At 37.9% G+C, this 72,089-nt stretch overlaps 1 protein-coding gene across 1 annotated transcript; it reads left to right on the top strand.

Moving 5' to 3' along the window:
• Positions 1-31,744: 31,744 nt before the first annotated feature.
• SLC5A7 (solute carrier family 5 member 7) lies at positions 31,745-56,044 on the top strand. The gene is made up of 8 exons (XM_049857298.1): positions 31,745-31,922; positions 36,442-36,555; positions 37,486-37,641; positions 44,867-45,015; positions 48,232-48,375; positions 51,688-51,841; positions 53,963-54,180; positions 55,415-56,044. Exons 1-8 carry the CDS (start codon positions 31,745-31,747, stop codon positions 56,042-56,044), a joined length of 1,743 nt encoding a protein of 580 aa, XP_049713255.1.
• Positions 56,045-72,089: the final 16,045 nt, after the last annotated feature.

The raw sequence follows: 72,089 nt of genomic DNA, 5'->3' as shown, positions 1-72,089 counted from the left end.
AATAGCAAAAAGTTGGAAGCAACCAAGGTGCCCATCAACAGATGAATGGGTAAACTATGGTATATTCACACAATGGAATACTATGCATTAATAAAGAATAGGGGTTGGAAAATGAGACTGGTGAAGAACAAGCTTCTTGAATCAATTCAACACATGAGACTATATTGGCATCTCCTGCCGGGAGGGGAGATGAGAGGGCAGAGGTGTCCAGAAGCTACCTAAATGTACACGAGGAGAGAGAGAGGAGGGAAGTGCTGTGCTATCTCATCAGAGGGAGAGCAATTAGGAGTGTATAGCAAGGTCTATGTAAATTTTTGTATGAGAGACTGACCTGATTTGTAAACTTTCACTTAAAGCACAATAAAAATAAATAGATAAATAAGGGTAGTCTTTTCAAAAAATGGTCCTGGGACAATGGGATATCCACAAGCAAAATAATGAATTTAGGCCCTGCCTCACATCGTTTGGAGCCCTGGTGGTGCAGTGGTTAGGGGCTCAGCTCCTAGCCAAAATGTCAGCATTTTGAATCTGTCAGCCACTCCTTGGAAACCCTAAGGGACAGTTCTACTCTGTCCTGTAGGGTCACTGTAGGGTTACTTTGAGTCGGAATTGCCTTGACAGCAACGGGAGTCACATCCTTTACAAAAACTAAATTAGCCATAGATCTAAATGCAAGAGTAAAGTATAAAACTTCTAGAACAAAACAAAGGAGAAAAATCTCTCTGTCCTTGGGTTAGGCAAAGACATGACACCAAAAGCACAATCCACAAAACTGGTACACTGGACTTCATCAAAATTACTTAGTTGTGCTGAAAAAGACACTGTTAGAGAAAGGAAATATTTGCCCATCATATATCTGAATAAAAAACTTGTATCCTGAATACATAAAGACCCCTTACAACTCCATTACAAAACAAATAACCCAATTTTTTTAATGTGCAAAGGATTTGAAGAGACGTTTCACCAGGGAATACTTCAAAATGGCTAATAAGCACATGGAAAGATGTTCAACATTGTTAGTCATTAGAGAAATAAAAATTAAAACCACAATGTAATACCACTATACCACTATATATACTCTAAAATGACTTTACTCAAAAAGACAGACACTAACAAGCATTGGCAAGGGTGCAGAGAAACTGGCTCCCTCACAAATTGGTGGTAGCAAGGTAAAATGGTACAGACACTTTGGCAAACAGTTTGGAAGTGTCTTAAACTGTTAAACAAAAGATTACCACATGACCCAGCAATTCTACTCCTAAAGTAGCCCTGATGCCACAGTGGTTAAGAGTTCGGCTGCCAACCAAAAGATTGGCAGTTCGAATCCACCAGCCACTCCTTGGAAACCCTATGGGGCAGTCTACTCTGTCCTATAGGGTGGCTATGTGTTGGAATCAACTGGGTGGCAATAGGGTTACCAATATTTACCTAAACATATATCTACACAAAGAGTTACCCATGAATGTTCATAGCAGTATTATTCATAATAGCTAAAAAGTGGAAACAACCCAAATACCCATTAACTGATGAATGAATAAATAAAATGTGATATATCCTTACGATGGAATAATATTAATCAATAAAAAAAGAGCAATGACTAATACATGCCACAACATGAATGGACCTAAAAAAAACTTATTCTCATTATTCTAAGTGAAAGAAACCATATGCAAAAAACCACATATTGTGTCATCCTATTTTTATGACATTTCCAGAATAGGTAGTTCTATAGAGGCAAAAATTCAATTATTGATTGTCTAGGGCTAGGGTCAGGAATGAGAATTGACACAAATGGGTATGAGGAAACTTTTTAGGGTGATGGAAATATCCTAAAACCAGATATACAACTCTGTAAGTTTACTGAGAATTACTAATTATACACTTATAATGGGTCAATTTATGGTATGTAAATTATACCCCCATAAATTTTAAAAAGAAACAAAGCTCAAAATGAGAGACTTAAAAACAGGCACAACTAAACAATATATTGTTTAGAGGTAAGCAATGGAGAAAAAAAATTGAAGTTATCAAGAATTTCTTCTACTTGGGTCAACAATCAATGTCCATTGAAGCAGCAGTCAAGAAATCAAAGAACGGATTGCACTGGGCAAATCTGCTCTAAAGGACCTCTTTAAAGTTTTTAAAAACAAAGATGTCACTTTGTTGACTAAGATGTTCCTGAACCAAACCATGGTCTTTGCAATAGCTTCATATGCATTCGAAAACTGAACAATGAGAAAAGAAGATGGAAGAAATGAGGTATACAAATTGTGGTGTTGGCAAAGAATATCAGACATACCTTGGACTGCCAGAAGAGCAAACAAATCAGTCTTAGAAGAACTAAAACCAAATGTTCCTTAGAAGTGAGGATGGCAGAGCTTCTCTTGGACACGTCATGAGGAAAGACCAACCGCTGGACACGGACATCACAGATGTTTTCCATGTATGCTCCCTATCGTGTGGTCAGCCAGTGCTGACAGTAACCCTGCACAGCCTTCTACAGTCCTCAGGGGAAGCGTGCAGCGGAAATGGAGTAGCTATGATTTTTAACTTCAAATGAATATTTCACAAATTTAATGGCCAGTCACTAAAATATTCTCATCCTACATTTCTGATATGAGACTTAGATTGATGCTTCCTTTAGATAATAATGTGAATAAATTATTAAGATGGTCATTTTCCAGATATTTCCTTTTCAGACTCTCAGTTAGAAGCAATCCTTATAGATGAGCTATACATGACTAAAACTTTCAGAGAAAAAGCAACTGTATAACTGTAACTTATTGATAACCTTGTCATAATTATAAAATATTCCAACACATAAATCCAGATACCAGAGTACTGACATAATGAATGCTACAGCATTTTTTAATTTGAAGAAAGAGAATCTTTTTTTTTTCTTTTCTAAACTATATACAGATTTAGAAACATGTTGATAAGCCTTACAATGCAGTGAATAGTACTTTGGTAAAATGTAGAGATTAGACATTTACATTGCAACCTATTACTGACAGTCTTTAACGTTGAGCAAGTTGCTCACATAGGACTCTATTCTTACCAGTAGAAAAATGTTTCCATATATTATCACAGAGATCTATTTGAAAGATAGTAAGATGGTGCTGAGAAAGCTTTTTGGCCTCCTTGATCCTTAATTTCAATGTCATCATACCACTGACAATTCTTAACAAGTGAATCTATTTTGTCACCAGTTCCATTAAGGCTGTATCCTAGCTAATGCACACAAGACCAGACAGGCATTAGAGGGAGGATGTCAATGCCTAGTGCCTAAGGGAGTGTAACTTTACACAGTCTTTGGGGCCTCTCCAATTGAATGAAAACTTCTGCAAGTGGTCAAAAAGCAGTTCATTAAGGAAGATGTGATTTGAGGCCCACCAGGCTGTTGCCTTGCCTCTAAGAAGTGGAGTAGTGATGAACAAGTTTCAAAACAGGGTCATAAGGTGGCTGGGACTCAAATAGGAGAGAGTAGGGGGAGACTGAGATTTTTAGTAACTACATTCTAGCACATGAAAGGAGAAGATGGACATAGACTTACGGTTTCTCTTTCTTGTTAGCATAAGCCAATGTTTCCCAAACAACGATGGGGAGCATGAGTTGTTGAACTTAGAGTAGATGCTGGAATGGGTTAAGATTTTTGAGAATGCCAGGATGGGGTGAATGTATTTTGCAAGTTGGAAGAACATGAATTTTAGGAGTCCAGAGGACAGATTGTTAGAGACTTAATTGTGTCGCCTAAAAAGATATGTTGATTTCCTCATCCCTGATGCCTGTGAAATTGACCTTGTTTGGAAATTGGGTCTGGAAGATGATATTAGTTCACTTAAGATGAAACTGGAGTAGGGTGGATCCTAATAAAGTATCAGTTATGTCCTTATAAAAGAGAGAAGGGACAAAGGAATGGGAAAAGGGCTGTCCTATAAAAACACATCTCCAAGCAAGGGAAAGCCTGGGACTCCAGAATCATGAGGCAATAAACGTCTGTCTTATAAGTCACCCACTTGGTAGTAATTTGTTTCCTAACCTCAGGAAACTAAAGTAGATATGGAGAAAGAAGTCTAGCTAGAAAAAGGCCACAAACAGCTGGCTAGCAAATGCAACAGTTCGATTTTTGAAGGTAGCTTTCTAGTCAATCAAAATATTTCTAATGTCCAGATCTGGGGGGGTAGGGGCAGGAGGACAGAAAAACAGGAAAAAAGAAAAAGACCTGGGTTTGTTCTCTTCATTTAATTTTTATTTAATATTCTCATATTCCCATCTTTAATATTAACCAATATCCTTGTGCATGTCTTGAAAACTTAGAAGATACCTGATCAAAACTGGTTGACACATGACAAAGTAATCTCATCAGTTTCCTTTCCAGTTCCCAGAGGATCAAGCATTTCCAGGTAATTGTCTTCGAGTAGCAGTTAATCACTTAGCCTTTAATATAACGTTTTATCCAGGTGGGACTTTTAGCTTATTACCAGAAACCTAACAATAACTTAATTAGTGTTACAATGAAATAAAGATAATTTATATAGGAGACTGAGTATAAAGCAAAATTACTTGCAAAGATCATCTCGCTTGAAGAGAAGTGCAAAGAAGTCATTTCCCAGTGTGGTTGGAGGCAGTTTGGGGAAAAGGTTTTACACAATAAATTATGAAATCTTTACAAGCTGTGCAATATTTGCAATTGCAGACATGAGAGATAATATTCCAGTCCTACTATTTTAAAAATTATTACCATGATCTGCCTTCTAAAGAGAAAAAGGCTATCAGCAATAAAAAGCAATCAAATTACAGGACTCGTCTCCTCCCAGAAGCATAAAAGACATCAAATTAAATGTTTGCTTTTCTCACATGATCCTAAATTATTACCATTTTTCTGTTTTAATCTTGTTCAACAGGAATAGTTTTTTAAAAGAGGAACTTTGAGAATATGACCATGTTGCAGGAAAAGTAAATTTCTGATAGCTTTCTTTAAGCTAAAGTCCACCACTGCTACAGGAGAGCTAGTCTCCAGATTAAGCCATAGGATTTTTTCTTCAGGCCCAGCCTGTTTCTTTAAAATGAAGAGTCTCTGCCTCATCTTTAACAGTCCGTCAATCAATCCAGAGTCACATCAAGGATTATCAAATTCTCAGCAGAACCATCACACTCACGGCTTTAAATTGTAAGAGCATCAGCTAAAGCTGCGGCCATTGTGCCTTATGAATTGACATCTCTCCTGTGGGCTCCTGCAGGCAGATGCATTAGGAAATAGAAACCCATCATTTTATGAATCCCCAGTGTGTATAATGAAACTGTTGAACGTTAGAGACAGTAAAGCCTGCCTGAAATTGTGATAGATGCTTCCATATCTTTTCCTTTCTCTCCCAAACAATGCTATAAATCCATTTATGGTAATACTTAATTGAATACCTCTGATGTTCATGAGAAGCGCTGGTGGCACAGTGGTTAAGTGTTTGACTGCTATCCAAAAGATCAGCTGTTCCAATCCACCAGCCGCTCCTTGGAAACCCTATGGGGCAGTTTTACTTTGTCCTATAGGGTCGCTGTGAGTCGGAATTGAATGGAAGGCCGTGGATGGGGATGTTGAAGTAAATGCAGATGACTTGGATCTATTTTTGTCTGATGGAATTTTTTTCTTTTCTCTAGGATTTACCCTATAATTCTTACCAGAAATGACTTTTTCTTCAATAGAAATTATCTTTTCCTCTTCAACAAATCAGCTCTCAATTATTTTCTTTAAGCGCAAGCTATCAATAAGCATTGGGGAATTAGTAGAGTTAAGTTGAGCGTACACTTGAATTTGTAGGTTTGTATTTTCACCATCATCAAAGGATTAGTATATACTTAAACTCGTGGTTAGTGAGATGAGGAATTCAGCTCTGGTGCAGGGGACTCTAACGCAGCACACGATAAAGGGAAGTATGTTTTAAAGAATGTAAAATGAATTAGGAAATGAAAATTAAAGACTTGCCCTGTAGTTATCTAGACCATGCACTTCTTTATAAGAAGTATCATGTCTCCTAAATTTTTTTATCCCTAGTTCCTAATGCAGGCCCTGATATAATCACCTACCTTAGAGAGGTAGGAAAAGAGAACAGGACAATGGGTCAGAATCGAAGATCCCATTGCCTTGGGCACAGCTTAACATCATATTATGATATATGTTGTTGTTTTTGTTGCTGTTGTTAAGTGCCATCGAGTTGGTTCCGACTCACAGCGACCCTGTGCACAAAAGAGTGAAACAAGGCCCAGCCCAGCACCATCCTCACAATCGTCATTATGCTTGAGCCCATTGTTGAAGCCACTGTGTCAATTCTTCTTGTTGAGGGTATTCATTTCTTTTTCTCTGACCCTCTACAGGTGTCCGTCTCCAGGGACTGGTCCCTCCTGATAACGTGTCCAAAGCAGGTGAGACAGTCTCACCATCCTTGCTTCTATCTAAGCAGCATTCTGGCTGTACTTCTTCCAAGGCAGATTTGTTCCTTCTTCTGGAAGCCTATAGTGTATTCAATATTCTTTTCAATGCCATGATTCAAAGGCATCAATTCTTCTTCAGTCTTCCTTATTCATCATTCAGCTTTCACTTGGCTTGGGTCAGGAGCACCCTAGTCCTCAAAGTGACATCTTTGCTTTTCAACATTTTAAAGAGGTCATTTGCAACAGATTTGCCCAATGAAATACATGGTTTGATTCCTTGACCGCTGCTTCCATGGGCGTTGATTGTGGCTCCAAGTAAAATAAAATTCTTGACAACTTCAGTGTTTTCTCCATTTATCATGATGTTTATCATTCAATTTCTCTGGATAGTAAAATGGGAGCATTCTTTCTTTTTTGCCACAAGACAGAAGTCATGATGGGGAGGATGATGGGCGAGCAAGTGGTTTCTCGATGTTCCTCTGACTCCCTCTTCACTTTTAAGTAGCAAATAACTAATTATGATTCATAAAAGAAGGGGTTAAAAACTAAGATACGTTCTCAAATATTCATTTTAAGGATTTTAATTTCCTTAAAAGCATAAAATATTTCTTATGAATACTTAGTGCAGAGTCCTATACCTTACCATAGAAAAATATCTAGATTTCAGGAATAACCTTGATTAATACAATTTTGTTTTATCACTAAAATGTGATGTTAAAATTCTGAAAACGCGATGCAAGTATATTGGAATCAAACAATTAAGTAAACAGATGGAGGATGGTGGGAACCAAGTTTCTTACTGTTACAACAGTAGATTACAAGCAAGCTAGGGGGTAAATCTAGAATGATCCATTTGGTACAGGATTAGAGTTAGAGACAGCAGTTGGAACTCATTCTTAATATAATATAGAAACAGATAGATATATACATAGACATATTTGTAGATATGTGCATAAATAGTGGTTAGTATACACATACATATTTCCAAGCTTTTTCATCTGACAGGACCTAGAAGCAATGACACCTCGGTAGCAACAAATACAACCAGAGCCTGTGTCTTAGTTTCTAATACCACTCTCCATAAAAGGAACTAGAGCTCCTTAGTGAAATGGCTTATTCTAGGACCATGACAGAAAATATACAAGATGAGCTTAAACATCTTGGAGTGCTAGAAGGTAAAGGAATGCTAAAAAAAAGAAAGAAGCCCATAATAACGGAGGTATGACTAAAGGACACAATACAAACCAAAAACCAAACCCAGTGCTGTTGCGTTGATTCTGACTCATGGCGACCCAATAGAACAGAGTAGAACTGCCCCACAGAGTTTCCAAGGAGCGCCTGGCAGATTTGAACTGCTGACCCTTTGGTTAGCAGCCGTAGCACTTAACCACTATGCCACCAGGGTTTCCAATAGCTTACTGAAAAAGCTCCCAATATCAAAAGCTGAAAAAATGTGAGCAATAAAATTAATAAAATAGTATTGGATTATAGCCCAAAATATAAAATAAATATCCACTAGTCCAATAGCTGTAGATATTGACTTAATAAATAAATAAATTGGAAAAAATAGAAAATCTCCCATGTAGAAGAATTCCAAATAACTTATGTAGATACTTTTCCCCCTCACAGAAGTAAAGTGTAATTCCCCATCCCTTATGTGTGGGCTGTACACGGTGACTTCCTTCCGAAGGCTACACACAGCATGGAAAGAAGGGAAAGAGTGACTTTACAATGGAGAAACCTGAAGAACACGATCTCAGCCAGGTGATCAAGGTCAACGACAGAGGTAAGCCATGTTGATACTATGTATCCTTGACAGGGGCGGATTATCCAATAGGCAAGGAAAGCGTGGTGCTTACCTTGCTTACCAGATCATCTATAGTGAACAATTTCACATTTTTTGATATATATGCCTACTTTTATATATGCCTGGCATCTGTCTCTCTCCCAATCCCACAGTACCTTCCTACATAATCAAAGCCTCTTTTCAAATTTACAATCCCTGATAGAGGTGAATGACTCATTAAGCCAGGTAAGCATGGGCTTACTTGTGCTTACTTACTAATGTGCAATGAACAATTTCACATGGGTTTCACCACATCTTTGATTCTATAATTTTAAACATAATAATCCCCTAAAGACAGAATATATCTTTGATGTGGTGAAACCCATGTGAAATTGTATACTACAGATGATCTGGTAGGCAAGGTAAGCACCATGCTTATGACCTTGCCTATTGGATAATCTGCCCCCGACACTTGATATGATATGATGAGAATGGCACTTTACCTTTGCAATCTTTCTCCCAAAAATGCATGAGAAAAGCATCAGACCAATTCCAATAAAAGGAAAGTCTACAAAACACCTGATCAGTACCCTCAAAACTGTCAAGGTCATCAAAAGTAAGGAAAGTCTGAGAAATTGTCACAGTCAAGAGGAGCCTAAGGAGACATGATCACTGAATATATTGTGGTATTCTGGGTGAGCTTGTGGTACAGAAAAACTAAATTAGGTTAAAACTAAGAAAATATGAATGAAGTATGAATTTTAGTTAATAATAGTGTATCAATATTGATTCATTCATTTTGACAAATTTACCTTACCAATATAAGGTACTGACAATAGTGGAAATTGGGTATGGGGTATATGCAAACTCCCTGTTCTATATCTATCCCCAAATTTTCTGTAATTCTAAAACTTGATTTCCCCATTGGAATAAAAGTAATATGTAGGTTTTTGTTCATTTGTTTTAAATTTTACATTAGTGTTTGCTTCTCCCTATTCTTGGCATTTATAATCTCTTATTGACTTGAGTGCTGTAAACTCTTACACTGTCAACCATTTCCTAAATCCTTGCTATATTTCCATACCTGAAATATAGAAATTGAGTCTGTGTTATGTTTTAGATTGTATTTGGAACAATAAGAAATGTGGTAGTCATCTGTGTCAAAATTCAATATCACTATTGCCATCACAGGAGCCCTGGTGGTGCAGTGGTTAAGAGCTCGGCTGCTAACCAAAAAGTTGACAGTTCGAATCCACCAGCCACTCCTTAGAAACCCTATGGGGCAGTTCTACTCTGCCCTGTAGAGTCTCTATGAGTCAGAATCAATTTGACAGCAACAGGTTTTATTGCCATCACAGGAGCCCTAGGGTGGTGCAAACAGTTATTGCACTCTGTTTATGCTAACTAAAATATTGACAGTTCAAGTCCACCCAAAGGTGCTTCAGAAAAAAGGACTGACAATTTACTTCCAAAAATACCAGCCATTGCAAACCCGGTAGTGCACAGTTCCAGTCTAACACACATGGAGTCGCCATGAGTCAGAATTGACTCAGTGGCAACTGGTTTTTTGATATTGCCATAACTTACTTACCAGTCAAACCCAAACATGCTCAGGTAGCCCACTGACTTATTCTACAGTTGCTTTGTTGTTGTTGTTGTTAGGCGTTATTGAGTCGATTTTGACTCATAGTGATCCCACGTGACAGAGTAGAACTGCCCCATAGGTTTTCCTAGACTGTAATTTTTCCAGGTCTTTCTTCCCTGGAGTCACTGGGTGAGTTCTAAGTTGCTTTGTTATTGATATTATTGTTAGGTGCCACTGAGTTGGTTCCGACTCATAGCAACCCTATGTACAGCAGAACGAAATGTCCAGGTCTTGCACTATTCTCGAAATCATTGCTATGTCTGAGCCCATTGTTGCAGTCACTGTTCAGGGTCTTCCTCTTATTCACTCACCCTCTACTTTACCAAGCATGATGTCCTTCTCCAGGGATTTGTCCCTCCTGATAACATGTTCAAAGTAAGTGAGCATTCTGGCTGTTCTTCTTCCAAGAAAGATTTGTTTGGTCTTCTAGCAGTCTTCAGCAATAGTTTAAACATCCCATCTATTGTATATCATGAAACACCTATATTCTCTGTAAATAGAAGCTGCCACAGTCAATAAAAAAGAACATGTAAAATTATTCTCTCAAAGGAGCATAATTTAAGCAAGAAAGTTCTCCAAAGGATACAAGAAAAATGCTACTCTAGTTTTGAAATAGAAAGATCTTCCAACTTTAAAGTAACAATAGTACGGTAAAAAAATAAATATATATCCTTGCATATATACACATAGAGAAATTAATATTAAGTATAAAAAGACCTTTGTTTTCTTTTTAACAGTTTGATATTTTATCTGAAGAGAAAAAGCACATTCTTTTATATCAAGTATAAAGGAGTGGGATGAAATGTAATTATAACTTGCTAACAATAACAGCATTGAAACTTATTCAAATTACATTTTTGGTAAGAAGAAAATGTTTATAAAAGAAATGTTCGTAAAAGAAAAAGCATCAGGTATTTAGCCTAAATACTATGCAATCCAAGCATGCAGCTTAAGCCAATTCACATATTTTTCTCCCTATCATGTTTTTTTTTTTTTTTTTTTTTTTATCATAGCAAATTAATAGATTATTTTTTGTATTGGGCTATGACTTTTAAAGAAAAAAATTAAAAACTTGTTCCCAAAATGCTTATTTCAGACATTATATTTGCCTTCAATTTAATTCTGTATACCTGGGGTCCTTGAGCAGTAAACTAGGATCCATTAGATTTTGAAACGTTATCTGGTAAATCCCTAAGACTGCTACCAAAGCCATCTTTTCATAGTTCACCTGGAATCACACTGGGAAATAAGGAAAAATAGTAGAAATACTAATTTCCCCTTAAAGAATTTAAATGATAATATTTCACAAGCCTCAAAGCAATAAGGATTTTATAGAAATTAAAAGCGGCTCTTTCTCAAAAACTGGAGGATTCTTGCCTGGACCGAATATATTAAGGGATAAATTAGTCATACATGTAATTGGTTTACAAACATTATCAAATAGTATTGGTGGGAAATAGTACCTGCTGGGGGTTTTCCCCAGTCTTATTATAAAAATGATCAAAGACACACGTACATTAGAAGACCCAGATAGTGGAAACACATATTCTCATCACCTGTATTCTATAATGTTCTTTTTGTCGATGAATGTGATGTCAATCCTCTTCAATTTGTCATTCCCAGCATAGTAGACCATATGGTTGTCTGAAAATGAGCAAGACTAGGCCATTTCAGCTCACTAATGCCTACAATAGCCATCCTCAAGTGTTCCATTTCATTTTTGACAACTTCCAATTTTCCTAGATTCATACCTCATACAGTCCATGTAGCAATTATTAATAGATGTTTGCAACCATTTCTTCTTTTTGAGTCATGCCACATTAGCAAATGAAGGTCCTGAAAGCTTGACTCCTTCCATGTCAATAATGTTGACTCTGTTTAAGAAGGCAGCTCTTCCCCAGTCATATCTTTAGTGCCTTCCAACCTGAGGACTCGTCTTCTGGCGATACATCAATGTTCCGCTGCTATTTGTAAGTTTTTCACTGGCCAATTTTTTTAGAAGTAGATCACCGGTTCCTTTTACTAGAATTAGTCTCAAAGCTCCACTCAAACTTGTCCACCATGGGTCACCCTGCTGGTATTTGAAATACGAGTGGCATGCTTCTAGAATCACAGGAACACACAAGCCACCACAGTATGACAAACTGACAGACTACAGCCTTGAGTATGGATTACACCTCAACATAAAGAAAACAAAAATCCTCACAACTGGACCAATAAGAGTCATTATGATAAATGGAGAAAATACTGAAGTTGCCAAGGATTTCGTTTCACTTGAATCTACAGTCAACGCCTGTGGAAGCAACAGTCAAGAAATCAAACAATGTATTGCATTGGACAAATCTGCCGCAAGAGACCTCTTTCAAGTGCTGAAAAGAAAAGATGTCACCTGGAAGACTAAGGTGTGCCCGATGCAGGCCATGGTATTTTCAATCGTCTCATATGCATGCAAAAGCTGAACAATGAATAAGAAAAATAGAAGAAGAATCGATGCTTTTGAATTCTGGTGTTGACAAAAAAATTTGAATATACCATGGACTGCCAGAAGAATGAACAAATCTGTCATGGAAGAACGGCAGCCAGAATGCTCCTTAGAAGCCAGGATGACTTACTTTGTACATGTTATCAGGAGAGACCAGTCCCTGGAGAAGGACATCATGCTTGGTAAATTAGAGGGTCAGTCAAAAAGAGGAAGACCCTCAATGAGATGGATTTATACAGTGGCTGTAGCAATGAGCTCAAATGTAGCAACGATTGTGAGGGTGGCGAAGGACCAACAGTGTTTCGTTCTGCTGTACATAGGGTCCCTATGAGCTGGAACCGACTCGATGGCACCTAACAACAATATTCTATAATTAACACTTTGTGATATTTGCAAGTTCACATATCTGCTCATCTATCTATCCCTCTATCCATCAATGAATCCTACTTTCTTTTATAGTTTTCAAAGTAAGTTGCAGACAACAACACAACTCATCCATAAACATTTTATTATGCCCATCACTAAATTCAGGTCAATATATGTTTCTGGTTTTTTTGCTTTGTTTTGTTGTGGTAAATATGTATGTAACAAATTGTTTACCATTTCAACATTCTTCATGTGTACAATTACATTAGTTACATTTATCATGTTCAACCATTACCATTATCCATTTCCAAATTTTTTCATCACCCTTAACAGAAGCTCCATGTCCCAAAAGCAGTGAGAACCTTTTTCCCCTCCGTCCCACCGTCCCCTGGTAACCACTAATAAACTTGGGTCTCTATACGCTTGCCTACCTTAAATATTTCATGTAAGTGGAATCAAACAATATTTGTCCTTTTGTATCTAACATATTTTACTCAGAATAATGTTTTCAAGGTTCATCCATATTGTAGCATGTATCAGGACTTCATTTCTCTTTATGGCAGAGTAATATTCCATTGTATGCAAGTACCACATTTTATTTACCCATCATTTGTTGATGGACCTTTCAGCTATTTCCATCTTTTGTGAGTAGTGCTGCAGTGAACATGGGTGTACAAGTCTCTGTTTGCATTCCTGCTTTAATTCTTTTGAGCATATGTGTAGGGGTGAAATGGCTGGATCATTTAGTAATTCTATGTTTAACTTTTTGAGGAATTATCAAGCTGTTTTCCACAGTGGCTGTACCATTTTGGAATTGTTTAGGGTTTTTGAGGTAAAAATTAAAGAGCCATATACATAAATCTCAAGTGTTCATTTGCAGAATTTTAGCAAACCCATACACAAACTACTGTCAGGATATCAAATGTTACCTTTGCTCCAGAAAATTCCTTCATGCTCCTTTCTTGCCAATATCCCCTCTTCCTCAACAGAAGGAACTACTGTTCTGCTATTTTTTGCCTTATATCAGTTTATTTAATTTTAGGACTTCATAAAATTGCAATCATACACTATATACTCTTCTGTCAAAGGCATATTACACTCAGCAAAGTAGTTTTGAGATTCATCTATTTTGTTTTATGTATCAGTAGAAAAAATAATAATAAAAAATAATAAAATAAAATAAAATTTTTTATCAGCAGTTTTGTAAGTTTCATTGAGGTGTAATTTACATATCATGAAATGCATACATTTTAAGTATAAAGTTCAATGACTTTTTAGTAAATTTATACTTTTGTGCAACCATCTTGCGATCCAGTTTTAGAATATATCCTCTAGCGCAAAAAGTTTCTTCATCCCAAATGTAATTAATTCCCACTCTTACCACCAGCCACAGAAAAACAACCCAACTGTCCATAAACTGGTGAACGAGTAAAGATATGTGATATATTCTATAACTACACAATGAAATATGACTCAGCGATATAGGGCAACAAACTATTGATGCTACAACATATATCAGCTTCAAAAACGATATTCTCCCTGAAAGAAGACAGACTCAAAAGACCACATATTGTGTCATTTCATACAATAGCAAATCTATAAATCTTAAACTATAATGCAGATTCATTTTCTATATTTCAAGTATCACCAGTGTCTTAGGGTGGGTTCTCTAGAGAAGCAAAACCAGTAAAGCATATAAATATTTATATAGAGAGATTTATATCAAGGAAATGGCTCACACAATTATAGAGGCTGAAGCGTCCCAAGTCTGTGTATCAGGATAGAGGCCCCTCTCAATTCACATAGCCACAGAGGCTGGCGAACCCAAGATTGGCAGGTTGGAGAGCTGGGATCCTGCTCTTAGGCTGTGAAGATCAATGAATTCCAATATCTGCAGGTAAGCTGATAGCTCAAGTTCCAAGAGCTGGAGTTCAAACGAACAGGAAGCAGCCACAGGATCCAGAGTGAGCAAATAAGCCAGAACATCTGCTTATATTTGGATGCAGGCCCCAAGGAAACTCCCTTTCAACTGATTGGCTACTCACAGCAGATTCAATCATGGGAGTGACCACATGTAAACACTGAGAGTCAAGGCCCAGCCAAGTTGATACACAATGTTAACCATCTCAACCAGTGAGGATTGAGGAGAGTATCACATAAATTATTTAAAATTTCATCCTCTTATAATAACTGCTTACATGGTAGAGCTTGTTCCATCATTTTACTCCCAACATATTCGTATCTTTAAATTTAAGTTTTGTCTCTTGTAGACAGCAGTGAGTTTTTCTTTTTTAAATTATTTAATTCATTCACATCTAATGTTATTATTGATACAGTTGGCTACCAAATGCAACTTTGTATATGTGTACATATATATAAATATACATATATAGATACAGACAGATGATAGATAAATTCTTTTTTGGTTCCTGTATTATTCCTTTACTGTTTTTTTTGTATTTATTAGATATTATCAAATTTACCACTTAAATTCCTTTGATGATTTTTTGAGTGTACAATTCAGGGATTTTTTAGTATATTAATAAAGTGCAAACATCACTATCTAATTTCAAAACATTTTCATCACCACACAATGAAATCCCATATCCATTATCAGCCATTCTCCCATTTCCCCGCCCCTAGCCCCTAGAAACCATCAGTCTACTTTATGTTTCTATGGATTTGCCTGTTCTAGACACCTCATATTAATAGAATGATGAAATAAGCAGTTTTTTGTGTGCCTGGTTTCTTTCACATAGCATAATGTTTTCAAAGTTCATCAATATTGTAGAACATATTGGTATTTAATTCCTTTTTTTCCCTATGCATCTGTCAGTTTGTTGTGTTTTGATGGCTTGCATGTTGCTGTGATGCTGGAAGCTATGCCACTGGTATTTCAAATGCCAGCAGGGTCACCCTTGGTGGATAGGTTTCAGCAGAGCTTCCAGACTAAGACAGACTAGGTAGAAGGACCTGATGATCTCTTTTGAAAAAATTGGCCAGTGAAAACCTTATGAATAGCAGCAAAACATTGTCTGGTATAAGACTGAAAGATGAGCCCCTCAGGTTAGAGGGCACTCAAAGTACACCTGGAGAAGAGCTGCCTCCTCAAACTAGACCAAAAAAAAAACCACACCCACTGCCATCGAGTCGATTTCGACTTATAGAGACCCTATAGGACAGAGTAGAACTGCCCCATAGAGTTTCCAAGGAGCGCCTGGTGAATTTAAGCTGCTGACTCTTGGACTAGAGTCAACGTTTAATGATGTGGATGGAGTCAAGCTTTTGGGACCTTCATCTGCTGAGGTAGCATGACTCCAAATGAGAAGAAACAGCTGCAAATGTCCATTAATAACTGAAATGTGGAATGTATGAAGTATGAATCTAGGAAAATTAGACATTGTCAAAGAATAATAGAACACATAAAGATCAATATCATAGGCATTAGTGAGCTGAAATGTACTAACATTAACCATTTTGAGTCAGACAATCGTATAGTATACTACGCCAGGAATGACAAATTGAAGAGGGATGGTGTTACATTCACCGTCAAAAAGAACATTTCAAGATGTATCCTAAAGTACAACTCTGTCAGTGATAGGATACTATACATAAGTCTACAAGGAAGACCAGTTAATATCACTATTATTCAAATTTATGCACCAAACCCTAATGCCAAAGATGAGAAATTTGAAGATTTCTATGAAATTTGGCAGTCTGAAATTAACCAAACAAGTGATTAAGATTCATTGGTAATTACTGGAGAATGAAATGTGAAAATTGGAAACGGAGGAATCAAGATGCATTAATAATTACTGGTAATTGGTATGCGAAAAATGGAAACAAAAAAGAAGGATAAGTAGTTGGAAAATACAGCCTTGGTGATAGAAACAATGATGGAAATTACATAACAGAATTTTGCAAAACCAACCACGCCTTCATTACAAACTCTTTTTTTCCAACAAGATAAATGGCAACTATACACATGAACCTCATCAAATGGAATATGCAGAAATCAAATTGACTACATCTGTGGAAAGAGATGATGGAGAAGCTCAATATTATCTGTCATAATAAGGCCAGGGGCCAACTGCGGAACAGACCATAAATTGTTCACATGCGAGGTCAAGTCGAAGCTGAAGAAAATTATAACAAGTCCACGAGAGCTAAAATATGACCTTGAGTATATCCCACCTGAATTCAGAGGCCATCTGAAGAACATATTTGATGCATTGAATACTAATGACCAAAGACCTGACAAGCTGTGGAATGACATCAAGGACATGAAAAAGCAAAAAAAAAAAACATCAAAAAAGCAAGCAGTCATTAAAAAGAAAGAAAAGAGCGAAATGGGTGTCAGAAGAGACTCCAAAACTTGCTCTTGAACGTTGAGTAGCTAAATCGAATGAAAGAAATGATGAATTAAAAGAGCTAAAAAGAAGATTTCAAAGGAAGCTTGAGAAGACAAAATATTATAACAAAATATGCAAAGATCTGGAGTTAGAAAACCAAAAGGGAAGAACACACTCAGCACTTCTCAAGATGAAAGAACTGAAAAAAAGTTCAAGCCTCTACTTGCAATATTGAAGTGTTCTACAGGGAAAATATTGAATGATGAAGGAAGCATCAAAAGAAGACGGAAGGAATCCACAGCGTTCCACCGACCAAAAAGAACTGGTCAATGTTCAACCATTTCAGGAGGTAGCATATGACCAAGGATGGATCGTATTAAAGGAAGAAGTCCAAGCTACACTGAAAGGGAATGACAAAAAAACAAGGCTCCAGGAATTGATAAAATATCAACTGAAATGTTTCAACAAACAGATGCAGCAATGGAGATGCTCACATCTACGTCAAGAAATTTGGAAGACAGCTTCCTGACCAACCGGCTGGAAGAAATCCATGCTTGTGCCCATTCCAAAGAAAGGGATCTAACAGAATGCAGAAATTATCGAACAATATCATTAATACCACACGCAAGTAAAATTTTGCTAAAGATCACTCAAAAGTGATTACAGCAATACATCGACAAAAAATGCCAGAAGTTCAAGGTGGATTCAGAAGAGGGCCTGGAATGAGGGATATCATTGCTGATGTCAGATGGATCTTGGCTGAAAGCAGAGAATACCAGAAAGGTGTTCATCCGTGTTTTATTGACCATGCAAAGGCATTCAACTGTGTGGATCACAACTAATTATGGATAACATTGCGAAGAACAGGAAATCCAGAACACTTAATTGTGCTCATGAGGAACCTGAACATACACCAAGAGACAGTTATTTGAACAGAACAAGGGGATACTGCATGGTTTAAAGTCAGGAAAAGTGTGTGTCAGGGTTGTGCCTTTTCACCATACTTATTCAACCGGTATGCTGAGCAAATGATCTGAGAGCTGAACTACATGAAGAACTAGGCATGAGGATTAGAGGAAGACTCATTAACAACCTGCGTTGTACAGATGACACAACCTTGCTTGCTGAAAGTGAAGAAGACTTGAAGCACTTACTGAACTGTATGGATTACACTTCAACATAAAACAAAAATCCTCACAACTGGACCAATAAGCAACATCATGATAAACAAAGAAAAGATTGAAGTTGTCAAAGTATTTCATTTTACTTGCATACACAATCAACACCCATAGAGACAGCAGTCAAGAAATCAAATGACACTTTGCATTGGGCAAATCTGTTGCAAAAGACTTCTTTAAAGTGTTAAAAAGCAAAGATGTCATTCAAGAACTAAGGTGCACCTGACCCAAGCCATGGTGTTTTCAGTTGACTCATATGCATGTGAAAGCTGGACAATGAATAAGGAAGACCAAAGAAGAATTGATGCCTTTGAATTATGCTGCTGGAGAACAACATTGAATATACCATAAAATACAAAAAGAAAGAACATATCTGTCTTGGAAGGACAGCCAGAGTGTTCTTTAGAAGCAAGGATGGCAAGACTTTGTCTCACATACTTTGGATGCCTTGTCACGAAGGATCAGTCCCTGGAGAAGGACATCTTGCTTGGTAAAGGAGAGGGTCAGCAAAACAGAGGAAGACTTTCACCAAGATGGACTGACGCAGTGGCTGCAACAATGGGCTCAATGATTACAATGATCATGAGGATGGCACAGGACCAGGCAGTGTTTCATTCTGTTGTACACAGAGTCGCTATGAATCAGAACCAACTCAACACGCACAGGCATTCATGTATTCCCTCAGATTTCATTAATTTATTCAGAGGTCACTGAACCTGGAGAAAAGACAGACATAGTTTTATGTATGTGAACTCATTTACATGTTTCTTGTATTATCTTGAAAAATATATCTATAATCCCCCAAACGACAATACCATAGCAATAATGCGCTGCCTATTAATATTTGAGAAAAAAAAAAAAAAAAACTTCCACAAGGTGCTGTACCATAAAAAAAGGGTTTTGTAATTTAAAAAGTTTGGGTAACAGTACATATTATTCCCTACTTGGTGATGTGTATCAGCTTTTGAAATGATCTGAGAATCTCCTGTACCAAAACAAAAAAAAAGGAATTCTTATTGAAGTTAGCTTCCCTCGGTGTTTCCCCAAGTACTTGGACAAATAAGTATTAGCATTACTTAGAATGAGTGTTCTGTGAGATATGCTATGAAAAATACTTCTCTAACGAGATGAAAACAGATTTTCTTGGCAATCTATTTTAGCATGTAATAAGCTGTCTTGGGTTGCTGAACTGCCTCAGTATGTATTCTCACATAGCGCTAAATGTCCCAGTTGGAAACTTTGTGAGGTCCACTGGATTGTGCCCATTCTGTGCTGTGATTCTCCCAGATGAGTGATACTTTCAAGAACACGCAAGAACAGAAACAGATTTCCCTTGTGTTAGTGTTGGTTGCATATGGACAGTCCAACTCCTTCTTGGATTTTGTTTGCTTCTATCTCCAATGTGTAAAATGTATAACAAAAATACATTTTTCCTACTGCATCTACTGACCATAAAATAAAAAGTATACCCAAAACCCCAAAACCAAACCCACTGCCGTCGAGTCGATTCCAACTCATAGAGACCCGATAGAACAGAGTAGAACTGCCCCATAGAGTTTCCAAGGAGCGCCTGGTGGATTCGAACTGCTGAACTCTTGGTTAGCAGCCGTAGCACTTAACCACTACGCCACCAGAATTTCCAAAAAGTATACAGTCAGTATAATTTCCATGTCTAAATAGTGGAAAAGATCACAAAAACTTCAGAAGCCTATTTTGACATTACTATCCCTTTTTTTTTTTTTTTATCGCTGTGAGTCGGAATCAACTGGACGGCACTGGGTTTGGGTATCACTGGAAGGGAAATCCTGGTGCTGTCGTGGTTAAGTGCTGCGGCTGCTAACCAAGAGGTCGGCAGTTCAAGTCTGGCAGGCACTCCTTGGAAACTCTATGGGGCAGTTCTACACGGTCCTATAGGGTGGCTATAAATCGGAATCTACTCGACGGCAGTGGGTTTTTTGGTTTGGTATCATTGGAAGATCAATGAGTCACCAAAATCAAAGTGACATAAAAGATTGAAAATAATAATTTCTGAGATTTACAAATAATCTAAACTGTTTTTTTTTTTTAACAACTACTCTCTTGTCTACACATTCATTTATCAGCTTTCTCTTTGAAAATATTGATAATGATATTGCCAATAGGAAAATGAAATAAGGATTTGGGAGTAAGTTTTCATTCCTTGCTTGAAAATAAAATCACAGAACAGTCCCTTAACCACTGTAAGGAAAGCAATAGAAATGAAAAACGGCACAATAGCATCCCCATATAACAGCTGTTTTCATGACTCAAATTAAATCTGAAATATTAGTGTTATATTATGACAATTTGAAAACAAAAAGTCTCTATGAAGCACAACCCTGTGTGACAAATGCCTTCTTTCTTTTCAGTTACAATTCATTAGCATTTATCCTCCATAACAAAGCACCTGAGGGGGTGGTATTGTTTTTAATGAAGCAAAGGGAGGAGAAATGTGGGATTTAGCTTACTTCTATTTGCGTGTTAAGCATTTTTCTCTTTGTTGATCAGGTTTCCTGTGTCTAATATCTCAGCCACTCACACCAAAAATTACAAATTTCTAGGTTATTAAAATTAGACATTTTTGTTCCTGTATCGTAAAGCCAGACTGACCTATCTGAGCCCCCTTTGATGGATACTATAGGACCCTTTTTTTTTTTTTCTTTTTAGCTACCCAGAATGTGAGTTCCTCGATTTCTCATCTGATCACATTCTATTTCTGTCTTTTCTCACCTCGCTCCTAACATGGGGCTTTACCTTCCCTTTGAGTCTCACCTCCTGGACTTGGCGCTCACCTTTGATTTTCCTGGATAACCTTTGAATTCCCTGAAGAGCTTTGGTCCAGATTTTATTACTGGCTACTTCCTCCCAATACAACCCAAACGTGATTTTAGTCTGGACAATTCAAAAGACACCTTGAATTTTTGGTAAGGGTCAAAGCGTAGGGCGGTGAAATAGAACATGGGGAATATAGTAGAGACTTCCTCTGACCAGGGATCCCCAAAATATACCGACAGTTAAGCCACAATGCAGGGGATTTTGTTTACAATCAGATTATGCTTATATTTTAACATTTTCAAGATGGCTATATTGTGTTCTGTGAGCAGCAAGATCCAGAACTGGGCTAGCTCTTCTTGCCTCACTTTAAAAATAGAAGAGAAGGACAAGTATATGGTGGCAAGAAACATCAGTACAGTGGTCAAAACACTTCTGTTCAGGTTCCATCTTTGGTTTGACCTAGTAAGCTCTGATCAGAAAATGTTTTGGCTCAGTAAGCCAGTTATAAACTCTGGACCAAAAACAAACAAACGAAAACCTACTTGAAGGTACTGGAGAATGACTAAACTAGACAAATAGTGGAGAAAGTTGACATTTGGAAGAAGGAAATGGTACATGGCAAGTGTTCCATTCTTATGCTTTGAGCTTGAGGGCAGGTGCCATTTTGCATCATGCAAAGTAGTTAAAACCAAAGCAGAAAACACACAGTCTTTTGTATGTGTGTGCTTTAGGTGAAAGTTCACATGCAAATTAGTTTCTCATTAAAAAGCTAGTACAAGAATTGTTTTTGTGATATCAGCTGCCAATGCCATGATGTGTCAACACGTCCCCTTCTCCACCCTGGGTTCCCCGCTTTCATTTATCCAGTTTTCCCTGTCCCTTCTTGCCTTCCTGTCTTTACTTTTGGGCAGGTGTGCCCATTTAGTCTCATATATATGGTTGAACTATGAACCAAGTTCCTCACGTGTGTTATTGTTTGTTATACAGACCATCTAATCTTTAGCTAAAGGGTGAATTTCAGGAGTGACTTCAGTTCTGAGTCAAAAGTGTGTCCAGGGGCCATATTCTTGGGGTTTCTCCAGACTCTGTCAGACCAGTAAGTCTGGTCTATTTTTGTGAATTTGAGTTTTGTTCTACATTTTCTTCCCACTCTGTCCAAGACCCTCTATTGTGATTCCGTCAGAGTGGTCAGTGGAAAATGCAGTCTTTATTTCTGCTGTAAAGGATCAGAAGACAGAGTTGGGGCAAACAAAACTGCTGGAAAACCAGACAGGAAGTCCTGGAAAGGAGAAAAAGGAAGAGTGCCAAATTTTGTATAAAAACTGTCAAATTCTCTAGACGATCCCTGAATCACTTATGCATGGGGCAGATTCCAGTAGTCCAGAAAATGCTAAATGAACTGAACTGAGATTCAAACTGCCACCCTCCTCAGGGTAGACAGAGTTCGCAGTTTGAGATCTGCCATGTGAATTGCCTGCTGTAAAAAAAAAATAAAATAAAATAAAGATTAATAAAGCCAAAGTCTTTAGAAAAATATACCAGAATCTAAAAGCTATCATCCACGTTGTCCAGGATATAAACCAAATTACTCAATATACGAAGCAACAGAAAAATGTGACCCATTCCTAGGAGAAAAGGTAATTAACACAAAACAAATCCTACATGATCCAAATGCCAGAATTAGCAGACTCAAATATTAAAGCATCTATTTTACCTATGCTTGAAGACATAAGAAAAATGGTGTCCACCCTGAATGAAAAGACAGGAAACTCTAAAAACGAAAATGACTAAAGAGGCATAAGTGGAAATTCTAGTACTACATAATACAAATATGAAGTAAAAAAGAAGCACTAGTTGGGGGTAACAGTAGAATGAAGGTGACAGAAAAAGAGCCTGTGAACTTAAAGATTTTTCAATAGAAATTATCCAATCTGCAAGACAGAAAAAAAGAATGAAAAATAAATAAATAGAATCATGCAGATTTGTGGGACAAAATCAAACGATTTAATATGCATATACTAGGAGACACAGAACAGAGAGAGAGAGAGATGGGTCAGGGGGATGGATATCTAAAAAAAAAAAGAATGATGCAAAATTTTCTTACACAATACACAAAAATTAATTTGAGAAAGATCATAGCACTAAACATAAAATCTAGAAAAGTCACTATTACATATAATTGTGTCTACAGAAAGACTTGTTCATAGCAGCTTTATTGATAATAGTAAAAACCTGTACACCCTTCAGGTGTTCACCAATGAGAACACGGATAGCCAACTGTGGCATACTCATACAATGGAATACAACAGCAAAAAAAGGAACAAATTGCTCATTTACTCAATAGGTGAATGAACTTCAAAAATATTATGCTGAGTACAGGTACCTACTGAAAAATCGGAGCATCATCTGCCTTATAGGGACAACGGCAAGGATTGACTCAGAAGGAGCATAAGGGACTTCCTGTGGTGATAGTGATGTTTTGTATCTTGATCAGAGTTTAGGTACACTGGTGTTTGCATCTATCAAAACTCAGCCAAGACACACTCAATGTTTGCATGTAAATTTCACCTCAACAGAAAAAAGTCTGTATATAATTATTGAACTCTACTCAGTGATAAGATTGCTGAAGTGTTTAGGGGAAATCGTACTTGTGCTATTTACCTTGAAATGCATCAAATGAATTTATAAATGGATAGAAAGATGGACAGTTAGAGATAAAGAAATGTTAGTGGTAGACTCTAGGTTGTGAGTACACAGGTGTTAACTTTAATATTTGAATATGGCTCAACTTTAATATTTGAATATTTTCATAACAAAATGTTGGGAAAATAGCTTTAAAAAAAAATCTGCTTCCGCTGCCAAGAACCATAGCAATGGTTACACAGAATGACTTTGATACCAACAGTGTAGGAAAACCATTGAACCTAAAATAAATTATGTATACTTTTTTTAAATCACGCTGAAGATACATAACTTTTTAATTCCTCTAAAACTGTTTGTTTTAAACATGTGAAGGTTTAGTCATCACATGCCATTTATCATAAGGACCCAAGAAAAAAACTTGGCAATTGCTGGGCAATTGCATTTGAATCAAATTGATTTGTATCCAAGGGATTAATTCTAGAGTTACTGCTATTGTCAGAACACTAGAGGTCTATTCTAATGTGCCTGGATATGGGTATTAGAAACTTTACCCCAAAATGCCAGTTTCCTTCCTACGAATTCTAATCCCCATGCCATTTCTTCTCCGTCTTGCTTGCCTTTTTTATTCTCATGTACAACTTTGCTTTCTTGTTTTCATTTTTGATCACTGTAATTATGAAAATGAATGTAAAATATGAAGCTTTTAAATGAAAACCATGTCTAATTTTGAGATGGAAAAGTATCAAATTGAATGTAGAAATGCAGAATTCATAAGGTCAAATGTAATTCACTTGGGAGGTGGGAGGACCCTGTTCTGCATCTGCCACTAACTAGTTGTGTCACCTTATACAGGTCACTTTTGCCTCTACTGAATCTCAGTTTTTTACTTTAGTTTTTACCTAAATGATTTCTCAGGTCTTTATTTGTTTTGAGTCTCAGTTTTCCTTCTGTAAAATGATAAGGCACTTCAGTTCAACTAAGTTTTTGACTACTGGTTTGCCAGGCATAGTGCTATGTGTATAAAAAGATGAATGGGATGTGATCCCACCTCCAGAGTTTACAGATTAATAGACAGACAGACAGACAATATGTAGGATAAGTGCCACTGGAGAATAGCTCCAAAGAGGGACACGAAGCTCAATCTAGGTGTATACAGGCATCATGAAAAATTTTCTGGGATCCATATCTAAGTTGAAAAGAATGAAAAGGTGTTAGCATCATACAAGGTGGCAAAAGTGGAAAGGTATCCCTGAAAAGGTACTAGAGATTGATGGTGAGGACAAAGTATCAGGCAGAGGTAGAGACTGAGGAGTAAGAGACCAGAAGTCTCTATTCTTCCTTCCAGATGTTCCGCTATGAAAGTGGTTTATTGCCACTACTCACAGCCCTACCTATAAATGTATAAACTGAATTTAGTTAAAATTTGGTCCAAAAGAGGATTCTAGACCTTAGTCTACGAGGTGACTTATAGAATACGTGCACCACTGAGGTTATTAGCAAAATGTTTCTTTTCCATTGGGTAAAGAAATGGGCAGGGACATTTATCCATCATGTCGGTGGTGTAACTGACTGCCACCAGAGACCAAAACATCAACAGGCTTCAACAGTGAAGCAAAGCAACAATAACAGAAGCCTCTGCAGTAGAAATTGCTCACCATAGACTGAGCACTGATAGAAAAATAAGCATTTTGCTAAGTGTTCAAAAATATACCATCTTGATCAAACCTCACACTTCTATGAGATAGACACCACCCTTTGCACCTTTCTTCTTCCCGTTTTACAGACAAGAAAATTAAAGGTCAAAGAAGTAAAAAAGAAAGAAAAAATTGCTAAAGATCCCATTACTAATACGTATGAGCTAAAGTTTTCCTTCTTTAAAGCCCATGCTCTTTCCTCTGAAACAACAACATCAACTCCTCAAAAAAAAAAAGTTAATCGTTAGGTACAGCAGGGAAGATTTGAAAGAAAAAAAAAAGCAAACCAACAGATTCCAAAGCCTTTGCCTAACAGTCACTAACTCAGAATTCTCACCTTTGGGGCCCTAGGATCCTCAATTTTTAAAGCACTCTATGACTCTGATGATTACCCAGGTTTGGGAGCAGCTGGCGAATAGTCAAACTGCTATTGAAGCTGAATGTAATCAATTAAGGAACTAGAGATGTGCAAATTAAAACTGCCTCAGAAAACTAAGGCATTATGAAGGATCGATGCCTTTGAATTATGGTGTTGGCAAAGAATATTTAATATACCATGGACCGCCAGAAGAACGAACAAGTCTGTCTTGACTAAGTACAACCAGAATGCTCCTTAGAAGCAAGGATGGCAAGACTTCGTCTCAAGTACTTTGGACATGTTATCAGGAGGGGCCAGCCCCCGGAGAAGGGCATCATCCTTGGTAAAGTAGAGGGTCAGTGAAAGAGAGGAAGATCCTCAATGAGATGGATCAACACAGTGGCTGCAATGATGGGCTTAGGCATGGCAACGATTGCGAGGATGGCACAGGACCAGGTAGCGTTTTGTTCTGCTCTACCTAGGGTCACTATGAGTCAGAACCAACTCAATGGCACCTAACAATAACAACAAGGGTGTGGGAGGTGAGGCAGGGGGCCGGGCAAGTGCTACTTTTTCTCCCAGCAACCTTCTATACATCCTTTACAACTAAGACCAGATACCTCAACCAATACTTCTCGATCTTTAAAATATCTGGAGATCTTGTTAAATTTCAGATTCTGAAACATTAGGTCTGGGGCGGGGCCCAATATTCTGCATTTCCAACAAACTCCCAAGTGATGCCAATGCTGCTGTATAGTAGAACATACTAGCAAGGTCCTAGACGTTGAGCTCCTAGCTCACTGAGAGCAGGGGCACTTTTTATTTCATTGGCTTGTGGATATACCTCGCAATGAGCAATTTCCAACACACAGTAGGTACCCATCATGTGATTGTTAAATAAATCTCCAAGCAGACTGCTCCAGTTTGACAAGGCGTTTGGTTTGTGCTTCCCCTGAAATCTGTGTTTTGTAGGTATGATACTTCTTTCCCAGCATTTATAACTGTGTACTGACCTAGAGGTTATGTTTGTTCCTTCCCTCCCTTTACCAGTGATAAATTGCTTGAAAGGAGGGGCCAGATCACTTTTTATCTATAGTCGTGGTACTTAGGACAGTGCTTGTACATAAAAAGGCATTTAGGGAATGCATGTTAAATAAATAAATTGGAAATGCAAAAGCTGCTTTTTATTCCCCTCAAAAGCTGAAATTGATCACTGACATGTAGGCCAATTTCTCTAACTCCAAGAATGATCATATATTCCCAGGAAACTAGAGCAAGAAGTGCATACTGAAGACAAAAGAGAAATGAGTGTCTGGGTGGGTGCACCCTGCAACAGAAATATACAGGTTGTGTCGTCCTTAGATCAGACACAAGAGCTCAACGGACTCAGCAAATGAGGAAATGTCTCCACAATAGACTCAATACATCAACAGTTGTCATTTTCAACTGGGGCTTTTTGTCATGAAGGACAGTTGTTCTGCCAAGCTAGAGCTTTTTTTGGTCACTTTCAAGGTCATTGTCCCTTCCGAGATCTGGTGTTAAGTCTAGATTCTGGCAAGTCTGGATTCTTAAAGTGGATTAGATGAGCCCACAGAGAGCTGCGTGACCTGGCTGCACTCCGATTCTCCTACTTAAAAGGCCTGGTGGTGCTTCTCGGAGCACATCCAATCATTAGCCCCTCTCTGGATTCCAGTCAAGTTTCCTGAACTTAGCCCCATCTGCCATTTCATACACTGACATTGTGCATGCTTGCCTTGTGACTGTCCTAAGCTTTTTGTTATCATTGCCTTAAATATATTCTGATAGGGAAAATATAAATTAACCTGTGATCAAAGTCCAGAATCAGAAAATTAGTTACAACTGTCAAAAACAAAAACAATGAATGAGTGAGTCCATCAATCAATCAAACTAAAAAAAAAACACTTGAGTGGTTGTTTGAAATTCCATTTGGCTTTTCCTCTGTCAGGTCTTTAGAATTCCTTAAATTCATAACCCTTTCACTTAAAAATATTGAAAGGCTATCTAAGAGTGATCCAGAAAAACAGTGAACTAATCACATAAGCCACACAAGATATGCAGGTCCTTCGTCCCTATCTTAATTTCTGTTTGAACTCTATAGGCTTCTCACCTCAAACAACATGGTTGTTGGCAGTTACTGTTTATACAGAGGATAAAGAAAAGGAGGAGTGAGGTAAATTTTAAAATCTGTTTCTAATTCCAGTGTAAGACAATGGGAGATGTTCTGAAAATTCATCCAGAGAGAGGCAGACAGTAGTTGAGAATTAATCTGATTCTATTACTTATTATCTGACTCTAATTCTTACACTATTAGTTATTAAATTTTTACTGTTTAATAGACTGGCATGGTGAAATATGGAAATGATGGAAGACATGAGAAGGTGTCCAGAGGGTTTCTGACTATACCTAGTCTTTCTTTTTCTCTCTGCCTCTATATATGACATACACAGTCATGCACCATTGTCCATTCACGCAATGTCCATCTGTGGTTATAACGGAGTTCAGAAATCCCAGTAGGAGAGCAGGACTTAACAGATATAACCGGAAGTAGCAAAAGCAACAGCTTCCCACACGCCACAGGCTATCTCATGTCTCTCCTATTTAAAGCGATTGTGCGCCGGGCATATAACCTATAATACAGATGTACATGTAACCTTTAATACATATGTAATGATAGTCATAATAAATGCCTATGTTACTGGCCTATGTACATAGTGTACTTTCTATGGTTATTTTAATGTGAACTTTCCCTACTTCCGAATAAAAATTTACCGTACAACAGCGTGTGCTTCGACTCACAGGCAGCAGCAGCCTTGAGTGTTACCAAGTGTCTCCTGAGTGTTGTAGCGTTATCTCTCTGTTTAATTTTCTTTTTCAAATATCACCGTGAAATGTATCATGACTCCCAAAGCCAGTGCTAGTGATAGCAGCAGCAAGAGGCAAAGGAGAAGCGTTGATTCGGAAGGGAAACGCAAGGTTATTAAACAACGCAAAGGTGGAAAATCAGTGAGTACTGTTGCTCTCAATTTACACATGTTGGTACAACTTCCATATCACATAACGTCCTATTTCACAGCACGTATGGTGGATGTTGCGTGACACATGACAGTATATACACATTACATGCACACATATAGATATACACATAGCTATCTATATCAGTTTATATCTATTTATATAGATACAGGTCTCTAGATATTAGAAAGGTGTGGTGGTGAAAACAGTGAATGTGCTCGGCTGATAAATGAAAGGTTGAAGGTTCGAGGCCACTCAGAGACACCTTGGAAGAAAGGCCTGGTCACCTACTTCCAAAAAATCAGCCATTGAAACCCTGTGGAGCACAGTTCTGCTCTGACACACATGGGGTCGCCATGAGTTGGGATCCACTGTGAGGGCAACTGGTGGTTATTTATGTAGATAGAGACACATATACATAGATAGCTAAGTATGGATATAAACATTGACAGAGATAAGAAAATATTTTAAACAAATACAGAAATTTTTTGTATGCTGCACTTAGAATAGGATATCTTGGTAGACAAGCAATCTAGTTGGCTTTAAAGAAAGCTATCTTATATTGTTACCTCTTTGCTACTTTGGACGACTATTAAAGTTTTTCATTTTAACTATATTTTTAAGTGGAAGGGGTGTGAGTTTAAAAATGACTTTCAAGGCCTTCCTAAATTGTCTCCTTCAGAAAATCCATCCCCAGGGATAGTGGGAATCAGCCTCCACCTGGAGGCCCGCAGAAGGCAGTGGGAGGCGACCTCCCTGCTGTCGGTGATAAAAGAAAAAAAAAAAAAAAAGGACACTTAGTTCCAATTCGGGACTATAGAGTAGGCAGACAACAGCCCCAGAGCCCTCCTCTTCACTGGACTTTTAGCTGTTCCACCTGAAAATACATTTTTCTGAGGCTCTCCTAGTCACCCCATTTCCTCCTTCCAGCCAAAGTCATGGGAAGCTAGAATTGCAATATATTGTAGGAATCACGCCCTCCTTTCCCGGAGGAGAGATGTGGAGTGAAAGGGACACGCCATGCATCTTCCAGGGCAATAGTGGCAGCGCTGGACCGGAGTCCCATCGCTAGCCTCCTGGCCCCTCTTGCAGTCCTCCAGGCTCCTCTAATAGACTACCCGCAGCCCCAGGGTCCCAGCTCCTCAGGCTCCCAGTTCCCCTGGCGTCCCCCCCCCCCGCCCCCCCAACACACATACACCACACCCTCTTCGCCCAGGGCACCGTCCCCATCACAGGCTCCAGCAGCACTTTCCTCTGACGTCCGCCTCTCAAGCTCTGACGATCACCCCCAGCCTGCCTCCCTTATAAAGGGGACTTTTCCTAACCCTCCGATCGCCACCTCGCCCCGCGCCCTCTCCTCGGTGCTGCGCCCCGACACCCACACCTGTCAACTCCGCCGCGCTTAGAGATTGTTGGAGACGGTGGGCGAGGATCCGCCCGAAACCTGCGGGCGTGGCGGCTGCCGGCATGGACCTCGGCCCCTGCCTCCTACCCCTGCTCCCCCTGCACCCCTGATCTCCCACTGCCCCGCACCCCTGCGCACCCCCTCCAGCGTGTCTCACAGGCGCGGCGGCCCCAAGAGGACCGGAGCTTCCCGAGCGCTTCCCCGCGCGCCCATCACTCCAGGTAGGAGTAGACTGGGGATCCTGAGCCCTTCGGGGACCCACGCTCTTGGGGACACTGTGGGGACTGAACCCGGGCGTTTTTAGAGGGGCGGGACTCGGCTCTTTGGCCCCTCCGTGGCGGGTCTGCTACCCTGCACTCCGCACCCTCGGGGTGAGAGCCGGGGCAGCCAGGAAGGGGAAGAAAGCTGCAGGAAAGTCTGGGCGCAGGAGAAGAGCAAAGGGGTTGAGGACCGACAGCAGAGGGCCGGAGAACCCCACAGCGACCTGAGAAAAGAACGTCTGGGCCAACAAGCAGGCTGTTCACAATACAAGGTCCACCGCCACATGGGGTTCTTTTGCTTCCCCTGGAATTCGAGGGAGGCTAGTTCTTTCACCATACCCACCTTTCTTCCTTACCCACCTGCGTGCACAAACATGTGAGTGTCACCCAGAAATTTGTTTGCGTAAACTGGGGTGCATGAAATAGCCAAGGTCTCAAGGGAAAAATAATAAAGAGAACCAAAATTCCGGAAGGTAAAGGTGTTAGAACTTGACATCTGTCTTCTAAAAGCCTGGTTTTTAATTTTATTAGGCAATTCTGTGTTTTTAAATAATTTTTTGATTCAATATATGGTCAATAGAGGGTGGAGGGAAATGAAAGGAAAGAAGAACAATGGGGAAAAAGAATTAATCAAGGGGGTGGAGCCTTCAAACAAAAACATCTTTAGTCTTTACAATAACTTGAATAAGAACTTATTGAAAAGGTGAAGGTAAGGTGTCTTTGAAATAAATTTTCCTAAAGTTATTTTTTTTTCCCAGATGTTTGCATGTCAGGTTACCTTTGGAACCATTTCTTGAGGCTGTTTGAAAGGATAGATAGATGAATGAATGAATGAATAAACAAATATGTCTGATACCTCAAAGTAGTCTTTTATGATACTCTTAAGACATTACAGAATAACTTAGTTTCAGTAAGCAAACACAGCGATACTCCTTGTGATTTCTTGGCAGAGTTACTGAGTTAAGATAATTCAAGCCAAGATTAATTTTAAATTAAAAAGATTTGTTAAACACAAAATGATTACGCTTATATTTATTTGTTAGACAGCACTTCCAGAATGTTTCTATTTCTTGAAAACTAAACCAAGTTAAACTGTTAACCAGAATTAGAATAACGTAGTAGACACTTGTTGGTGATTATGACTTTAACATTTCAACATAACTCTTTCTTGAAGTGGCACAAGCTTTCTCAGGAGCTAGCTGGTTTATTCCTGGCTGCCTCAGTCTGCTTAGCTCTTGGCTGACGTACAATGCATTACTGTGATTTCTTTTGAAGCCTTCATGAAGTAGCCAGCTGCAGAAGAACCTGGACCCCTAGATAAAAATGGCTTTCCATGTGGAAGGACTGATAGCTATCATTGTGTTCTACCTTCTAATATTGCTGGTTGGAATATGGGCTTCCTGGAGAACCAAAAACAGCGGTAGCAAAGAAGAACGCAGTGAAGCCATAATAGTTGGTGGCCGAGATATTGGTTTGCTGGTGGGTGCATTTACCATGACAGGTAAGTTCAGGTGCCTTCTGTCCATGCCGCCTGCCCATTCCTTGGCTTTGCTGAATGTACAGCACGTGGTCTCAGAGTGAAAAAGCAAATGTGCTCTTTGTTCTTTGGGGGTTCGTTATGCTCACTCATAGACTTTCAAAATAACTTGGTATTTATTTGAAACTTAAAAATCAAATGGTTTCAACTCAGTACTTGAACAAAATAATTTTATAATAAATCACTGGAAAAAAATATTGATGGAACACATCTTGGCTCTCTGGGCTGTTTAGTGGGTGGAAACAAGGAAAAACAAAGAGGTGAATGAAAGGACAAAAGAGTCCTAGTCTTACAAGTTGTGTCGCTGTTAATATAATAAAGTCAGCATTCATCATATTCATTCACACATGCATGAAGTTATGGCTTTTAGTTGTCTTGAGTTATAATTGTCAATGATTACCAATTAGTGAGGGTTTTTACCTGAATACACCAATTTGAGGTCAAAACAATTCCAAATTAATTGATGCCCTGTTTTGAGAAATAGTTCTTCCATCTAATAAGCTAATTTTTTTACAGGAAGTGAATCACATGTAATAAATCCATGACACTGGAAAAAAAAAATTCCTAGGAACCTTAGTATAAAAGGAAAAAACCTAGGGCGTGTCCTACCGTGAATCCACCATCCACCATTTGTGGCCCTCTCCTACCCAAACCTTCTTTGTGCTAGGAGAGGCTGACATTCTCTCCTCCATTGTTCTGGAGATGGTGGTTCTGTGTCATTGATGACATGGTGGCGTGTTTCCCTTCTACATTCTCTTTGGTCATTAAAAACATCCTGAAAAACAACTATCTAAAATCATATCTTTAATCTTATTTGATACACATTTACTAACAACATATATTTTATTATGGAATCATAATAGGTTTTAAAACATTAGCAGTATAACCCATACTAACAAGAACTCTGAGTACCCAATGGAAAAATAGCTCATTAGAGATCTTATTCAAATGATAACCAGTTTCAATCCTAAAGTGCTACTGAAAAATGAATCACCCTGTATCTCTATTATGAAACAAGTCTGTGAAGACTGAGTATATTTTGAATGCCTTGACTGAGGCCATCTGAAACCTCACAAGGTTCTAGAAAAATTTATAAGTGTAGATTGTATCTTTCTTATGTTCACATTTTATGTTTATTTAACTCTTTGCCAAATATCGTGATTTCATATGATCTTTATACCTTTTTTTTTTTATATATATATACCTGGGGTTAAGTAAGGACTTCAGGGTCCCATGGTTAACCAGGACCAGACTCAGGACCAACCCAGGTCTCCTGTCAGCCAAGCCCAGGGCGGCTCCTTAATATACCATATACAGCCCTCTAACTGGTTTCACTCTAGTTCTTTATAAAAATGCATTGTCTGTTAAGAGTCTTTTTGCTACCCTCTGTTTCTCATTTTCTCTGTATAAAACATACATAGAACAAATTGTACTGTGCGAAATATTTCATAATCACATTTATCTTTTTCTAATAGTAGACACTAAAAAGAATAATCTGGAAAACTAGAAAAATACAAAAAGCATAAATAATAAAATGAAAATCACTGATAAACCTACCACCTGCAGACAAGTTTATTGAAATGTTGACATAGTGCTTCCTATGCCTTTGCTGTATTATCCACCTATTGACAAACAGTAAACACAACTCTGTATCTTCAGTTCTCATTTTTCATTGTAGCAACAGCATGTCTTCTTGCCCCTTGTGATCCAGATGTTATTCGGATCTCTGAAGCGGAATTAAATCATTGTGATTATACTCCCCTCAGGTTTGTTCTATTACAAAGAAAATGAGAAAAATAGAATAAACAACAAAATAGGAAAAAATAAAATCAACAAAAGCTGTTGATTTCACTCAAAAAAACCTGTTGAAAGACCTATTATATGCAAAAGTATCCCGTTCAGTGTAAATTACTACAATATTCTGTTATTCAAGCTTAATGTTATTTTTTAACGTATCCCTATAGTGTTCCAGAATTTATTTTATCATTTAGAGTGATTTTTTTAAGCTAATAGACTATTAAAGTCTATAGAAAATATTTGAATTATGATAATAATGCTTTTAAGATCGCATGGTCCATGTCAGTTTTTAAAGTTTTTTAATCTCTCAGAGCCCAAAAAGAACCTTAGTCAATATCATAGTTATTTAAAATCTGAATCAGAGCATCTAAACCTTGTCAAATCAATTGACTTTTATATATCTGATAAAGGAGAGAGGTCGCAAATGTTGATTCTTAAAAACTGCATATAGTTTAAAAGATTTCTTGTTCCCACTCATAAATCTGACACAAAATATAAAAATATATATATATATACAAGCAAGGAGCAAATTCCAGCATAGAAGGGACTGAATTGATATCAGCTGAGGCATTTTGTTTAATCGTAATAAGTAACCAAGCCTTCACTTCTGTATTATAATAGTTGCAGTCATTCAGGCACCAATTTTCTTTTTGGACAAGAGACAGGAGACCTACACAATGCAAAATGGTCACTAATAAGCTTTGTGTTTGTACAACCATCCGACCATTTACTTTGTGCGATGAAACATTGCTGGTTTTGAGTTGCCTCCCTAAGAAGATGAAGCCTCAGTACTATGCCTAAAAGAATTCATTTCTTCTGGTCCTAGTTTCACGCCCACTCAAAAGCCCCCTTTTTAAAGAAGGAAATGTACAAGGCTTTTCAAAACTCAGGACATATATGCAATTTCAGTAGGGCTTAGAATGAGAAAAACAAGTAATAGCATTTGTTATTTATTAACAACCTATGTAAAAGCTACTGTGAGACGGAAGTGACATATTGCTAAATATGTATTTGCCCCTTTGGAATTTTGTATATATACCTCCCATTTATATGTACTTAAATTCCTTTGCAACAAGGTTTTTCCATGGTAATCTTTAAAAAATAGTATCAATCCCAAGATACTCTCTCCTTTTTGCTTGTACTGGATTGAAAGACATAAACAGAAGCACTCGTCTTAAACAAGTTTTTACATGTATTATTTCTTTCACTGATTTACAGTCCAATTGTAAGATTTAAGAGAATTCTTTAGAATTAGATTTTATTCAGTCTCATGTCTGGTAATTAAGCTTCTTACCAGTCAATATCCCTCATAATTTTATATAGGGATCATTTTGATTACTTTGAATATAGTCTTAAAAGATTATAAACCGCAAAGATTTAACCTGCATTTTTCAGCAAGGTCCAAATATTATATTGTCAGCTCACAGAAAATGATAAGCATTTGTAGATTACTCTTGGCCCCATCTTGTTTAGCCAAAACCTATTTTCTCTGGTTTCTTTGTTCCTTGAGCAACCTCCTTCTTGCTGTTATACTACAAAAATTGTATTTATGAACATCTGAAGAACACGTATTTTCTTATTATTCTCTATGCACTACCAACTATCCTAGCAAAAGACCCATAGTAGAATGAAGAGTTGCACGTGAGTACACAGTCAGCATTTTCAGCGATTATGAGTGCTAGTCTAGGCCCCAAGTGTATGCTGGTTAGTTGGGAAGAGAAAGGAAAAGCTAATGTAAGAGAGAGGGATACCTGGGGTAGAATTCTCTCTCCCTTTCCAACAATTCAAGGTAGTAAGTGCACCTCCATTGCCATGCAGACCAGATTTTCCAGAATCATATATCCTCAAGGTTTAAGAAAAGCCTCCATTGATGAAAAGCACACACACACCCTGCACCTGCCCACACACATACACCCTATACCCACCCACACACACATACACCCTACACCTGCGACACACACAGACATACACCCTACACCCACCCACACATCCACACACACATACAGCCTATACCCGCCACGCACACACATACACCCTACACCCCCCACACACCCACACACACAAATATACCCTACACCTGCCCACACACCCACACACACACATACACGATTCTTTGATGACAACAGTCATGAGCAATGTGAAGAGATCAATACAATTAAAGCAAAAGGGCATTGAAAGAAAGACCCTTGACTGTTATAAGGGCCGGGGTAAAGATACAGAGTTATTGGTAATGGAATAATCATATAATATACTGTATGATCTCAGACTTTATGATATACTAAAGTGTTGATAACTAAACACATTTAGAAAACATCTAGAGTAGCACTGTATAATAGAATTATGTTAGCCCCAAATGTGATGTCAAATTTTCAACAAGACACTTTTAAAAATGTAAAAAAAAAAAGTGAGTTAATGTTAATAATATATTTTATTTAACTGAAATATTCCATTTCAACATACAATCAATACAAAAAACATTATTGAGGCATTTTATATTAAGTGTTCCATACTAAGTCTTTTAAAAAATGCAGTATATATGTTACACTTATGAAAAAATCTCATTTGGGACTAGTTGTATTCCAAGTGCTCATAGCTACATGAAGCTAGTGGCTACTACGTTGGCCAGAGCAGGCCTAGGGTGTGACAGGTAAGACAGTCTCATTCCCTTCTGTTTCATTTATTTCAGCCACCTGGGTTGGAGGAGGCTATATCAATGGGACTGCCGAAGCGGTGTACGTACCAGATTATGGCCTAGCTTGGGCTCAGGCACCAATTGGATATTCCCTTAGTCTGATTTTAGGTAAGTGAAAGTTTAAATCTCAGTGACTCATTCAGTAAAGCATAAAGAATAGGAGCATAAATAACAAATGAAATAACCAGTCAAACAATATGAATAACTATTACAGGAAAAAAATTGTTCCCAGAAATTTCTAAGTAGCTGTTGTCAGAAATTAGTAAGTAGCAGGATATGAATGCTTGGCTTCTTTGATCTTTTGATTATGGACTATATTACAAAAAAAATTTTTTTTGTACTCTGTGGTTAATAGAACACTGAATTTCTTAACATAATGATGTTTTGTATCTTTCAAAAATAGCATGGATATATCACTAAACATGAATCAATGTGAATTGTACCTGAAGTTCTTTTTCTAAATCAAGTTAATGAAAGGTCAAAAATATTATATAACAGGGAATTTTCTTTTTTTTTTTTTTTTTGCACTCAGGATAGTTTTATTAGATTCTGTACTTATTCTAAACATTATGCTGGGAGATACAAATGGATCAAAGCATTTTAATGAACACTGTACCGGTCAACATTTTCTATTTATATGCTTCAGTTATGCCACCCAGTTGTCCTTTGGATACATACAATGTTAAGTGTACTAAGAAATTTATATTTGATTACTAAATATCTCATATTTCAGACTGGTTCCACAACACATTAAAAAAAATAAAACCAAGCCCCTTGCTGTTGAGTTGATTCTGACTCGTAGCAACCCTGTAGGACAGAGTACAACTGTCCCTTAGGGTTTCCAAGGAGTGGCTGGAGGAGTGAAGCTTCTGGTTAGCAGCTGAGTTCTTAACTACTGTACCACCAGGGCTCTAAACACATATAGGTGTTTCAAAAAAAAAAAAAATTTCTTTTAAGAAACTATAGCATAGTAAAACATTGGCAAAGACTATTATGAATTCTTTATCTTCTCATAAACACTCGTTTGATTCACTTTAGGTGGCCTGTTCTTTGCAAAACCTATGCGTTCCAAGGGATACGTGACAATGCTCGACCCATTTCAGCAGATCTATGGAAAACGCATGGGTGGGCTCATATTTATCCCTGCCTTGATGGGAGAAATGTTCTGGGCGGCATCGATCTTCTCTGCCTTAGGTAAGGACCAATGAACCAGTGAAACAGTGTTCTAGCTGTGCTTCTTTGGTGGACTGAAAATCAGATACACAACTTTACTTTCTTCAGCTTTGGCTTCTCAGGTTTTGTTTTATTAAAACCATATTCTGAGCCATTTTTATATCCATAAAATACTAATGGAAATTCTACATTCACCTGCAATATGGCTACAGAGTTAAATACAATTTCAATTGCATTTGTTTTTGACCCAAATTGCATGATTAGAGTGACAACTATAGGTTATTTTATAATGATCAAAAGTCGCTTTTGGAAGTCATGTTTGATTTTGAACAAAGCATTAATTAAGCATTTTTTTTTTTTAAAGTGTAGCTTTTTTGTGTGTGTGTAGCTTATCTAAAATATTTTTCAAAACAAGGGTCCATGTGCTGGGGGGGAAGGGGGTATGGATACATATTATTTGCATTGAAAAAAATTGTAAAAAGTGTTTCATATCCTAAGTTCTTCCAATAGTCTCCTTGCTGTGGACTAATAACTTTTACCTCCCAATGCTTTTCCTTCTAATAGCTGCTGTGTTAATTAATATGAAAACCAATTTAAAATCCTCTAAGAAAAGTATTGCATGCATTTAAAAAAAAAGTTTCTGAAGATATTGGCTTCTTGATAAAGTGTCTAGTTAAAAACCAACATAAAACCAAGTGTCGATCCCAACAACAAATAACATTTCAAAAAAAATGAGGTATCAACAGTCCTCTGCTGAAGGAATGGGTAATAATATAAACCACATGGCAAAACTCTAAACATGAAATATTTCAATGAGTTGATATTTGAAAAACACAGTTCTATGGTTTGTAAGTGGAAAAATTATGTACGGTAGAAGATAAGAATTTCTCCTCAAAAAAGAAGGTTTTCCCCCATCCCTGAGCTTCTCCTCACCTCCGATCTAATATTAGAGGTAAATATTTGTTGTTGTTGCTGTTGTTAGTTGCCGTTGAAACTGCTCTGACTCATGGCAACCTTATGTATAACTGAATGAAACACTGTCTTGTCCTGTGCCATCTTCATGATTGGTCTGTTGAAGTGTGCTATCTGTGGCTAGTTGAGAATATTGGAACAGGCTGAGACTATTGAGGCAGATAGAAGATGTAGAGCCCACTGTGAGGGTCTACATTGACTCACGCACCCCCCCCCCCACCTACAGCCCCACCATCCATCCCACCTCCCACCCACTGTCCGCCTACATCCTGCCAGTTACCCAGCTCAGCTCTGGGATCCATCCTTGACCACTTGCACTCTCATCAGGCTTCTTCATCACTCCTCTTGGATCCCTCCCTGCCTCTGTCTTGGTTTTACCCTATCACAGACTGGGACACCTCCAGCCTCCCTCATTTTGATTAATACTACATTCTCCCTGCTTACAGTTCCGTCTCCCTCTAGTACTCCCCACATGATAGACGGATTCATCTTTCTAAAATGCAAACCTAACCATGTCCCTTTTCTGCTTAAATCAGATATTTTAACAAGGCTCATAAGACCTTTTATGACCCGGTCCTGATTAGTCCCTCTTCTTAATATCCCCTCCCCATCTGTCCCACTCTGTCTTTCTGAGTTATAGTCCTGCCCTCTTACTTTTGACACTTTGCAGGCCTGGGTGTCCTCTGCTTTGCATTCATTTCCTCATTTTTCATCTATTACCATCTGCCTGGCTAACCACTAAGTGTTCATCAGATCTTCTCACAGATGTCACTTTGTTGTAGGAGTCATCCCTGAACTTGTTGGGTGCTTTTCCAATAGAGTTCCTTAAGCACCTGGTATTTTTGTTTATAGGATTTATCACTTTGTATGGTTATTTGCCTGTTTATTCTATTTCATGACCAATATCCAACATCACAAAATGGATTATAAACGCTTTGAAGGTATGACTTACGTCTTAACAGTTATAACACTGCCACAAATAAGTGAATGAATGAACGAATCTGTTATAGCTATACTTTCTCCCAAAAAGAAAAAAAGAAGAAGAAAAGTGATACCAGTGCTGTTTCCTTTCTCCTCATTGTAATCTCATTACATTGTAAAGTATTGGGTTGTGGACATTTTTAGGGATCTAGGGTCTAATTTACCACAAAGATAAATTAATGCTAAGGAGAAGCTGTGTGGGCCCTTGGATTCTTAGCCCACTTATAAGATTTAGAAAACAAGAGATTTCAGCGGGATGATAGGAGATCTTCAGGCTCAATCCTCTACCTTTTAATCAAGGGGAAATCCAAACCATCCTGAGTGTTGAGTTCCTTCTAGAAGATTGAGAGAGTTGGAAGGTCCACAGCATTCCCTGGTGAACTATGTCAATGTTTTGGCATCTAGGTACATATGTATGTATTATCCCCCATCTCTCCTTACAAATGGAAATAAAAGCCTTAAGTCTACAAGCAGACTTTCAGTGGTCAGAACAAAAGTAAGGTAAGATAATCTACCTCGCTGTTATATATAGTAGAGCACAAAGGTGTCTTCTGGCTCCAGGACTGCTGTCAGAGAAGGACTCTGTACTGTCAGATAGTATGTTGTAATAACTTCCTCTCTTTTCCCTCTCCAAACTCCCAAATAACCTGCTCTTACTTTCTTGGTCTCAATTGTACAATAAGAAAGTAACTTCGGTGTAGGAAAGAAGAGAAATTGCTAGTTATAAAATACTGTAATAACTCAGGGCAAAATGTCACAATTTCCTGGCGCCGTATAATAATATTCAGCAACTACCACTGCTCTTATATCCTAATAAAATAGTGTGTAAAATTACACTTCCCTTCTCACCTTGCTTTCATTAGCTAAAAAGAAACGGGAGTTTATTTGCCATTGGTTTCAATACCAGAAAGTTTTGACTTTAAGAATAAACTACCTGCTGAGATATCAAGAAAGAGTAGGCTGAATGACTAACAGAAAATACAAAATGTTCACTCTCACTGAATAAAGATTAACTTATACAACAGAGCCCTGAAGGGAGAATAGAATTAATAAACTAATGCTTCTGAATTGTTCTATAAATGTAAAACAATAGCTAAACTCTGAACTCTGTTGCAATTGGTTATGTTTCTATGTTATGTGTGTCTTGTGTATACTTTAAAACATGTTAATATCTATGCATGCATGTGCACACTACATACACGTACTCACACATACCAAAGAACAGTTATGAAACCTACCCTTCGGTAAGAAAAGTATGAGTGTGTTTTGAAATTAATACCCATGTTTTCTTCAAAACTGGTAAGTGGACATAGTTCAGTTCTTGCTTGTCAGAAATAACTCGGGATACTTAAGAATTAAAAAGTACGAGATTCACTAGCATCTTACTGTAAATGTGAATAGTTCACCACCGGAACATGGAAGAGTCTTTCTTAAATTATCAACCTAGTATAAATAAATAGCCTCATTATAACTTTTCAAAGAAATTTATATTTACCAGTCTATCAGTGCAAATTTGGTGGATTTTTCACATAACTGTACCTACAATATATTTCTTTTCGTGGCTGGGCAAATAGACTAATATTTCACAGCAGATTTGGAAGTATAACTGATTTTACTCACTACGATTGAGTTACTCATGAAACATTTTAGATAAATATCGTATGTTTACAATAGAATCTATTATCTCGTTAGATTCCCACAACATCCCTGTGACAGGTGAGAAAAGGTGAGAGGTAGGTAACTTTTCCAAAATCAGAGTTACGACCAAATGGCAGAGTCTACGACAACCCCAGATACTTAGGATCCCAGTCCAGTGATCTTTCTTCTATATCACAAACCCTCCCTACTCTTTGGAAGTCCAGGATTAATAGACTTCTCAGTAGTGTATAGAAAATTAAATCGTATTCAAAGAGGGAAGGGCAATAACTGAACGTTCTAGAACTCACGGGGAATGACTTGGAATTGTTATTAAAGTGGTGAACCACACCAAGAATGGCAATGAGTTGAAACTGAAGCTTCAATGTGAAATAAAGAATCTTCAGGGAGGAAAAAAAAAAATACAAAAAACAACCTGTTCTATATATATATAATCAGTCAATTATCCAAAGCCACTTAAAAATATTTGTCCTCTTTCTTTTGTCTTCATCCTCCAACTCCTTACCAGGTTTTTCTATTTAATTGGTTTATTGCTCAGGAAAGAAATTTAATTTTATTACTAAAGCAAAAAGAATAAAAAATTGTCTTGAAAAAAATTCATATTGCTATTGTAGATGAAAATATCTGACAATGTTATCTGTTTTGGATTTTCTTCTCTTGTGGATTACAGACATTATTAGTATGCCAGTTGAGAAGTGGTGGTGGAGGGTAAGCAGTTGACTACAAATGATGGCACCAGAAACAATCCCAGAATTGCTAGCGTGTGTATTAGCATTTCTATCATTTCTGCATTTAATAATATAAGATACAAACTATGCATTTCTGACAATGGAAAAAAGGATTTGTAGAACCAATATGTGAATTCTAGTTGATGGTCCAAGAATCACAGTGGTTCAGACTGTCCAGAGCATAACATTATTGTTGGAAATATAAAACCAAAAAAAAAAAAAAAAAAACCCTTGCGGTGGAGTCAATTCTGATTCAGAGTGACCCCAGAAGAGTGAGCAGCTGGAGGATTTGAACTGCCGACATTTTGGTTAGCAGTTGAGCTCTTTACCACTGTACTACCAGGGCTCCATTGGAAATACAGAAACCAACAAATATGAGAAACAAATTTATAAAGTGAAAGAAAACTAAATTTATTTCTAAGACAGGTTTAAAATTTTGATGATGAAAATTACATAAAAATATGCCCTTCAGAACTAGAACCCTTCGGGATATTGGTGTCCTATGAGTGGAACTGACCTGTTCCATGTCATGTCAGGGGAGCCTGGATGGTGCAGAGAATCCCGTGGGGCGATGGCGTCCCCAGGATCAGGATCTCCAGAGACGAGTCTGGAGGTGCAGTTGTTGATGCTGGAGCAGTTTCATAGCAGTGCTCTTACAAGACCGGAAGCAATGGTACCCAAACAATGGCCCATAGCAGGGCACCCTACAGCCGGCGGGTGGAGCAACTGGCTGACCAGGAGGCTGTCCGTCCGAGGACGGGTCTCAACTGGGTGATCTCTGGGGCTACATTTTATGCCCCCAGTGGAGTCCTGGTGCTGGTTTCAACTACACAGCATCATTGTAAGTCCCCAGGTTATGAACAAGATCTGTTCCTGAGTGTGTCTTTAAGAATTTGTAGGTAAGTCAGAGCAGATGCCTACGGTTCTTATTTAGCCTTACGTTAGTGCAAGAAGAGCACTGGTACCACAGTGGTTAAGAGCTTGGCTGCTAACCAAAAGACCAGCAGTTAAATCCACCAGCTGCTCCTTGGAAACCCTATGGCTCGGTTCTACTCTGTCCTATAGGGTCCTTATAAGCCAGAACCAACTAGATGCCAATGTGTTTGGCTTTTGGTTTAGTGCAAGAAAAGGCTGGAAGCCTTTTCAATGATTTAGAAGCTGCACGTGCAGCAGGTGAAAGTAATTGTGGCGAAGGATTTGTTGTAAGGGTTGGCTTGGAAACCCTGGTTGTACAGTGGTTAGTGCCACGGCTACTAACCAAAAGGTCGGCAGTTCGGATTCACCAGGCTGCTCCTTGGAAACTCTACAGGGCAGTTCTACTCTATAGGGTTGCTATGAGTCAGAATCCACTGGACAGCAGTGGGTTTGGTTTTTGGTTTAAGGGTTGGTTCAGGAGCCCTGGGGGCACAGTGGTCAAGGCACTGGGCTGCCAACCAAAAGGCTGACAGTGTGAACCCACCAGCCACTCAGCAGGAGAAAGACGTGGCAGTCTGCTTCAGTAAAGATTTACAGCCTTACAAACCCTATGTGGTGATTGTGCTCTGCCCTATGGGGTTTCTATGAATCGGAATCGACTCAACAGCAGTGCCTTTGGTTTTTTGGAGGGTTGGTTCGTGCATTTCAAAGTGAAGGCAAATTCACATAATATTAAAGGGCAAGTACAAGTTGTCCCTAAATCAGACATTTGTAATCCCAGGACTGCCTGTATCCTACTTTGTGCTAATCTTGTAAGGGTCAGCATTATTTTAATCCCCTCTGAAAGTTATACCTGCTGTGTTCCTGGAAAGTCCCTCTGCCTGTCACTAGAGCCAGCTGTTCTCTTCTGAGCAGCTTGCAATTTTGATGTTCTCCCTGTCTTGTGCATCCCAGGAACACGCAGTATGGTGGCCCAGCGAAACGTCATGTAGCTAACCCTTGTTAGTAGGCATTTTGTGTCCTTAAGAATAATGCATTCCACTAACTAAATAAGATAGCCCTGATTTTTTGTGAATTTTAAAGAGAAAATGTTGATAGATACTATTTACCAATTTTATGATTTTTCTCCTATAAATTTGTGTCAAGCCTTTGGCATCATTTGTCAGCTATCAAAAATTACCAGGAAGCAGAGTGAATGCAAAATAGCAGATGAATATTAATTGTAAAGTATGGTAATGAGTAATCTGCTGATCACAAAGGCTTGTTTTTCTCATGGGTGTCAGTTTATACATCGTAAGTATTTAATTAAGTCAGAGTTTCAGATAGTTGGTAAAATTATTGCAAGCTTTTATGGTGGAATTAAATTAATCAGGATTTAATGAACCACGGTGGCAGGGACCCTGGTGACTCAGTGGTTAAGCATTTGGCTGCTAACCAAAAAGGTCAGCAGTTCAAATCCACCAGCTGCTCCATGGAAACCCTATGGAGCAGTTCTACTCTGTCCTATAGCATTGCTATGAGTTGGAATTCACTCGACAGCAAGGGGGTTGGTATTTTTTGTTTTTTATCATGAGTTCCAGGTGTCCGCCACATAATTTCAGAAAGGATTATAAATTTATGTGTGTATATATATGCATATTTAATTTTTTGTTCTTATCGTTGTGTGCTCTGTAGATTTCGACTCATAGTGACCCTATAGGACAGAGCAGAACTGTGGCATGGAGCAGCTGGTAGATTTGAACAGCGACCTTTTGGTTAGCAGCCAAGCACTTAATCATTGCACTACCAGGGTTCCTCTATTTAATTTACTGAGATATAAAAATGTTTAAATTTCAAAACTAAAATTCACTTTAGCAGCTTTCATCCATCTACTACATTTTACATGACACAGAAAAATACTTTCCTGTCACTGAACTTTCCATGTATTCTGGAACAGGAAGTGGGATCCATTTGAGTACCTTGACCCCAGCGTTCTCGTGTTTTGCTTTTTTCAGGAACTACCATCAGCGTGATCATTGACGTGGACGTACATGCTTCTGTCATTGTCTCAGCAGTCATTGCCATTCTGTACACCCTGGTGGGGGGACTCTACTCAGTGGCCTACACGGATGTCGTTCAGCTTTTTTGCATTTTTGTAGGACTGGTGAGTGTGGACATCCACAGATTTTTTTTCTTCTTTTTTTGCTTTTTTTCTTTCTCTTTTTTTTCTTCCTGTCCCCTCCTGCCTTCTCATCCTTGCCCCTGGGCTGGTGTGCCCATTAATCTCATCTTGTTTTACAGGCCTGTCTACTATTTGGCTAAAGGGTGAACCTAGGGAATCGACTCAATGGCAGCGGGTTGGTGGGTTAGGGACACGGATTTATTTTTTTTTAAAGACAAAACATTTTATACTAACTCAACAAAAATTAGTACAAATTTTATTCCCCATCATGACTAATACATAATAACTCACATACTGTATCCAATTTTATATTTCCCTATGAGTTAATAAGATGAAAAACTCTAATTTGTTAGATTTGGACATGGAAGTGTGCCCTTAGTTTAAGTCTTAGAAAGATCTAGTTCTTCCTTTCCTTATGCCTATTTTTGGTGGAAATGTATGTGTGATCTTCTTTGAGTTTTGATGTCCACACTCTCCTCATAGTTTAAAAACGTTAGAGCTAATGTGTGCAAGTCTCTTAACTTCCCCTTATATTCCTTTTGGCTAATCTATTCTACTGCTTGTAGGAGTAAGAAATTATTTCATGTGAGGCCTCTGGAAAAAAAGGGGGATTTCAAATATTAATCATCACCATTTGGCATCTAAAAACAAAGAAAAGTTCTAATTATATAAGGCACTAGAAAGATTTATTATCTAGTTTTTGTAAGTCCTAGATTAAATTAAATAATATACGTGTAAGTATTAAGTAAAAAATATTATGTTTTATAAGACAGTATTATTAGCATTAAAGTAAAAGCACTTTTGTGTATATCATGGACATATTGTAGTCATTGTTGATTCTTTGTGAACTCACATCTTAAAACATGAAGATTATAATTACTTATGAAATAAAAAGCAAAATCTAAAACATATCAAAGGAATGGTAAAGAAATTTCTTATTTATGATGTCTCTACTCTGTGCTGGGGCCTTTCACATGCATTATTTTATTTGCGCACCCTGTAGGGGCAATGCCCTTGTGTGAAGGCCACAAGAATCAGCCTGCTAATTGGAAGATTCGTGACTCATTTTCTCAAGGATGGTCCAGGCACCCTTGATTCTCCTGCTTTTCTTTATCTTTCTCATACTGAAAGACTTTTCACTCTATTATAGTGTTTACACTGGACACTTAAAAATGAAGAAATGAATCTTATGTTCATTCTTCTACTTTCTAACATCTCTAATAATATCCAGGAGGAAAATTTAAAAGAACTGAAAAAATTAGATTGAAAGTTTAACTGTAAATTTACATACGCTAGCAATGATTAGGAAACCCTGGCGGTGTAGTGGTCAAGTGCTACAGCTGCTAACCAAAAGGTCAGCAGTTAGACTCCACCAGCCGCTCCTTGGAAACACCATGGGGCAGTTCTACTCTGTCCTATAGGGTGGCCAGGAGTCAGAATCGACTCGATGGCAACAGGTTTTTTTTTTTTTGGAATGATTATAATGTTTCCTATTTCTCTCCCATATGTTTTATTTGCATTTCACAAAATTTTGTTCATCCTTCTTTTAAACGAATTTGAGAATATTTAATTTATTCAAGGACTTCCATTGTTTATTTTTGAAATTGCCAAGATCGAGAGGATGGTGCTGAAATTCTGAATTTTTGTTAGTATCACCATAAACTTCCAAAAATAAAACAGAAAACCCAGAAACAAATCTTTGTTCAGAACATCATAGGTCAAGTTCGTTTGGCAATGGCAGATCTCGTGACTGATTGCACTTGAGAGTCTAAGAGACACAATCCCAAGGGATGAATCTATTTACTGATGATATATGTGATTTCTTACTGCATTCTATGAGACTAGAACTTAAAACACGCTGGCACATAAATCAAATGTGCTCGTATAAGAATGTCAGGACAAATATATATATGCCATCAGGATATGTGCTAGAATGTTTTTCTACTGCAAAATTCAATTATAACACATTTTGTTGGTAACTAATGAAGGATGCATTCAATTGGCTGTATAAAGTCCAAGAATGATCTGTTTTCCAATTTTCAAATTGGTTTATATGCATACTAATTACTTAGTCAACTTATATCTTAAACCATCCCCTCTTCTCAATTTCTCTGATTCTGTTGATTTTATCATCATCTTCCTATATCCCAAACTGTGTAAGCTTCAGGTCCGTATGTTAGTCTTCCCTTTCCCTGACTGCTCTCTTCCTGTTAGAATTATAGGGCTGTTGACACTCTCTTCATAATCCTTTTCAGTACCAGTATCTTTCCATTTCTAGTGTCACCACTCTGCTTCAGGTCTTTATGGGGTTATTTCAGTACCACTTTATAGCTCTTCCTGATCTTCAAATATATGAAAACTCAAAAGAAATTCCACTAGCTTGCAGTTGCCTGAAGAGTGAAATACGAATCCCTTAGCTTGCAATTCAAATTTTTTTTCACACATCTCTTTATCTTTCCATTCCCCTATATCACCCTATGCCTTTAAACCCAATCACCTAATACACACACACCCACACACACACCCCATATAGTCTTCTACTCTTTGCCTTGCTCAACCAGACCATTTCTTTCTTTAACGCCTTCTTTTTCTGCCTCTTCATATAGGGTCTACCCTTGAAGATTTGTTTTACGCACCAGTTTCTCAACCACATCTTGCATAGTCACTTTAGTGAATGGAAATTGTCCCCTAATTCAAATGAAACAGAACAAAAATTAATATATGTAATGTTCTTAAATTTAATGCTTTCATCCACAAAGGCATTTGGTGACTGGTCCTATAATTCATATGATAATCCGTTGCTGTCAAGTCAATTCTGACTCATAGCAACCCTATAGGACAAAGTAGAAATGCCTCATAGGGTTTCCAAAGAGTAACTGGTGGATTCGAACTGCCAGCCTTTTGGCTAGCAGCCAAGCTCTTCACCACTGTGCCACCAGGGCTCCAGTTCATATGATATGGCGTAATGAATCACAGAAGTAGACATTGTCTTACTTTAATTTTTCTAAATCAGTATTCCGTAATATCACGCAGAGAACATGGTTTCAGGTCCTTTTCCCTCGTAACAAGAGGAACTGTTGGGTTATGTGATCTGTGAGAAAAAAATAAGAGTATAAATCTTGCATATGCTAAAAAAAAAAAAATACTAGATAGTGAAAAATCATAGGCTGACACTCTGCTGTCACTCTTTGCTTCCAGTGGATCAGTGTGCCATTTGCACTGTCACATCCTGCAGTTACTGACATCGGGTTCACTGCTGTGCATGCCAAATACCAGGCACCTTGGCTGGGAACCATTGAACCATTTGAAGTCTACACATGGCTTGATAGTTTTCTGCTATTGGTAAGTGATGCTTTCAGCTGAGGAATGCAGCTTAATGAGTCCTAAAATCAAATGCATTTTTAAGATTTTCATTTTCACAAGTAAAATTTACCTACTGGATGATGAAGGCTATTCTAAAATGACAACCCTGTATTGGAAGGGTAGAGTCACTGACTGTGGAAGCTGATGAGTGTCAAAGCTAGGAAGCAAACAAGGCCTTCAGAGGATAGCATCCACGGCGGCGTGTGTGGTGTGTAGGCAGCATTTCAGTTGCAATTTAAGTTAAGGAGCACCATGTCCTACCCCCAAATACCTTCCCCAATCTAACAACCAAGTCATCTAAAAGTCTTTGTCTTTTGGATTAAATCAATAAAAGTCAATTTCTTCTGGAATAAGTAACTCGTGCAGTCTTGAATTACAGAATAAGCAAATTAGTGGTGTCATACAGTCCTAAGTGTGTGAGATAAATTATTTTGAGGTTGGAAGAGAATTGTCACTTGGGAATGATGCCAAGAGAGAAGCCCCGGAAAGCCAGAGGCAGCTTGAGAACATGCAGAACCTTGGGACAAAGGCATTGGCCTGAGAGGATAGGTACAAAAACATAATCCAACCAAATCCAACCTACTACATTTTACTTTTTTTGCTAATTAAAGAGATAGTGTATTAAAATAGTGTACCATATTTGATCTCAAAGTAAGATATAGGTTACTTTTTATATCTACATTTAAGGGGAAATTGGTCATTTTCATTTCTTCTTTGGAAGATTCATAATAGTTTGTGATTTTACTTTATTATATTTATGGCAACTTGCTGGATCTTAGTATTACCCAACACTAAAGTGAATGTCTGCCCCAGTAAAAAAAAAAAAAGTGCATAATATTTCATCCCTTTCTTCATTCAATTCAAAATTGTAGACATTCTAGAAAATTAAGAGCCAACATATTTCTTAATCATTAAGGAAAGAAGCCCTCCAGTTCACCACTGATAACATGTTTGTTTTCATGTTTTCCTGCTTCTTTACCAGGAAATTCTTTACTGGAGCAGGCAGTAAAATCTCCTTGGCAGGTATTTATATGAAAGAGATGAGGAAGGTTCAGGAAACATATGAATTTGTTGGTAATCACACCATTGTCTGAGGTAGGGGTTGAAATAGAGGATCACAGACCTCAAAGGCCTTGCCCTGTGCCACACTAATTTCTTCTTTTAACATTTTTTTTTTTTACTTTTGAACATATATGGCCTTTATAAGAGATAAATTCTTTTGAAATCAACATGTGATGAATGATAAGACAACCTAGGACTTAGAGTACAGTGGGAGGAAGAGGCAATTAAAGAAGAAATTACAATGCATTGTGATACATGACACTCATTTCTTCATTCATTTATATAACAAGCATTTGTTGAGCTACTACTCTATGCCCGATAGAGGACTGTGTCAATAGTCCATGAAAAACTTTTTCCAGCCTCTTGCCTAAGCACTCCCACATAACCTGACCTCTAGCCATACCAACACATAGCACTCCTACAGCTACATAGGCGTTTGGTTTTCTTTTTCCCTTCATATTAGTTACTGTTCCAGGTACTGTCTTCTCTCTCCATCTTCACCAGATAACACCCTTTCAATGCTCAAGGATCAGTACAACTCTGTAGGTTTTCCTGATTACCATGCCGCTTATCCTTACTCTCGTATTTGCCCCCAGTTAATTGTTTCTCATTTTTGGTCCCATACATACCTTTTGGTTGCACATATCACCAATAAAAATTTTAAGTACACTTCCAATATAGGTATGGGGCCCTGGTGGTGCAGTGGTTAAGAGCTCAGGCTGCTAACCAAAAGGTTGGCAGTTCGAATCCACCAATTGCTCCTTGGAAACCCTATGGGGCAGTTCTCCTCTGTCCTATGGGGTCACTATGAGTTGGAATCAACTTGATGGCAACGAGTTTGTTATATGTACTGTGCTAACATGTTATATAAACTATTTAATAAAAACTCTTATATAGTTTATAAGAATTAACTAAAAATGAGTATAAATAGAGCTCATATATTTTCTTCACTTGCTGAAAGTGAAGAGAACTTGAAGCACTTACTTATGAAGGTAAAAGACTACAGCCTTCAGGAAAACAAAAAATCCTAACACCTGAACCAATAGGCAACATCATGGTAAACAAAAAAATATTGAATTTGTCAAGAATGTCATTTTACTTGGATCCACAATCAACGTCCATGGAAGCGACAGTCAAAAGATCAAACGACATATTGCACTGGGCGAATCTGCTACAAACCTTTTTAAAGTGTTAAAAAGCAACGATGTCACTTTGAGGACTAAGGTGCACCTGACCCAAAACTTGGTATTTTCAATCGCCTCATATGCCTGTGACAGCTGGACAACGAATAAGGAAGATTAAAGAAGAATTGATGTATTTGAATTATGGTGAAGAATATTGACTATACCATAGACTACCAGAAGGACAAACAAATCTGTCTTGGAAGAAGTTTAGCCAGAATGCTCCTTAGAAAAGACGATAGTGACACTTGTCTCATGTACTTTGGACATGTTATCAGAAGGGACCAGTCTCTGGAGAAGGTAAAGTAAAGAAGCAGCAAAAAGAGGAAGACTCTCAATGAGATGGATTAACATCATGGCTGTAACAATGGGCTCAAACATAGCAACAATTGTGAGGATTGTGCAGGACGAGGCAGTGTTTCCTTCTGTTCTGCATGGGATCACTGAGTCACGGCCAACTTGATGGCAACTAACAACAACATTTTCTTCAGGTGCACCAATATATTGTCTTAAATCCTTTGGACACTCCTCTTTGGAAAATACTATAATGCATTTACTCTCCCACTGGGTAATGAGCTCCCAGGAAAGAAACATGGCTTATTCATCATTGTACGCTGATAACTATTGCACTGACCAGCACATCACTCAAGTCCCTAAATATTTATTGAGTTGTATGGATTCAAATTAAAAGCCAACTTCCATACTCTTATCTTTTCCCAATATTTTATGATAGTTTCAACTTCCAGATGAGAACAAATTGAAGGCTTCTGGGTAGTTCTAATGCAGCTTGAAATAAGTAAATAAATGAAAAGAAAGAATGATTTTATGTAATTACGAAGGAAAAGAACTTGAGGAAATTCTGCACAATTGAAAGTATAAATATGACAATAACATAATTATGTGAATTCAAACATGTGGCATTTTCTATACTTTAGAGCCATATTTATTAATATTATAAATGTGATTATAATAAGGCTTAATTTTAAAAAATTATGATAGATGCTATCTGCCTCAGATTCAGAAGTGAGTCCATGTGATTTCCATGCAGATACTGGGTGGAATCCCGTGGCAAGCCTATTTCCAGAGGGTTCTGTCTTCATCCTCAGCCACTTATGCTCAAGTGCTTTCCTTCCTGGCAGCTTTCGGGTGCCTGGTGATGGCTCTACCACCCGTACTCATTGGGGCCATTGGAGCATCAACAGGTAAATCTCTTATAGCTTCACTAATTGACCCATTCAAGCTTCACCACAATTCCAGTTAACTTGCCGGTTACCACCAACTGATCCACCTCCCGACTTCACTCATGTACATTCCCATATATACCTTTGGTAAAGCACTCAACAAATTGTCTTAAAATTCAATGGTCTCCAAAGTTTTGGGGACTGCTACTCCATCAATAAAACATTTGTGAGCACACACCCCAAATGCAGGCATTTTTCTTTACTAACTATGTGTACTTATGTCAGCGATGGTTCTCAACCAAGGTTGTGTATTAAAATCACCTAGGGTAAGGGGAGGAGTTTTTTTTTTTTTTTTAATACCTATTTCTTGCCTACCCCCAGGGATTTTATTTAAACAGTCTGAGATAGAACCAGACATCAGGGTTTCTTTAAAGAAATTCCATTGTTGAGTCTAACTGCAGCCAGGGTTGAGAGCCACTTGTTTAGAAGAAGTTTACCTGTCTTCACCATGAAACGGGTATCATGACCACCAAAAGATTGTTTGAACTTGAAATTCCTGCTTTATATTTTCAATGGTTTGTTAAGAGTTTTTATTCTTGGGAAAATAAATCAATAAATATGTAGGAAAAAGATAAACCAAGGTACTATGTAACTTATAGCATATTTATCACGCAGTTAATCTTCACGTAGAACATTTTTTAAAAACATGCTCTTAATTTGAATGAACTTATCTCTAATTACTCCTGACCTTTATGTTCCCATGCTGTACAAGTTCCATGAGCACTTAGTGGAAATATACTGCATTAACCCAAATTTGAAGGAATCTTCTAGGTAGTGGTAATCAAAATGGTTTAAAGAAAGTTCACCTTTCACCCTGCTGTGTTTTGCAAAGATGATTCTGGGTAATGTTCACATGAGTATTTTGACTTCAATGAGTAGAACTATTTCTTGGATTATTTAATTTTTAGAAGACCAATCATGGTTTATAGTATACACTGTCCATCCTAGCTGCTCATCCATGACATAAACATTTAAAAAGATGGCAAGCACAGATAGTATTCAGTGCTTGCCTGTGAATAAAAGACGTCATTTATTTCACAAGGAGAAAACAGACCTGGCCGTGTGTGTGTGTGTGTGCGTGCGTGTGTGTGTGTGTGTTGTAGGACAACAGACTCATAAAAACAGCATAAAACCTATTTCTCTTGAATTAGGTAAACAATCTTGATTGTTTTTTCTGGTACCATAACACCTCAGTTAATGCTACAAAATTGGCTTTATCTAAGCATGGCTTTGAACAACTGTGAGAAAGATAGGGGAAGAAAAAATAGTACAACCCAAGGGAAACCGCTCTTACTTGGTATCGTAATCATGACATTAAAGAAATCCAGCAAATAAAAAAGAAACTATACTAATGTGCTGTTACAGATTCTATTCTATTCTTCAACCTGTGCTAGAATTAAAAAGTAAAGAAGCTATATTCAAAAATAAACTTTGGCTCAAGTCCTATTACACTAGAAGTTCAAAACCTTCCCAAAATTTGAGCCTTATGCCTACCTGCACTTTTTATTCATAAAAACATGCTGCCTTTAATGTAGCACGCTTCCCAGTTCTAGTAAGTGGAATCCTATGCAAGGAGGCCCTAGGTGCTGGAAAAAATAATGTGACAGTAGCTCTAAAACCAAGTTTATGTACAGGAAGAAGATGGGTGAGAATAGCCCCACTAATCTCTGTAAGTATTTACACATGAATAACTTGAGCAAGAAGGAATGAAAAATTAGTGTCCTTTCACATGTCCAAAAGATTGGAGAAAAATATAATTCAGGGTAAGAGCATTTTTTTCTATGATTCTACACTATGTAATGGCACCAGAACACTACATTATTGCAGGAAAGTTACAAGTATTTCACATCATGTTCTGTGTAGGTATTGTGAATAAAGGCTAACTGTAACCACTGCCCATTGGAAGCCAGGATGTATAAAAACAATTCAATTGGATCAGTATATGTACTTCCCACTCAATTAGATTAACATAAAAGATTCTGAATTTGTTTCAAAGGCTTCCTAGTAAATAGAATGACCCCCAGATGGGCAAAGAATATATAGCATTTTTGATAGTTCATTGTTATTGTTTCTATTCAACAGATTGGAACCAGACTGCATATAAGCCTCAAGATCCCAAGACTAAGGGAGAAGCAGACATGATTTTACCAATTGTTCTGCAGTATCTCTGCCCCATGTACATTTCTTTATTTGGTCTTGGTGCAGTGTCTGCTGCTGTTATGTCATCAGCAGATTCTTCCATCTTGTCAGCAAGTTCAATGTTTGCTCGGAACATCTACCAGCTTTCATTCAGACAAAATGTAAGAACAGTCTTTTTAAACTTGTTATTTATTATTATTGTTGCTATTGTAGTATTTATTGTATATATACAATTATATGGAGCCCTGGTGGCAAAGTGGTTAAGAGCTCAGGCTGCTAAACAAAAGGTCAGCAGTTGAAATCCACCAGCTCGTCCTTGAAACCCTTTGGGACAGTTCTACTCTGCCTGTAGGGTCGCTATGAGTTGAAATCAACTCGACGGCAACCAGTTGTACAATTATATACTCATTAACGTCTATGTAAAATCAGATCCTACTCTGAGTAAGCATATAAGATTGAATGATAATGAATATTAATAATACTGAAAATGAATATTATCAATGCATGCAATTATACAATACTGAAGGAGACAGATCAATATAACTATTTTCAAGAGGTACAGTCATATTGCTATAGTTTGAATTTTTGTCTTTCTGATGAAAGAATAATGAAACTAGAAAAATTTTAACAAAAAAGTTAGTTCAATTTAATACTATAGGAAACTTGAGAACTCTGAGAGAAGACGTACATGGTGAGCAAGTTCTTTCACTTGATATTTTTGTAATATTTGTCCTGCTCTTCACTTGAACTCCCAAGTCTACCATCATCAGAAAATGATCTCTTAATTTGGTTTTCCTTATCGAATTTAGTGGGTTCATAACAGATGCCATGTGGTCATTTGGGAGCCAAGAATCCCTGCCCACCTTTTTCGTTGACTAAAGCTTTGCTGCCCTCTGAGTTTTCTAGGTCATGGTTAACAAAATATTCTCAGCCATTTCTCAGAAAAGAAACTCCTTGGACAACCCCTCTGTAAGGATATCAGACAATGGCTAGCCTTAGATATTGTAGGGCTCCTACAGAGAGAGGAAGCAAGAATGGTTGATGCTCTCTTACTGTCGCAGAAGAATTATTTTCTAATGTGTAAAATAAGAGAAATCCTTCCTAGTTTTATTGTTCCTCCATGACACCATGTTAGCTCACTTGTCTTCTCCCCCATGCATTCAGGGAATGACTCAGGTGTTCTATATGTCATCCATATGGTATACATAAACTCCTTGCAAAGGCCCACCTGGGAGGCCACCTGGTTTGCTTGATCTGGATGCTGTAGTTTAGGTTGATTGTGCCCATAGAGGGGATTCTTTAGACCAGTTTTAAAGCACGGAATGGTATCTTATTCTTTGCCTAAATAAGCCAACATGTTGCATGAAAATCTGACACTGTGGCAATTTCTTACAGGCATCAGACAAGGAAATTGTTTGGGTCATGAGAATCACTGTGTGTGTGTTTGGAGCTTCTGCAATAGCCATGGCCTTGTTAACGAAGACTGTGTATGGGCTCTGGTACCTCAGTTCAGACCTCATTTACATCATCATCTTCCCACAGCTGCTCTGTGTGCTCTTCATCAAGGGAACCAACACGTATGGGGCTGTGGCAGGTTATGTTTCTGGCCTTTTCCTGAGAATAACTGGAGGGGAGCCATATCTATACCTGCAGCCCTTGATCTTTTACCCTGGCTATTACTCTGATAAGAATGGTATCTATAATCAAAGATTCCCATTTAAAACGATTGCCATGGTTAGCTCATTCTTAGCCAACATTTGCATCTCTTATCTAGTCAAGTACCTATTCGAAAGTGGAACCTTGCCACCAAAATTAGATGTATTTGATGCTGTTGTTGCAAGGCACAGTGAAGAAAACATGGATAAGACAATTCTGGTCAAAAATGAGAATATTAAGTTAGATGAACTTGCACCTGTGAAGCCTCGACAGAGCATAACTCTCAGCTCAACTTTCACCAATAAAGAGGCCCTCCTTGACATTGATTCCAGTCCAGAAGGATCTGGGACTGAAGACAATTTGCAATGACCCCAAACAAAATACTGCTTTTTCAAACAGAGCACTGTAATACCATAGTCCTGGAAAGATGGTTTGCAGCATCTAAAAAAATATATTAAAAAGAAATATAAACAAGGTTCAGAAAGACAAAAGCCCACATAAAGTGCAATTGCACAGATACAAGCCAAGCTAGAAGGAAACACCTATGAAAGCAACCACTTCCTTTCTCATCCATAGTAGTTTTGATTTTGATGATAGTTTTGTAAGTACTTAAGAATGAATAAAGCTTCCCTTCAAAGAACCAATGACCAGAGTATTTATATTTATTACGTAAAAGGGAAGTAGATGTTTTAGAACATAAGAAAAATGAAATTGCACAGTCTTGATAGAAACCTTGTTTGTTGATGTATCTATGAATGGTGCAATAAATTAATCAGCTGATTTTTCTTAACATGATGATTACCATATTTTTACACAAATAACTCGTACCTTCTACATTTGTTTGCCAACCATGCCCTCCCATGAGGTTTTCCGTAAGCATGGAATGCTAGTTTTTTACAGCAATAAGTATAAAAAAAAAAAACTGGCATAGCATCACTTGTGAAAATATCTTGCAGGAGGAGGGAGTGGTTGGCAAATAAACATAGAAGGCATGCATTATTTGTGTAAAAATATGGTAACCCCTTCTTTCATGTTCCAAAGGAGCCCTGGTGGCACAGTGGTTAAACACTCGGCTGCGAACCAAAAAGTCAGCACTTGGAACTCACCAGCTCCTCCAAGGAAGAAAGATGTAGTAATCTGCTTCCGTAAAGATTACAGCCTTGGAAACTCATGGAGTAGTTCTCCTCTGTTCTATGGGGTTGCTGTGAGTTGGAATCAACTTGACAGCAATGAGTTTGGTTTCAAGTTCTGAACTATTATATTTGCGGAATATGTGATTTGTTATTCTTTGTAGCGACATGTATTATTCTGAGCACAGGCAACACAAATTCACACAAAAAAATTAGTGTACAGTGGCATTCCTTCATGTGCAAGGAGATAGGAAAATAGAATTCATTTTTGTAGAGGAGCCCTAGGCTTCTTTGAGCAAGTCTATAACTACTATGTGAACAAAGAAGTGTACGTGGAGCATAGAAGGATTATTAGGCAATTTTAAAGCAATAAATCAAGACGGTCATTAAGCAAAAAGTCATAGGTAGAACAGTAGATTTTTATCTTCGTTTGAAGTGTCTAAAGTTTTGTACCATGATAAAAAAGTAATGTCTTGGCTTACTATCTAAATTAGTATTGGAAGTGAAATTAGGCCATATTTAAGGCTACATAGCAACAATTAAAGTTAATGAGAGACAAGTTGATAAAGTGAAATGTTTTTCATTGACTTTCTTACTGGCAGTTCCCATAGTATCCTGATTACAAAATTAGAAAACCAAAATCCAGTCATATTTAGGTATTCATTAGGAGGAATGATTAGGTATTAAGGAATCTAGTCTGTGGCACTTATTCTGTGCACTTTTTCACACAGCTTGTCTTAGCAATTTGACAAATTACCGTGACAAAAAGAATACAGTGAATTTTAAAACGCTAAAAGGAAGCAGGAAGTGGAATTAATGCTACAGGAAAGAAGCCATCAATTTTACATTTGGTGTCTATATAACTTCATGACGTTGGTCATTAAGTGTCATTTTGTTTCTTTTCTGGAGTTTAAAAAATATATGCATATAGGAAAAAGGTCACATTATAGAAATACCTGGAGCTGTGATTACAAAAGCAAGTGAACCAATGAGCTGAAAAATTATCTAAGAATTTGATCCAATAAAGAAATCCAGGCCGAATTGTTCAAGCTAAAGCACTTTTTCCAAAAACTTTTTTAATTCAGTGTTCTTCATTAATTATAAAATGTTAAGTTATTGAAGCAAGAATTATGTTTTAGGTTTTAACTGGAATTATCTGAAAATATCAAAAAATGTATCTCCTTTCTGACTAAATAGGAGTTAAATTTGCAGAATAATTTTTTTAATGTGAAATTTAAAAAATTTTATGTTATAGTGTCCCATTATACATACCTAAATGAAAAGAGAATTTGTTCCATGCATCTATTTGCTCAGAATCTGCTCTCTGACTAGTACCCTTTGCAAGACTTAGAAGGAGTACATTTCTGGAACCCGTAAGTGGGGCAGTCTCAAGATTCTCAGACATGGATTGAGAGAAGAGCCAGGGTCAAGGAAAACATTTGAGAAAAACTGCAAAGATTAAAGCATTTGATACGTAAAAGTAATTATTTGGTGGGGATTACGCAAACACAATATTTCAGCTGTTCCATGCTTCCTAGCACACTAGCTGAATAACTATTTTTTTCCCCTCCATTGCCGTTAAGTTTTCATTTCAACCCATCGAGGCATGTGCATCCCTAGAAACTCCCCACCTGTATTAGAATAGAGGACAGCAGAGAAGCATATTCTCCTTACAGACATTATACTTTACAATTTCACTAGGCAACAATTGTCTACACAAATATAGATCATATATATGAAAAGAATAAATATTAATAGTGAAAACTTCTTCCATTCCATTCATGTTATATAATAGATGTAGAGAAGTTTACCTTATCTAAAATATTAAAAACTGGATAATTTAAATAATTTAAACTAATAAATAAAGCTCTATTTTCATCTAAACTATTGCTTCTCATCACTCTCAAACCTGATACATAAAAAACTAGTTTAGTGTAAGTCCATGTGCTAAATATTAGCAAGGTGATTTTTTTAAACTACAAAAAAAAAAGTAAAGATCAAAAAGAATGAAAAAATGAACACAAGAGCCTTTATGTATGTACGTATATACGTATTTATGCACACAATTGTCCCCAATTTCCAAGGAAGACTGAAGTTGTGAAATATGGGAGATGATAGTTTATACTCATTAACCAAAACGACTTGCTGTTGCGTCAGTTTCAACCCATGGCAGCCCATTACCCTGCTCTATTTTGACATCACGGTTAATGCAGGTAGCTTTTTAATCCTCCAGCTTAGTTCAGTGGATCTGGTTCTCCAAACCCTTTTCCAGTCGAAATAAAACAGCAACATCTTAGACACTGACGAGATTGCTCTCTGGAGGTAATATTTGTAGATAAAGCATTGGAATAAAACATACTTTATTTTCATACTTTTACAATGATTGTAACGTGTGTCTTGGGTAATTGTAATATTTTTGCCGTATAGTATTCAAAACATCAAACTTGTAGCTAGACTGAAATATCAACAATAAGCTTTCACTCGTCGAAATCCAACTTCATTGCTATTATTATAAGTAATGAATCGTATGTGAATATCAAATGAATGTAAACTTGAAATAAGTGAATCTAATATAATAGATATTGGCTTTTTCTTTACATTTGAGAGTAATTAATTAGCATTGTATTTCAAACACAAATTGTGACTCTAGCAGTCGAGAAAATTTACCCCGGTATAATGTATGATTTATTGCAAGTTTACTACTGAACACAAATACATATAATGGTTCTAAAACATATATTTTTGTCTGCTAAAATATTATACTAAACTATGCTTAAAATATACTATGGACTGCTAGAAGAACAAACAAATCTATCTTTGGAAGAAATATAGCCAGAATGCTCCTTAGAAGCAAGGATGGAGAGACTTTGTCTCACAAACTTTCGACACGTTCTCAGGAGGGACCAGTTCCTGGAGGACATCACGCTTGGTAGAGGGTCAGCAAAAAAGAGGAAGACCCTCAACGAGATGGATTGACACAGTGGCTGCAACAATGTGTTCGAGCACAGCAGCCATCGTGAGAATGGCGCAAGACAGGGCAGCATTTCCTTCTATTGTACATAGGGTCACTATGAGCCAGAACTGACTCGATGGTACCTAACAACAACATGCTTAAAATAAGTAGACTTACAACTATATGTGTAAATGTTTAAATGTAATTGTATTGAATTAAATTGTGCTGGTGCAACTCAGGATATTATTGTCTAGGTTTGGCTTTTTGGGGCCCAATCATGAAACAAATATAAGTGGTGCTTCAAGACAACTACACAATAAAATTGAAATAAAGCATCTTATTACCCAAGCAAATGCCAAGTAGAAATGCTGGCACCTTTCCTAAATCTTAGGACAACATAGGATTACATGTCTCGAAACAAACTGTAAATTATTTTTCTTGGAAAAGAAATTGCACCTGTGTACACGGGCTTTCCTTTGAGTCAAAGAAATCAGAAACCATAAAATTAATATCATTAACATCAAGAAGATTTTCATCTTAAAAGTCACATAGCTGTCTGACGGGTGTTGCTTTAGGATACACAACGAGGGCTTTGAACTAGTTCATTTTGGTTTGACCCTCTACTGGGAGTTTGCTTTTCTACCCCAGGTATACTGAATCAGAATTTTAACAAGATCCCTGGGTGATTCTTATGTACAAACAAGATCTGTTTAAAATGTAGATTCTGATTCAATATATCTGGGGGTGAAAATGCAAATTCTCAGCAGAGGGTTGAACTGAAACAAACCAGTTCCAAGGCCTGTATACAACCCGTCACTAGGACGTGAGCTGGTTCTCATTATGCCTTGTGTATGTATTCCATATCTCTTATCTAACTCGCTCAGGAGTCTTTAAAGTATGTATATACACTCTCTTACACTTTAATCATGAACGTTAGCACCTTTGGATAGATATGGGGAATGAAGCTCTAGAATAAGCTTGAAGAGGAATGAAAGAAAGCATACGCGGTTACGGCCGGGAATTATCCACCGATCTGGCTGCCCTTACAGACACGGTCCTGGGAAGCACGCAGTTTGGCTTTATTCAAATCCATGCTCTAAGGGAAGACAGTAGGAGCCATTTTAGCCATCAAGTATAGAGAATTTAAGTTTGATCCTTAACATTCTTCTCAGATAGATCCTCTGAGAGAGCTCTAGGGAACAACAGAACAGTGAAAAGTATTTCTACAATTTGTATACAATCCTTTAAAGAAGAACTCCAAAACAGTTAAAAAAAAAAAAAAAAAAAAGCCATCATATAAATTCTCTAAAATCAAAGAGTACATGGCAATTTTTGCTTTTTTTGACATATATGTTTGTCATATATATTTTTGATCATTCCATTGAAAAGCATCATGACTCAAATGATTCTTTAAAAGGGAATAAAAATAATAGGATATAGAAAAAGTAAATTTTGTTATTTGGAAAACACCCAAAGTTGGACTTCAAAACTCATATATTCATTGGGGGTAGGGGTGGGAAATGAGTGCTGATAGATACCAATCAACAATTAACACCAAATTTAAAAACATCAGGGTCCAGAAAGTATTACAGACCACATTATTCTATATAGGTTAAAATGTCCCAAGAACAGATAATAACGGGCATAAAATGTAAGCAATGACTCAAGTGTAAGAAACAATCTAAATTGAAACCATGCAAAACAATTGTAGTCCCAAAGACATTTGTTGTGTTCACAGAGTTTGAATACACACGATGGACGCTGTGTGCTCTATTTTCTGTTAATCAACGTTAAGTAGAAATTTAGCCTTCAGAAAAAAGCTGACCTACATACGGTTCCATTTAGAATGTTTATAACAACTTCCTTTCCATTTTAGTTTCCTACATTAAAATTTTTATTTAATAAAATCGTATTTAGTAAATACTTCCCACATTTTATTTCTGAGAGGGAACTACAAAGTTCCAAAACACAAGTTCAGAGGAGAGATTTAAAAACATAATATGAAATAAGCACTCTTCTGTTGTATATGTTTAGTTCAGGCATCTACTTGAACTTGTCATCCACAAAACAATTCGGAGATCATTGCTATTTAGAAAGATGGCTTAAAAAATTGATTTCAGTGCAATCTATCTTTAATTTAAGAAAAAAAATTAGAGGCATTCAAAACAAAAAAAGCAAGTTTTCAACATTAATGTCGATGGCCCATTAGATACTCTACTTCCTCACCTTCATAAACTCCTAAACCTGAGAGAGTCTCATAGTTGGAATCAACTCCACAGCACACAACAACAAAAAAACCTAAGAGTTAGGAGATATTACCTCCTGTCCTTGTTTTGCTCCTAATTACTTGATCTTGGGTGAATTAATTGATCTCTCTGGGTCCCAGATCATCAGTGATTATTTTAAGGTATTTTTTTGGCTTATAATTTAACAACTACTTGTGTCTACACCTTCCTTCCATATTAGCCCAGACATACTTCACTACCCATTCTGGTATTAGTTCAAGATCTTAAATTTAGTGTTTGCCGTGAACTAAAGCATTCCCATCCTCACCTCCATTGCCATTTCCAGAAAACAAAAATCCTCACAACCAGACCAATAAGGAATGTCACAATAAATGGAAATAACATTGAAATTGTCAAGGATTTCATTTTATTTGGATCCACAACCAATGCTCATGGAAGCAGCCCCTGAGAAATCAAATGATGTGTTGGGTAAATCTGCTATAAAAGGCCTCTTTCAAGTGTTAAAAAAACAAAGATGTCACTTTGAGGACTAAGGTTTTCCAGACCCAAACCATGGTATTTTCAATCACCTCATATGCATGCAAAATCTGGACAATGAATAAGGAAGAGCAGAGAATTGATACATTTGACTTACGGTGTTGGAGAAGAATATTGATTATACCATAGACTGCCAGAAGAATGACCAAAGCTGTCTTGGAAGAAGTATAGCCAGGATGCTTCTTAGAAGCGAGGATGGCGATAAAACAATATAAGCCTAAAGGGGCACACCAGCCGGGGCAAGGAGGGGACAGGAAAGCTGGCAATGGGGAACCCAAGGTCAAGAAGGGAAACAGTTGACATGTCATGGGTTGTTAACTAATGTCATAAGACAGTATGTGTACTGACTGTTTAGTGAGAAGCTAGTTTGTTCTGTAAACCTTCACCTACAGTACAACTGAAAAAACAAGGAGAGCAGGTGATCTGCCAGGATGGGCTCCTACAAAGTAAGGGCATTCTGGGAGAGTCGGGACAGCACTTAGGACAGTTCTAGGGCTCCAAAACTGACAGGGAAGAAGAAGAAGGGGAGGAGAGAGAGAGAGGAGAAAAGGCAGCGCTCCCTGGAATAAAGTACTTAAAGGAAACCTACCTCCAGGGCAAAGCTATTCTTTCTGGGGCAGTTTTGGGGTTCCCAGCCTCTCCCAAGCATGGGGAAGCCCTGTCAAAATGCCCTGCCCACCAGGACTATACTGAGGGAGGCCTCCTGGGGACAAAAACAGGAAACCCACTTCTGTCTATATATACCAGCCCTTCCTTTATAACATAAATAAATATAAATTGCCCAAAAAAAAAAAAAAAGAAGTGAGGATGGCAAGACTTCATCTCCCATACTTTGGACATGTTATCAGGAGGGACCAGTCCCTGGAGAAGGAGATCATGCTTGGTAAAGTAGAGGGTCAGCAAAAAAAAGGAAGACTGTCAACGAGATGGACTGACACAGTGGCTGCAACAACAATCTCAAACATAGCAGTGATTGTGACGATGGTACAGAACCAGGCAATGCTTTGCTCTGTTGTACATAGGGTCTCTATGAGTCGGAAGTGACTAGACAGCACCTACTACAAGGCATTCCAACCCTCACCTCCATTGCCATTCCCAGATGTTTACCAATACCATTTTATTTACGCAACTTAACATTTCCTTCTCCTAAAATGTCAAATAAAATGACGTATTTTATTTTTCTATAAGGTAACCAACACCCACCCACCACCACCACACACACCCACCTCTACCAAATCTCACTTTCTTCTGACCAGGGACAACTCTTGCCCCCATTTTCACAGAAATTGTCAAATACTCAAATTCCATTCATGAAGACAATGTATAATTAAAGCTCCGAGTCAGAATCTTCTCAACAGCAGTGGGTTTGGTTTGTTTTGGTTTAAGGAGGCCTATAGGCCTCCTTAAACCAAAACAAACCAAACCCACTGCTGTTGAGATTAAAAAAAAAAAATTTTTTTTTTTTATCCTGATGGTGTCGTGCTTAAGTGCCACCACTGCTAACCAGTAGTGTTTAAGTGCCACCACTGCTAACCAGTAGTGTTTAAGTGCCACCACTGCTAACCAGTAGTGCTTAAGTGCTACCGCTGCTAACCAAATGGTTGGCAGCTCAAATCCACCAGGTGCTGCTTAGAAACTCTGTGGGGTGGTTCTACGCTGTCCTGTAGGTTTGCTATGAGTCAGAATTGACTCGGCAACAGGTTTGGTTTTTTTGTTTTGTTTCACTGGCACAATGGTTAAGCAGCTGGGCTGCTAATCAAAAGGTCCAAAGATTTCAAACCCGCCAAGGGCTCTGAGGGAGAAAAGACCTGGCGACTTGCTCCCACAAAGATTACAGCCACAAAAACCCTGTAGTGCAGTTCTACGCTGTCATAAAGGGTCACTATGAATAGCAATCAGCTCGACAGCACACAAAAACCACCACATAAATATACATATGCTTTGCTTTATACAGTTAGTTGACAAAAACTAAAGATACTGAACAACTCCCAAGTTACCAACAGGTGCCCCCTTGGAATCACTGGCCTATTCTAGTAGTTTCTAGAGCATTTGCTTCCTGACTTAAATTGAGTCCTTAAATTCTATAGGCACCTAAAAACTTGGATCATTTTCTTTATGAGTTTTAGCCACTCATTTATTAATTTATTCAAGAAAATTTTCATGAACATTTACCAAGTGTTGTTCTTTATGCAGACTGGGAAGAAAGAAAGAAAACCGCCCTTATTCACAGAAGATATGATTGTCCTAGAAAATCCCAAATAATGAAAAAATAAAATAAAAACCTTCAGGAACTCAGTGCAGGATACAAGGTTGATAATCAAAAGTCTATTGCTTTCTTATATACCAGCAATGAACAATTTTGGAATTATATAATTCAAATTAGAAATTGAATTAAAAACACAACACTGTGTAAAATAGCACCAAAAAAATAAATAAAAGAAAGAAATAGGTATAAAAAAAGACCCATTGCCATCGAGTTGATTCCAACTCATAGCGACCCTATAGTACAGAGTAGAACTGCCCCATAGGGTTTCCAAGGAGTGGCTGGTGGATTCGAACTGCAGACCTTTTGGTTAGCAGCTGAACGCTTAATCACTGTGCCACCAGGGCTCCAGAATAGGTATAAATCTAATAAAATGTATGCAATATCTATATGAAGAAAAGTAAAAACTGATTAAAAAAAAAAGAAGATCTGAATAAATGGAAGGGTATTTCATATTCATGGATAGGAAGACTCAATATTATTAAGACGTCAATTCTTCCCAACCTGATTTATACTTTCAGCACAATCAAAATCTCAGTGAGTTATTTTATAAACATCGATAAACTAATTCTAAAGCTTATATGGAAAAGCAAAAGTCCCAAAACAACCAAACCATTGGGAAGAACAAAGGAGGAGGGCTGACACTACCCAAGTTCAAGATTTACTTAAAGTTGCAGTGATAAAGACAGTGTGGTGTTGGTGAAATAATAGACAAATAGATCAACAGAATAGAGAGCCCAGAAATAAATCCACATAAATACAGTCAACTGATCTTTGAGAAACGAGCAGAGACAATGCAATGGAGAAAGGACAGTCTTTTCAACAAATGATGCTGGAACAACTGCATCCATACGCAAAAAAAAAAAAAAGAATCTAGACACAGTCCTTACATCTGTCACAAAAACTAACTTCATAGTTCTAAATGTAAAATGCAAAACTATAAAACTTCTAAAAGATAACATAGGAGAAAATTTAGGCGACCTTGGGTTTGGCAAAGATTTTTAGATACAAGATACAATACCAAAAGCACAATCCATGAAAGAAAATTTGATAAACTGGACTTAATTAAAATTAAAAACTTCTGCTCTGCAAAAGACACTTTTAAGAGAATGGAAAGGCAAGTCACAGACTGAAAGAAAATATTAACAAAGCACGTATATGATAAAATTATACAAAGAAATTTTAAAACTCAACAATAAGAAAACAAACAACCCAATTTTTAAAAGGGCCAACGTAAAATACCAACCATCTAAACCATAACATCAGACCATAGGTAATTCTCCAATCTCATTTAACCATTCTTCCTCACAAGTATCTAACTTACTGTTTTGATTTCCACGTAGTCTTTTCCATCTGAATGTTGAAAGATGGCTCTGAAAAGAAGAAAATGAAATTTTTCAATAATTATCCTATAGATAACAGAATAAATTATATTGCCAAAATGCAATATTGTGGATGAAGTGTGGCTATGGTAGGTCCCTAGGTGGTGCAAACAGTTTGTCCTAGACTACTAACCACCCAAGGACACCATGGAAAAAAAGTTTGGTGATCTGCTTCCATAAAAATTACAGGCAAGAAAACTGTATGGAGCAGTGCTATTCTGTAACACATGGAGTAACCAGGAGTTTGAATCGACTCTACAACAATGTTTTCATTTGTTGTTTGTTTTTATTTTTATTTGTGGTGGTTATGGTGGACATTGTAATGAGTTCCCTAAATGTCCACATTCCCTTTCAATAAATGACTTCTTGCACCAGCTGCTCTCAGCAGACAATCTGCACTGTCAGTCATTTCAGGAACTTCCCCAACTGCAGACAGCTGCCTAGCCCAAGGTCAGCACCTTCCAGGGGCAGTCTACCTCCTATGACTAATCAGAGGAGTGTAAAGGCCTAGCCATTTTGGCTCAACTCAAGACAACTCTGAAGGACCCCAAAGTTTCCTGTGGGATTGTCTGAGTTTATCTTTCAGTTTGCATTGCAGCTCAACTTCTTCTGCCCTGTCCTGTTTTCTTCTTCCCCCTTCCATAGGTGTTGATTCCAGGAGTACTCCTTAATAAAAATAAAAAAATAATTCCCACTTACTGTCTCAGAGCATGCTTCCAGGGAACCAAACCTGAAATAGTACCAGGAGTTATCCAAGAAAGCAGATGATAAGGTGGGGTTTCAAAGCTGGAGCATTCACCAGCCAGTTTGCAATGAGGACTCCAACACTGGTGGCAGGTAGAACAAAGATAGCCCCTGTCACAAGATGGTCATGTAGTTCTTAAGTGATGTTTAATTGAGATGGTCTATAAGGAGAAAGGAACATACTAAATGGTGTAATGTATAAGACATTTGAAACAGATGGAAAAACATCAAATCTAAGATAATGGGACTGAATGGCTATTGCTATACTCCACTGATACTCTAGAAATAAATGACAAAAAGGTGAGAGCTATTATCAAATTCTGTTAGATAACTAAGCCAGAGGGCCTTCTTGGCAGCAAACAAGTTTGCAGGATTAGACTACTTCCCCTAATTAAGAGTTAGCCCAGTCCTCTTGCATGGGGAGCGTATTAGTTTTCTATTGCTGCTGTAACAAATTACTTCAAATTTGGTGGTTTGAAATAACAAAGTTTTATTATTGTGTAGTTCCATAGGTCTGAACACCTGGAAGTCAGAGTCTAAATAAATTTAGTTTTACTGGGCTAACATTAAGGTATTGGCAGGGCTGCATTCCTTCTGGATGCTTCAGGAAAGAATCCATTTTCTTGCCTTTTCCAGCTTCTAGAGGCCACCTGAATTACTCAGCCTGTGGTCTCATTCCTCCAGCAACATTGGGTCAAGTCCCTCTCATGCCAGCATCTCCATGACTCTCATTCTCTTCTGCTTCATCTTCTCCTTGTAAGTAACTTTGTGTTTCTGTTAGAAACATCAGGATAATCTCCACCTCTCAAGGCAAGCTGATTAGAAACCTTAATTCCATTGGCAACCTTAACTCCGCTCTTCTGTATAACATCACCTGATGCAGTGAAACCCATGTGAAATTGCGTGCTACAAATTAATAAGTAAGCACAGGTAAGCCCGTGTGTACCTTGTTTACTGGGTAATCCATCCTTGTCACAGAATACTGCTTCAGCTATAGTGAATCCCTCATAACATCACATCAGAACAGGGGGCCCACTTTATAGAAAAGGAGATGTGGGAATGGATCCATAACCATGAAATTCATCAGTGATATTATGAAGTGTACCCTCTGTAATTTGCCTTTCTGCCAGAGTGTGGAAACAACCTGTTGAAGGTACAGCTGAGGTACCAGTTCCCAAGCAATACTTTACAAAGATAAAGTGCCATCCTTCAAGTCTTGGAAGCTGTGTCCACAATAAAATCAAACCAAACCCGTTGCTGCTGAGTCAATTCCAACTCATAGAGAACCTATAGGACAGAGTAGAACTGCCACACAGGGTTTCCGAAGGCTGTAATCTTTACGGAAACAGACTGCCACAGCTTTCTCCCTCAGAGCAGCTGGGGAGTTTGAACTGCTTACCTTTCAGTTAGCACCCAAGCGTTTTAACCACTGCACCAGCAGGACTTCTTGTCCACAATAGGAAGAACAAATTGGACTGGAAACCAAGGGATAGGGGAAGTAGGAGTGACTCTACTAACCAGCACTCCTACTGGCCCAGTTGACGATACTGTACTCCCCATACCTCTTACTCTGTTCTGCATAGTTGGAAATCCTGACTTCCAAAGGGAGGATGCTTCCGTTAACAGAAAAGCAAGAGTCCCACTGAATTAGACTCTACAGCTCCCAGCTGAGCACTTTGAGCTCCTTTTATCAAGGCATCAGCAGGCAAGAAGAGGAATAATAAGGGTAATTGACCGTGATCATCGAAAGGAGATAAAGATATTGTTATCCAATGAGAGTAGAAAGGAATATCTTTGCTACCCAAGAGATATAGTTGGGTGCTTTTGGTACTCCCTTGCTTAATTATGAGGATAAATGGACACACACAGCAAACCAGGCTGAAATGGGCATGGTCACCAGCACTCAGACCCCTCAGGCATGAGAGTCTGAGTCCCATCACCAACTTAGCCACCAAAACCAGCAGAGCTGCTGTACAAGGGTGAGAGGAATTTACAAAGGCTAGCAGAGAAGAAAGACAGTGAGTGTTTATTGCAGCCCCGAGACCCTCTACAAGTGGTGAGGGCTGTGGTTTGTATCACTTAATTTCCTCTTCCAAATTTCTCTGGGAAATAAGATCCACTGCTAGAAGAGTCACTTAAAACTGTAACTTTCTGATCTATAAATAATACTTGTCTACTTCTCTCCCTCCAGTGGCCCTTCGGTCCAGATTGAAATATACCAACCAAAGTGCTCACCACCTCCTGAGTCAGCCCTCTATACAACGATTCAACACATGTTCTTTTTATTCAAAAAATCTGCCTTTCCTTTAAACTTGGGGGGAAAAAATCTTCATCAACATAACTGAGAGTGCAAAATCAAACCTTCATTGCCAACAATTTTGGTTCAAAAAAGTAACAGAAGAGACCAATCCTGTTGCCACTCAAATAGCAACACGTAAGGTCATTAAAAAAAAAAAAAAAAAAAAAAACCATTGCCATCTAGTCGATTCCAACTCATAGCAACCGTGTAGGACAGAGAACTGCCATATAGGGTTTCCAAGGAATAGCTGGTGGATTTGAACAACAGGCCTTTTGGTTAACAGCCAAATACTTAACCACTGAGACACCAGGGCCCCAATGTCATATAGGTAGTAACGAAGAATCTGATCAACATAGTGAATTCCACTCATCTTTTGTCTCCATTCAAGAAAAAGAAATGTTTTTAAGGTAGTAGAGAGTTAGCTATCTGATAAGACAGCAATTTAGAATAAAAGCTCTGTGTCATTGGAGTATTTCAATTACTGAATAATGTCCCATTCAGAGTAAACACAAGTTCAACTCTAATATATTTTTAAAATAATGCAATTCCTGGTGTCTCTGGAAGAGGTAGAAATGGAAAAATTCTACCACTTCACATGCAATCAAATTTTACCCTCATAAATCCATAAAATCCCACAACATATGGCCCTCTCATTCTCTGTCTCTCCCTTCCAAAACTTCTTTCAGTGTTCCTCTCTTGCCTTTTCTTCCTCAGGTACAAAGGGATGTAGTCATTTCTGTGTTCATCAGTCTTACATCTTCATCCTGTACCCTGGATCAGTAAAACAAATGTGGCAAACCTAAGAAAAAACCCTTTTTAGAGCATGAGATAGGGAGAAGCCATACACACTTCTAATTATTGTAAAAAAGTATAGTCCTGAAACAGGCATATCAGCTCTGCTAATGTTCTAAGGGAGCACTGGTGACACAGTGGTTAAGAGCTTGGCTGCTAACCAAAATGTCTGCAATTCGAATCCACTAGCCACATCTTGGAAACTCTATGGGGACGTTCTACTCTGTCCCGTAGGGTTGCTATGAGTCGGAATGGACTGGACGGCAACGGGGTAATGGTCTGAAAGCACGACTTTCTTACGATTCCAAGGAGTGGCTAGTGGATTCGAACTGCCAGCATTTTGGTTAGCAGCCGAGCTCTTAACCACTACTCCACCAGGGTTTCCTTAAAGACAAAAGGCAGTGCTTATTAAAGACTGGCTACTGTCAGCATTCACACGGTTTAGGGCAGCACAGTCTATGTATCAATCTCTCCCTCTTCACTGATGGGACAGCGTCCATGAAAATGTGAGCTCATCCATCATGTATGGGGAGGCTGCTTATCTTGTCTGGTCTCTTGCCTACAGAAAAGGATTGTTGGTTTCAGACACATCTTACAAACCAACTGTCCAGTCTATTCTGACTCATAGTGACCCTATGTCCTCAAATAATTCAAGAGAAGTGTCCTAATTTATGATTCTGGTAAATATACCCAAAATTGAATTTAATAGGGAGATAGGGGCAAAGCATAGGGTTACCTGCCTATACCTTTTGTAGTTGGCTTTCTATAGATATTTCAGCTAAGTAGAAGTAAAGAAGAGGAAATAGTGGAACAGAAGTGAACAGAAGCCAAGACGTAAACCCTAAACATACTGTTTTCCCATACTAATTTAGTCAAATAATTCCATGGAGATTCTGGGACCTCAGATACCTTTCCTGGGTGGGACATTAGCAAGAACTGCACAGGTAGGAACCATAGTTCAGGTTGTTACCCAGCAAGCACATGCTGTGCTTGATTAATTAGCCAAAGAAAAAGGCCCCTGAGAATGGTAAAGGTGGTTTTGAATTAGAAAGGGAATCTTTTACTCGATTTTATGAGACTTACAAAGAATTTTATTAGGTACTGGTAGAAATCAAAGACCAAGCAATAGCTGTATTTCCAACTGAATTCATTATGAAACAAAGGGTTCACATTTTTAGTAAACACATTCTGGTTTCATTTAATAAATGAAAAAATTATCAGAAAGTCTATATATAATGACTATAATTTTGCGATTTACTCGCTATAATATCTGAAGGTTTTTGTATGTCATCAATTATTATTTTATAAATAATTTATGTCCTACTAGGTGATTTTCATATATACATTTATTTTTGCCAAAACAGTATTCAATAATCAGATACGATAAGTGCAATTTTCACCAACAAATCAATGACATTATCATAAGAAAGACTACTTAATTGAGAAAAAATAAGTTTTTATTGTAACATTATTTTAAAGTAGGACTTCTGGGAGTTTAGCTTCTTTTCCTTTAAATACTTCTGTGATACGTGTTGTTGTTGTCAGGTGCCACTGAGTCAGGTCTGACTCACAGTAACTATATGTATAACAGAATGAAACACTGTCCAGTCCTTCACCATCCTCACAATCATTGCTGTGTTTGAGCCCATTGTTGCAGCCACTGTGACAATCCATCTCTTTGAGTGTCTTCCTCTTATTCTTTACAAAGCATGATGCCCTTCTCCAGGGACTGATCCCTCCTGGTAACATGTCGAAAGTATGTTGAGACAAAATCTCACCATCCTCACTTCTAAGGAGCAATCCGACTGTACTTCCACAGTAGATTTGTTTGTTCTTCTGGAAGCCAGTGGCATATTCAAAATTCTTTCCAACACCCTAATTCAAAGGCATCAATTCTTCTTCAGTCTTCCTTGTTCCCTGTCCAGCTTTCGCATGCTTATGAAGTGATTGAAAACACCATGCCTCGGGTCAGGCACACCTTAGTCCTTAAGGTGACATCTTTGCTTTTTAACACTTTGAAGAGGTCTTATGCAGTAGATTTGCCCAATGCAATGCATCTTTTGATTTC

Source organism: Elephas maximus, chromosome 17, assembly GCF_024166365.1.
Source record: "Elephas maximus indicus isolate mEleMax1 chromosome 17, mEleMax1 primary haplotype, whole genome shotgun sequence".
NCBI classification, from domain to species: domain Eukaryota; kingdom Metazoa; phylum Chordata; class Mammalia; order Proboscidea; family Elephantidae; genus Elephas; species Elephas maximus.
The sequence above is the reverse complement of the archived record's forward strand: the minus strand, read 5'-3'. Positions and strand labels throughout refer to the sequence as shown.

Bases quoted from the DNA above. Each gene is read 5' to 3' on its own strand.
- SLC5A7 (XM_049857298.1), top strand. From the start codon at position 31,745: ATGGCTTTCCATGTGGAAGGACTGATAGCTATCATTGTGTTCTACCTT. The intron at 48,376-51,687 runs GTAAGTGATGCT...ATTTCCATGCAG, and splicing joins TTGATAGTTTTCTGCTATTG to ATACTGGGTGGAATCCCGTG. The intron at 51,842-53,962 runs GTAAATCTCTTA...TCTATTCAACAG, and splicing joins GGCCATTGGAGCATCAACAG to ATTGGAACCAGACTGCATAT.